This window comes from Limanda limanda, chromosome 9, assembly GCF_963576545.1.
Source record: "Limanda limanda chromosome 9, fLimLim1.1, whole genome shotgun sequence".
Taxonomy (NCBI): domain Eukaryota; kingdom Metazoa; phylum Chordata; class Actinopteri; order Pleuronectiformes; family Pleuronectidae; genus Limanda; species Limanda limanda.
The window spans coordinates 4,017,177-4,089,265 of NC_083644.1; positions in this window are offsets into that span (position 1 = coordinate 4,017,177).

Here is a 72,089-nt window from a genome sequence, read left to right on the forward strand (position 1 = left end):
CCTGTAGGAGGTGAAGGCTTCGACCTCCGCGCCTGGGGAGGAAACACAGAGAGGAGAAACTTGGGGAATTAAAATGTCACTGAATATCAATTTATCAAAAGGCTGCGTAAAGCTCACGAGGAGCGGTTGCTGAATCCGAGTGGACCGGCCGTACGACTCCAGCGCTGGAATCAAACCTGTGACATTTAGAAAGGGAAAGATTCCAGTGTTGTTTCGAGGAAGTCAACAGGTCTAAAATCAAGAAGGGTGATTAGGCCACAAGGCTTTATTCATTCTTTTAGATTTAATACCCTTACAACTCATCTTTTACACATGAAGTAGAGACTAAGAGGAGCTCACAATAACAATACTAACTTCTCTTTGGCTACTTCTCTTTTGCATTTTGAAAATAAAGTCAAAATTTCAATCGGAGAGTCAAATATTTAAGAATATATCAAACGACATTAGCATCTGACTGCCTCAACTTATTCGAGTTCTTCAGAATTAGTTTTAGTAGAAATAAGCTTTTGTTTTCATTTAGCACAGACAAGCAGTGTGAGGACGGAAGAAATTTAATTTACAAAATGCGAAAAAATATCCTTCTCAATTCTTAGCTTTTTGATTGGATCTTTAAATGCAAAAAAACAAACATAACCCTCCACTCTTTCTCATGCATGACCCACAATAATGTCTATTCTCGTAGCTGCCTTAGTTTAGCGTGTCAGGATGCTAACATCAGCTCATTCTCACAAACAGCAACTGATGCTAATGGACATGTCAATAACTTTGAACGTATTTGGCCGTAAACTCAATTATAGGGCGAAGCAAAATGTTAAGTGTTGATGAGGTGAGACGCAAAAATTTTCGGACCAAAGTACAGGACAGAGTAACTAAACTCTCCATTAATTTGTTGAACCAAAGAGTTTCCCTTTATTTTCTTTATGTAACAAAGTAAAATAAGTATTTTTGTAGGTTTGGACAGAAACTTCAGGAATTCAGAAAGGCATAAAATTAACTTTCTCCATTCTCCTGTACAATGAAATGAACGTGTCATAATTCTCATATTCCCTCAGTGACAGAAGGTCACTACGATTCCACTTACTTACTTCTGAACTCACTTAAGAGGAACCTTGGCTGCAAATTATTGCAGAGAAGAAACGAATGAACATAACAGCTCATTTATTGTTAAAGCCGCGTTGCACAGGCCTCCAAAGATCCAGAGGACGTTAAGGGCGAGTCGAGGGAAAGGAAGAGACTTTCCGAGGCTACCACCGAGGTCGCCGATGACTTAATACCACTTTAACAAGTCCTAAACTGATAAATTAATTGAAAAATCTGACTCAATATGGCAATATTCACGCCAGTTAGAACATATCTATTAGAAGCCAGGCATTAAAACTCATTAGGGCTCGTTTGGAAAGGATGGGAGGTCTTTGGCACCAATCAATCAAGGTCACTGCAGAGACGACGCCATGCGGTAGCTGGAGGGCTCTTAGACTGATGAGTGTTAGCGGCTTGGAGTGAGAGCTGGAGGGCTAATGTTCTCCACACTGGGCTCACCCCTCCTCCCCGGCTCCAGAGATGAGTCCTGCTCTGACAGACGGAGCTGCAGGAGGAGGAATCTGACATATCAGCAACCTCTCCACATCTTGTCAGAGTTGTCCTGCATTGCCTCGAACCGATATCCACAAACTCTTGTTCTCTTCTTCTTCTTTCTCTCCATCTCTCTCTCTTTTCCTTCTTCTTCTTCTCGCTCCTATAGGATTCTCCGGGTATGGATGTGAAGAGTCTGCCTTTCATTAACTCCCTGTGTGTGGGGGTGTGCAGGCATGTGTGAATGCTGCGAGAGCAATGCAATATTTCCCACTTTCAGCACTCATTCACCAGTAACTCCTTCCCCGATTGGCTCCATCCTTCCTTCCTTTCCAGCCTTTACCCTCTTAATTCCCGCCTTGTATTCTCTTTGGATCTCACTCTTAAATCCAGATTTTGTGGGAGTAATTGTGGCAGAGGAGGAGAACGAGGATCCAGGAGGAGGAGAAGGAGATTATAGCCGAGCTGTTATAAACGTTAGTTTTTTCCTTCCTCCGCTGCCTCTTCCATTCAGAGCACCACTCAGCCGTCTGTTGGACAACCCTCATCCACGTTCTTCAGAGCGAGTCCTTCTGCGAGCAGCTAATCATATTCTTTACAGCGGCTGCCTTCTTTTGTGAGACTCTATTTTTCAGCTCACAACCAAATAGGAAACAATAGCTGGTGGTCGGCAGAGGTCGACGTGCCACGACGGGTCAAGCAGGACTTGTGTCTGTTATTTACGATGGTTACACTAAAACTACTGTACAGTTTACCACAAAACTTGGTGGAAAGGAATGAGTCAGGGGAGAAAATTTGGTTTTGAGGCAGATATGGTTTGAGGGGTGGAGACAGGAGTTTCTAATTAGTTTGTGATCTTATTTGTTAAAATCCTCTTCACGTCCCGATAACCATAAATGAAAAATGGAAACAAGACGGCGTCTGTGGCCTCTCGCAGGACTGTAATAAACACAACCAATCAATTCAACCGACCCTGCATGGCACTCCTTGCACACGACAGGAGTCTTCAGACTGAGACACGACAGCCAGAAGGTCGCAAGTGAGGAGCGTAAAAGTCAGTTTCTGGCAGTTGTCAGTTTTTTGGGGGCGTAGCTTTGAGGAGAGGGCTGGTGGGAGGGGTTGTGAAGTAGCGTTGATTTCAAAGTGTAGCCTGCTCTCTCTCTCGCTTGTCCAGGTTTACCAACCCTGGCTTAAATTTTATGAGATATTGGCAATTTGTCCACATATGTTGAGTTCTCAGGGAATATATTCATGCGTCTTCATAGAAAACATCTGGCTCCCTTCTCAGTTCCCTCCTGGTTAAGATAGAAAACATGTCAGATTAGATGGATGTACAGATAGATAGAAGTATTAATAGATATATAGATAGTTGTTGACTTGTAGTCAGTGTTCCAGCTAAATGTGCCGCGTTGTATGTTCTCTCCTTATCAACGTTGCAATTTGCAGTCGTACCAATTAAGCCTTATATGTTAATGGGAAAACACAAAAGAAGAAAGACAAAGCAAAGTCCAGGCAATCAACAGGACGTTTTCAGCAGCCGACAATAAGCCGCACTCTGCGCTTAATTTAGAGATTAATTATTCTAATGAAAGCAGGGAATGCACTTTGAGGTCAGAGCGAGCTACCGGCGGATGAATCGGGCGTTGGAAGTTGTACGGTATGTTAATGAATACATTCATCTCGGAGAGGTGCAGTGCACAAATCTCCTTTCTTACGACCTTGCCGATCAAGTTTCCCTCGCTCTCGCTCTCATGGCCTCATTATGAATGAGTGCAGCGATACTGATCATCTGAACACAGCCAACAGCCAATTATCTCTGTGTGAATTAGAATCAATAATCATCACGATACTGTTGAATCACAGCAACTGTTTAAACTCGAAAGAAAGAATAACGTGTCATTCCTGGTGATAGTTATCGATATGGACTGATGTGAACCCAGGATGGTGGAAGTCAGATACTTGGAGCACAGATGCTGCTTCCAGGAATCAATGACCGTTTATAAAAGATGGAGAATGAGTCTATATTTTCTCTAATTGGTCAAAAATGAAGCAAAATACCCAAGAAAGACGCTGGCATCTTTAACTGGGGACATTTGCAGCGTGTGGGAGCATCAAGTCCATAGATAGAAACCCACTGGATCGATGGCCACTCGATCTCAGCTGTCAGTCAGGATGTCTCACCCCATTTTTACTAACTCTACTCTCATCAAAATAAAAAATGATCACCCTGAAATGTAGAAATATTGCCTTCTGCTTTGATTTTTGTTTTGTTTGGTCAAATCTGCTAACATGGAGAGGATGATCTTCATTATCTATATGGCAGCGAGCCACCAGGGGGCGACCAAGATGATTTGTTGTCACTTTAGAGGAACTGTTGTCTTATTGTTCAAGTTTATATACAGTCATTGCTAGAAAAACGTTTTATATGCTATCACTTTATAATTCTGCTACTGCTTCTCTTTGCATGAAATACACTATTTCAATTTTCTATTTTTAGTTATTTTTAATATATTAATAAGCTAGTCTGCATTCTTATGCTAAACCTATAATACTGTGTTATTACTATGCATACAACACTTTATAATGTTGAATCTTTACCTAGGCACGATAGTTTACATTATTTTAAATCTCCTTAGACAAAAAGTTAGACACAAACGTCAGTCTAACTTTAAAATAAAAAAACTCAGCTTTTACAGGACGTACAAACACCACCCGAGTTACTTTCAGATATATATTTTTAGCGTATTCGTGTACATGGCTCCTCTGCTCCTCCACAACTTATAAAACCCATGTTATTGCCACGTCTTCCCGAGACTTCCTGACTTGTGAACACGAGCATCTGTGCTGCTGTCAACACCCAAGTGCTCCTCTGGCAGAGAGAGGAGAGAGAGAGTCGTGAACTTTGTGAACTTGCAAAATGTTGGTTTGAACTTTTGCACCACTTACAGCGGCGTTAACAGCTCTGAACCAGAACACCGACCCGAACCCGGCGCTCCTCCTCGGCAACCTTTTCCATCTTTTCTAATTAACTCTCTGTGGAGCTCCACACCTGCGGGGGCCGGACCAACTCTGCTCTCTTGTTTCTGGCTGCAGGAGACAGTAATAGATGTTCTCCTATACTAAAAGAACCGTCCCGGGTCACGGTGATGGAGGACACTATATGAAGCCGGAAGCTCGGCTGGGTTTTCAAAGTGGGTTTGTTAAGAGTTCGATTGTCACCACTACGTTTGACCTTGATGGTCTTCACCGCGGAAAGTAAAGTTCTTCACCGCTGCTTTGATGGGTCGACTCCTTCAGTCCGTCAGAGTTAAAGACCGCTGACTTCGGCTGTTTCCTAGAAACAAGATTAATGCCTGTTTTCTGCAGGTGGAGCCACAAAGGAGGATATTAACAGTTGGATGATTCTCCTTTGTGAAACTGAATGACCTGTCTGCCACACCTTGAAGCAATGCTGAGCCGCAAGCTTGAAATAACAGCTTCAACAAGCAAAGATTAATAGAGTAAAGCTGAACTGTAGATCAATGAAAAAGACCCCGAAGTTATTAAAAACCAGAGTTTATCTCCAATATTCAGCTGGAAACTTTTTTTAAATATGAAGAATTCTAAACAGAATTTGGTGGATTCATTACAGCAGCAGCTCTTCTGATGCAGGAAGCAGAGGATCATGGGTAATATACAGCGATTATTTCGGTAGCTTCCTGTTACCTTGAATAAAATTGGGGATTCCTTAAACACTGTTGGAAATAATTTGGATAATGGAAGTTGACAATTTAAAAAAAATATATATTACAGGTCAGATCATTTTCGCACATTTTAATCAAGAATCTTTGTATATATATTACATCTATAACAGTTTGGATTTGGTATCTGCATGCTCTGTTGTCCATGTGTCTCGTTAAGTCAGGTTTTTTTTTTTTTAATACTCTTTTTATTGGTTTTTAACCGTTTTATGCGTACAAACATTAGAAACACTAAACAATCAAAACAAAAAAGTCCCACCCCAAACTTACAGTGAGCACTGCAATATATATCCTTACACATATATATATATATACATACACATATACATTCATTTATACACAAACATACATACATACACAATCAGCAGGATGACAGGAGACAGGCAAGGGAATAGCGTGTATAAAATAAATAGAATGAAACAAAATAAAATAAAAAGGCAGTCAGGCCTCCCCTTCCAGAAAAAGATTATGAGTTATGGTTTCTGTAAGAAGGAATGCACCGGTTCCCAGATCCTCCAAAACTTGACTGATTTGTGGTTGAGGTCATGAGTCAACTTCTCAATAGGAAAAAGAGCAGAAATCTGTGATATCCACATGTCGACTGTAGGGACCTGGGGAGTTGACCACCTCAGCAAAATACATTTTTTAGCCAGAAATAAAAGAATTATCAACAAAGAATTGGTGTCCGCATCAAAGAGTTAAGTCCGGTTTTAAGACGTACTGTTGCCCCCTCGGAAATATAGAAACTCTGGCATCGAGTTGTGCTTGAATGAGATTCTCTGCTCAAACATTCGTTCGGTTTCCTCATCCAGCTTGTGTTTTTTAGCTGTGAATGCCACTGAAAACTCAGACATGTCCTCGGCTGCTGCGGGAGGGACGGACGGATTAGAGTATGACTCCATCCGTCCCTCAACTGAAAGCGATCTTGCGCCGACTCGTTCCAGGAAAAAAAGTGCACGTAATGTTTCTCCCAGTTTGGTGTGATGTGAGCGCGCCCTAAATTTCATCCCCTTAAAACGGTTGGAGGAAGACGCCACCTTGGCTGCTCTCACTTGGCGCCCGGCTGTTCCTGATTGGAGGCCTGAGAGCCGAGCCAATGGAGCGGCGCGTGTTGTCTGATCTGCCAGGGCTCAGCTCCCGCAGCCAGACAGAACAGCGTGAAACAGGAAGGATGAGCCAAAAAAGACATCTATAATTAATGAGTCGGGTGGGCTTCACCTCTCTCTAACATCAGCCTCAGCTGGAGCCCCCCCCCCCCATACCCTCCAGTATGAAAGCACACAGTCCCTCACATCCACTCCGTCCACCACACACTTTCACATTCATCTACACCCATGGCACCAGTTTGTAATTGTCTCACAAGCCTGATTTCCGAGGGCCGGCCTATTAGTAGAGCACCGGAGTGGATCATAACATTTTCAGTTTCAATTAGGGTCCATGAGGGCATGCATAATGCACGGGGGGGGGCCCGGTCCCCACGGAGCGGTGAACTGATGAACTCGCCGGGAGATGACACAGCGGAGGAAGGAGCCGACGTACGGACGTGAGATTTGTGTCGAATTAGTGAACGATGGTTGGAATGTCTGCAGCAAACGTGAGATTTTTGAGTTAAATGGCTCCAGACGTGATGAATAATATTCAAACTCATGTGGCTAGAATTAGCTGGTGTGGATTTTAGATTCGGTGTTTAAACGATGATAGAATATTAAGTATCTTAGAATGGAATAATTGAGAAGGACTATGTATTGGACTGAAAGAAATCTGTATGTTTGTGGAACACACATATCAAGAATTATTCATCTTATGGGCTTCACACTTAGTATGTGTGTTGTTGAGGGTCCAAGGAAGAGCAGTGTTGAATTTGGAAATGCAAAATGTTCCATTTTAATAAACTTAGAATAACTTTGTGATGGAGTTGCTTAGAAATGGTCTTCTTCTACATCCTCGGACAACTAACAAGTGTTTTTGTGTTAGTCATACTAAACACTAACTTCCGTAATCTTTCTCTGTCTGTAAGTAGCTGAAATATCTAAAAACCTTTAGATTTAAGTGAATTAGTGCACAATGGTTGGAATGTCTGCAGCAAACGTGAGTGTGTGTGGGTTCAATGGCTCCAGACGTTATGAATAATATTCAAACTCATGTGTCTAGGATTAGCTGGTGTGGATTCTAGCTAACTGAGGTCAGGTGTGGTGATACCCAACTAGGGGCATCGCAGCAGGGCAGGCAGAGCAGGGGTCCTGTGCCCAGCAGGGGTCCTGCCCTAGAATAACTGATAACCTTTATCCACGGGAACAAAATAATCGTTTTATTAGATTTTGGGCCCAACAAAGATCCTTAAAATGCTCCTGTCTTTAACTGAGTAATACAATGTTTTTCTCCCACCTTGTAATCTGCTCTGGGTTCACTTGAATTACCAGACGGGTTAGGGTAATTTAAACAAAATTCGTTGATTGCTGAGAGAATAATTAATGGCTCTTTTTTTAGATTTCAAATTAAAATCCATATCCAGTGGGTTTTACATGTGGTTTCATCAGGGGACCGATGGGCCTTGTCGGAGTTATGAGTTCTGCTAAGTGCCATTATGCCGGCTTCATAGATCCAATAAAGGAAGTTGAGTGTTTAAAAGTAGACCCGACTGATAGAAAGTTTTTAATAATACTATCTATAAAATCTTTTTGGCGATGATTCCTAAGGAGTCGTTATCAAAACATTACGACAAAGAAATGTAGGTTGGATGTTGTACAGGTTAAAAATAACATGTATTAATAACCACAATGCAAATAATACAAAAGCCAAATACATAGAACTAGAATTAGGTACATAAACAACAGTTATTTATGTGTAATATAAAAACGAATGCACATCTTTTCTACATAGTTTATTGATAAGTGATGAATAATTGAGGTTCTGGTAAAATATAAGGCTGCTCATGTTTTGCATTACTTCTTATGTTCGATTTTCTGCTGTAAATTGGAATTGCATCCCCTCCAGAGATATTTAGCTCATGACTAATCAGATCTTCAAGAAGAACCGACTCTGCGATATCACACATCTGTGCAGAATCAGTGTCGTTGGCCTCTTATTGATACAGAAGCTGCAGAAACGATCCTGCTGTGATAAGTCGGAGCACTTGGGAGTTTATTCCGAGCCACACGGAACTGCAGGAAGCAAAGCAGCAGCAGCGTGATCTCACCAGAGAGAAGAGCCTCAGGGACGTAGTATTCAGATTAATAATACTCCAAAGGTCTGAAGAGAAAACAAAGTTCCAAAGCAGCAACAAAACTTTGTACTGAACCGCACGGAATTAATTTCATCTGCGGAATGATTAATAGTTTCCTCCTTAAGAGTTTCAAACACCCAATTTTAAGTTTACCCAAGTCATAACTCAGCCAGTGTCTCAACTTAACAATACTGTACTTATACGTATAGATATTACACAGGTGATTAATATGGGGGGGGGCGATGCAAGAAGAAAAGTATTATTGCTGAATGTAGAACCTCAATATCAAAGATCCCGGCCTCTTCCTCATGGGCAGACGTTTTATCTCCGCTCTTTGCTTCCCGTGTTAATGAATGCATCCCTGAAATAAGAAGTGCTTGCATAAAGTTTTATGGACTTGCGGAGACAGATGCTCTGATTAAATCTGAGCGGAGCAAACCCCTCAGCCCTCAGCCGGGTTCTGCTTCCTCCCGTTTGACACAGTGCACCCGCCGGCTTCCAACCTTCATATCGGTGCCATCCTCTCCGCCTGCCAGTTAACTAACTTTGCAGTCTCTGAACTCCTTGGCTTTGCCTTCACCTTTCAGTCCCTCTTAGCCAGAAGCCTCGCGGAGCCGACTGCCTCTCTGGCTGCTGAGCGCTACCTCCTCACGCACAGTGTGTGTCCGCCTGCAGCCGTGTTGCAAACCCTGAGTGAGAGTTCAGCCAATGCCTGGGAGGGATCATGTGCTCCGTGGATCACTTTTTTTGACTTTTTATTCCCAAAACATGTCTCGAGGGTCGACTAAGATATGTACGGTGTAGATTATGTGACCGGAAAAATGTTCCTGAACGCAATAATGCTAATGAGCTACGCTACACACTTGACATACACGTTAACACAATGTTGTTTTTTTGTGCAGCTACGGGCTGCAGGTCAGATTCAGTGTTTAAACAATGATAGAATATTAAGTATCTTAGAATGGAATAATTAAAAAGGAGTATTTATTGGACTAAAATAAATCTGTTTGTTTGTGGAACACACATCTCAATAATTATTCATATTTTCAGCTTGTTGAGGGCCAAAGGAAGAGCAGTGTTGAATTTGGTTTGATTTGGATGTGAAATACCTTTTTTTTAATAGTAATACATTTTTATTAACATAGAATTCAAACTTTTACTACATCCTCTGATAACTAACAAGTGTTTTCACTTCCCGTGATGACAGTCGAACATGATAATATAACCTACGGGAACCGTGCAGCTAAGTCATTAACATTTAAACTGTGTTAGCTGTACTAACCCCCGTAAGCTATCTCTGTCTTTATGTGGCTGAAATATCTAAAAACTGTTCATCTTATCACCTTCACATTTTATATAAGTATTGCTAAAGGACCAAGGAACTGCAGTGTTGAATTTGGTGCGTGTTTGAAATTCACAAACAGGAAACCAGTGCCATGTATGAGCAGTAACTGGGAATATCTTGTGTCGGTTATTTAAAAATAATGTTATATTTACTTTCTGCTCCAGGAAGATTACTTTAATATCAATGATTCAACAATTTTTCTAATAAATGTTCTATTCTCAATGATTTCTGATTATTTGTTTTGACTGTTTCTCATCATTTAGTCGATCCTCTGGTCTGAGGTCAGACTCCAACACCTCCATTTGTTCAAAACCCAATTGAGAAGGACTATGTATTTGACTGATAGAAATCTGTTTGTTTGTGGAACACACATCTCAATACTTATTCATCTTATCAGCTTCACACTTGGTATGTGTGTTGTTGAGGGCCCAAGCAAGAGCAGTGATGTATTTGGAAATGCAAAATGTTCCATTTTAATAAACTTAGAATAACTTTGCGATGGAGGTAATAGAAATTGTCTTCTTCTACAACCTCGGACAACTATTATAGTATTTCCACTTTCCATGATGAGAGTCGAAAATGATAGGAAAACCTACAGGAACCATGCCGCTAACTCATTAACATTTAAACTGTTAGCCGTACTAACACAATTCCACAGGAATCACTCTCCGTCTGTATAATATCTAAAAACTGTTCATCTTATTACCTTCACATTTTATATGAGTATTGCTAAAGGACCAAGGAACTGCAGTGTTGAATTTGCTGCATGTTGGACATGTGATAGGTTCACAAACAGGAAACCAGTGCCATGTAGGAGCAGTAACTGGGAATATCTTTTGTCGGTTGACTAAAAAATATTTAAAAATACGTAATATTTACTGTCTGCTCGAGGAAGAGGATTTTAATATTAATGATTCAACAATTTCTCTAATAAATGTTCTATTCTCAATGATTTCTGATTATTTGTTTTGACCGTTTCTCATCATTCAGTCGATCCTCTGGTCTGAGGTCGGACTCGAACACCTCCCACGTGTCGTCGGATCCTAAACGAGCACTGGACCGTTTCTTGTCTCCTTCCCAGCGACACACAAACAACCTCCAACTTTCGGCCGCATGGCGACGTGTGTGACCGCACACGGGCGGCAATTGACTCTGCCAGAGATTGACAACGGGCCGAGTCTCCAGCAGCGCCGAGCTCTTTGTGTGTGTATTTATGTGATCGGTCAGGCCAGAGAGGCCAAGTGTGGCCGATCGCTGCCTCAGCCAGAGCAAATGAGACAGGACAGAACAAGCTATTTTCCCAGAACCCCCTCTGGTTAAACTCCCTACTTTCACACCAGCCGCCCTGGAATTGCTCTGTCTCTCTCCATGAGCGACATCCTGACGCCCCAGAGAGCGGGGGGGGGGGGGTGGGGGGGTGGGGGGGGGTGGGGGACAGCAGCGGGTGAACGAATTAAACGTGCAGCCACAGAGAAGCGGATGATAAGATCTCAAAACACTGTTTGGGTTTGTTCACTTTAGTTTCGGTGGAAGCTGTGTGGACCTGAATCTCCCGGGCAACCAGAGATCACGTCGACATCCATCTTGTTTATGCTCATCTGCCGTTGTTTGCTCTAGTCAAACCGGGGCCGGGTCGAATGTGTTGTCTTGTCGAGTCTCTGAGGTGAACGAGACCTTCCCTCGACCCCCCCCCACGCTCGCTGGCCACGGGCTGTGGATCAGCTCAGAGATTCCCTCAGGTTGTGTTCGCCGGCGGAGGATCACGGGGTCAAAGAACCTGGTTTACTTCAGGTTCAGACTCTGAGCCCCGGGGCCAAGTGGTTAGAAACACATTGTCTGGTGTGTTCTGCTGATTGCTCAGCCGGCCGGGTGTTACAGCACAGGCTGTGGATTTATAATCTTCCTCCCGTTTGGATTGTGAAAGTAATTTATGTGTTGTTAACTCGTTAATCAACCCTGACGGAGGTTAAGATTCCACCCATCTGGTAGTTAGGTAATTATTGGGTTTGTTAGTCAGCAGGATTATACAAAAATTACAGATTTCTATGAAACTTGGAGGAGGGATGGGAATCAGAACAAGAAAGAAATGAATTTGTTTGCTCATGGATCCAGACTAAAACGGCAGATACAGGAAATTCTGTTCACTTTAACTGTCGGGTGTATTTCTTACATTTAAAATAAGTTTTCCATGGATCTTGATGTAAAACAATGAAGATAGATAGATGGATTCTTTATTAATCCCGAGGGAAATTTAGAACATCCAGTAGCTTATACAGTTAACACTTAAACACCTCACTGACATACATACATAAATCACATACGGAGAATATATATACAGATACAGGAATGGGATGCAATGATGTGATTGTGTCAGTGTCCAGTAGGGAAGTGTTCTTGTGCTGCTGGAGTGGAAAGTACAATACAAATATATATATCTATATATAAAACAACAAAAATATATACATATATAAATATATAAATATATAAGAATATGTAGTGGTAAAGTCTGTGCATGGGGTAAAGCCAGTAAAGGGATGGACAGTGGGATTGAAGCTGATGTCTGAGAGTGGGTGGATCCAATTCAAATCCAGATCGAACCAATTTAAATGTGATTTTTGGGGGGTGAAGTTTTGGTCTGATTTGAACAAAGGGACCCATCCTGGAATCTTTTCAAATATAACCCAGTATTAACATGCAGTACTGGTCCGTGGCTGGAAACTGCAGAATCCCACTGCCTGGTCAAACCTAAGTGGACACACACACACACACACACACACACACACACACACACACACACACACACACACACACACACACACACACACACCTCACACTCGAGATGCAGGAGCCCGGCTGCGGGGATTTGTTCCCATTGAACTGAATGGGGATCAGAGTGGAACACACTCTGGGAGCGTTCCAGTTCAGCAAAGCACACTGGGGGAGAAAACCATTTGTGGAGGGACCATCGCTTTGAATGGGCCGGTCTTGACTGAGCGGGTTGTCCACTAACAAGAGGGTCAGCTGTTCGATCCCCGTCTCCGTTATTCCATGTGCCAAAGTGTCCTCGGGTAAGATACTGAACCCTAACTCGCCCCTGACGGCTGTGCAGGCTGCAAATTATACTGAACGTGCTTCACAATGAGACTTTTAGCTTCAAGCCTAGAAAAGCACAATTTAAATCCAGACCATTTACCAGTAGACGGTAAAATGTGAACATCTGCAGGCCCATAACAGCTGGAGGAGATTCCAGTGAGCCGTCTCGTCCTGACATCCATCCCATGTCAAAGGTCACCTGCCCAGCCCCATCACCACCAGCAGCCACGTGCTCTCAGGTCACCGGTGACTGAACCTGCTCAAGACACGTATAAAAGATTCAGTAAAGCACTGGACTACCAAGACTAAGAGGCCTCATCCAGCGGGTTAAAGAAATGCAGGAGCCCTCATAAATAATAGCTGTCCGGCAGTCAGTGGATCTTCATGCAGGCGGACGTGAGAGAAAGATAAGTCTCTGCTCCTTATCCCTTTATCTCTGCCGCACAGCCGAGGAAGAACGAGAAACACTTGAGAGTCCGCCGGCATTTTTATGTAAATAAATGAATGACTCCTCGGGGGGGGGGGGGGGGGGGGGGAGCAGAGACAGTCACAGGGCGGCAAAGTGTTTGATGGGGAGAGAACGTGATCCCGCTCTCCCAGGGAATCAAACAGTTATTTTGTTTGTGCTTTTGTGTTGTGCTAATTGATTTTATTGTTCTAAAATGAAAAAGTGTGAAGGCATGTTCAAACACATACACACACACACACACACACACACACACACACACACACACACACACACACACACACACACACAGCTGGATTCTGAAGCTGGATTTTCTATCAGCGCCGGCATCAATTATCCTATTCGTGACAAAGCTCTACTGCGAGCACTGCAAAAAGTCAAGCAGGTGCACACTCACACACACACACACACACACTGCCACACACACACACACACACACTGGTGTATTCATGCGCACATTTGAATACCTTCCTTCAGAAACATCACAAACACACACACACGCTGAGTCTGGGTTTTGAAGCCTCTTTGTTCTCGCTGCCGCTCTTTCATTGCTCATTTATGTGATTTTTCTCTCACACAGAAAGCAACACATGCAAACACGCAAAATACACATGCACACAGCACAGCACATGATAAATCGTTTATATGATATGTGTATTTTTTCCCGTACATAAATTATCCATCGCTCTCCTAATAAACTGTCAGAGCAACTTTAACGGCCTCGTAAAGTCACAAGAGGAGTTATTTTAACCGCTGCATGGAAATGTCATGTTCTGTGCGAAGCCGTGAGAAGTTTCCATGGCGATGCAGGTTTAACTCATGAACATGCTTCAGCTCTATATGCAGAGCGCTGACAGCAGTCAGATTATATGCAATAACACAATGTGATGAATAATTGATTTCTGGTTCTTGGGTGAAGGAGGAAGGAGGAAGTTGCCAGGACAACCAGGAAAGCAGCGGTGCTCTCCCACACACACACACACACACACACAGACAGACACACACACACACACAGCCACACACACACAGACACACACAGTCGGTGGCTGTCTAATTCGCCCTGACCTCACTGTCTCGAGATGCTGCCTCCACATGAACAACCTTTATTTTGTTTAACTCAGACGATCCACTTCATTCTGACCTGGACACACACACACACACACACACACACACACACACACACACACACACACACACACACACACACACACACACACAGAATTGTATAAAAACCTATAGATCATAAAAATATATATATATTTTTTGAATGTACATCTCTAGATACTGTTCGTACATGTGCAAAAAAGAAAGTTTTGAATGCATATATAACAGACACGTTAGTTTCATATACAGTTTATCCGTCGATATCAATACATGCATATAAAATATGTATATGGATGAGCTTGTAGATTGTACTGCCATGTGATAAAATGATATTTTTCTGCATATACCATTTGACTATGGGTCTTTAATATATGTAATGGATGTATATCTTAATATAATGTATCCAGGGGGTGTATACATACATATATGTAAAAGTGATATATTACGGTAGGCCTGTGGGTAATATACGACATGGCAACACCACTCAGGGGAACACAACATATATTACATTTCTTTATGGGCGACACACACACACACACACACACACACACACACACTCACACACACACACACACACACACACACACGAGTGACTCCTGTATGTATATAACAGATGTAAAAAGATGTTTTATCTGCCAAGCCTGGTTTCCGTGTGAGTTTCTCTTCTACGATGTGGACCGAGTGCCATCAGAATACGATATGTTGGTAAGCATTTTAATTACAGCTTCCAAATTCGAATTATTACATGGTAATTAGCTGGCAGCAGAAAGCGGCGTGTGAAATTACGGGCTATTAAACTGAAAAGTGGTTGGAAGCCGGGCACTTCTGTCACATCCGAGGACGTGTTTTTACCAGGACTGGACCGGCCCGGTTCCTGCTGCAGATATTCTCTCTGGATCCATGATACGTTCATTGGTGCAGCAGCAAAATGTGCTGTAAAATATACATAATCATAATAAAAAAAAGGCCGTAATGCAAAGGCGTCAAAACACATTCAGCTAATCAATCTCTCAGATCTGAAAAAAAACATCAGGTTTGGTGATTTCAGGATTTTGAAACGGCAGCGAAACAATAACAGAACGTGAACAGGAAGTTAAGATGCAGCTTCCTTCCTCCGGGCGCCAAGGAGCTGTGAAGGCAGCGAAAACTGAAGTCACTGTTGCAGTTATTCTTGGAGAACAGTCGATTCTCACAACCCTCTTCATATAATGTTCCCGGCTAGCGTGTTATTAATTAGTGAGTTTATAAAAAACCCCTCTGGAGGAAGTCGTCTGATTGGCTCGTGTCTCTCAGCAGAAACGTTCCGCTTTGATCTGACGCTTTCGAGAAGAAAAACATATTAAAATGGATCCGGACGAGCGGTCCTACACACGGCAACAATTCCTCCTTCCACATTATCCTCTGATTAAAAAACAGCCGTCCTCAAAGCTCCACGTTTCTTTTGATGCTTCGCAGGAAGAAAGGAGAACCAGAGGTGTGTCTGGATGATGCAAGTGTGAACTGATCCAGCTCCTGACAGGGGGGAAAAATAAAACACAGAAAAACCAGCTTTAATTTAGACAAAAGCTCGGGTTTGAGACGGCGGCGCCTGTGAAGAGTTCCTCCTCCGCTCCTCTATCGTCTCATCTCGCTGCGTTTGCTCTGTTCATTAATCAGCCTTTTATTAAGCACAAGCAGCTTCCAGCACTGCCTGGAAAGGTGCATAGATAATCTCGACATGAAGACAGAGTATTTACCCTCTTTACCCTCCGCTCCCGCTCTGCATTCTGCATGGTAATGGAGGTTCGGGGGGGGGGGGGGGGGGAGAAGCTCCCGCGGTCCATGAAGACTGATGGAGGACACCAGCCTTTGTAAATATTACATACGATCCCGTTTAACGGCCTTTGAGCTGTTTTGCCTCGGAAAAGCCAGACACCTGCTGCAGACGCTGGAATTTAATTACTGCCATTTGACACTGATGCTTTTAGGACCCTTTGCAATTTGGAGGGCTATTGTCTAGCTGCCCCCGGGGCGATCAAGCATCCCCCAGCAGCGGCGCACTCTCTCTCTAAACAGACAATTTAAGTTTTACCGTCTGTGGCCGAGGCCGAAACGGAGAGAGAGAGCGAGCTCAGAGAGGGGGGGGGAGGAGTAAAGATAATAGCGTGTAAAGGTTGGATGTGTATAACAATGACAACCAGCTGAAAAGGAGCCCGTAATAGGTACCTGCCCCCCCCCACCCCCCCCGGGGACCACACTTGCGTCTTACTGGTTATCTATTCGCGAGACAGCGGCGCATTCTCTCCAGCGCCAATCAGCCAATTACAGGCTCCATCACGGGAGGCCCGCTGGTCTTTACAAGCCCGGCGCCTCAGGCGGGGGAGACGACCCTGTCAACGCATCATAACTATGATGAATACGGCCGCAGGTTTACAGCAACACCGCCGTTTTTTCTCTGGTGAAGTGAGGTGGGCGTGAAATGGCCGTTCACGGGGGGGGGGGGGCCAGGCAGCGTGAACCTGTTTGAGGCTTTTGGGAAAAACGATGTGAAATACTGTGAGATGATGATAAGGACGAGGAGAGAGGTGTTAATCCGGAGTGTGCTGAACGTTTATTAGCGTTGGAGGGAAGAGGGCGGCGCTGATGTTGCCTCCGCCGGCTATTTTGCTACCTACAGCGTTTTTTTATATTCCATTCTTTTATTGAATAGCGCCAGTCCATTTTGTTCTGCAATTATTAAACGGTCCTTTTTTCGACGGAGCAGATTCTGATCAGCGTTAGCCGCCTGCCTGGCTTCAGTCCTGAGCAGCAGCGGCTCTACAGCACGTTTTGATGTGACTGTTTACAATTTAATGTTCAAACTGCAGCTGATCCAGACGTTATTGCATTTAGGCCGAGATGAGGACAACACAAAAGTGAGAGGTCAGTTCACACGTGTGACGGTCTCTGTTTGCACTGCTGCTTTCTTCATTCACTTCACGTGATGCAGGCTTAGTGGGAGTTTAACTCTATTTTCTGCAACATACAACGGGACACAGTCACAGTTATTCAGAGCTGGGGAATCTGCTTCTGAGGTATCACGTGATCGTATAGTTTTACAATTAGTTCTATAACCAACATACCTGTAACATACAACGGGACACAGTCACAGTCATCTACAAAAGAAAAGTTGCAAAAGTTGCATATTATTAAACAAGTTTTATACACTAAATTAACCATTAAAAACTAACTTAAAAACAAACAGACAGAGCAGCACAACTTACTCAGAGCTGGGGATTCTGCTTCTGAGGTAAAAAAAGGGTGCCACACTAATCCCCAGAAGTTCCCGCTGTGGGCCTTCAAAATAAGACAAACACGGCAAAATAAAAGAAATACATAAAAAAAGCTGTGACTGCAGTTCCACGTTGAACAGGATTTAACTAACAGTCTATTTACACCGTTACACAGGCTCACGCGTCCATTCTTTAATGCTCTCAGTGCTTTGCCTTCCATCAGCTCAGAGTCCTGCGTGATTCCATTTTTTCTATCCCTCACCCACCCTGCAATTATCTCAGAGTCAAACCTGTTAACTTGTGACCTCTGACCCGACCCATCACGCGTGATTAAACACACACGCTACATTAAACGGGTGCTGGCCTCCTGGTCCTCCTTGTTTTGCTGGTAGATTTTTGCTCATGGAAAAGTTTTCGGTAATTGCCGTGTCACCTGTGCTCCCGCAGCTGTCAATGTGTCACAGTAGCTTGCGGCTATTAAAATCCTTTTTTTTACAAGCAGCACAGCCACTGAGAGGGTTCACCACTTCCTGTTGTTTAGCTGGGATCCATTTTCAAAGTCATGTCAAAGGCAAATTTAATATCAAGTCTATACAGGACAAGATTGAAATGCCATTTCTCTCTTATCCAAGGTGTAAACACACAAGTGCTCAAAACATAGTACAACTTAGTATGCAGTCACAAGGTACACACAGAGTAATGCAAACTGGAAACAAAAGAGTGTGGGACTCTATATACATTATAGATCAGAACTGGAACCATATTCTCCTCCAGCTCAGCTCTGAACTCCTCGAGATATTGTCAATATTCAACATGAGCCTCCACATTGACACCGAGCTCCAGTCCGATTCAACAAGGGACCTGATTAGTTTGAGATATTGAGATTTGTGTGGGCGGTGGATAAAGGTGCAGAAACCTTTACTGTTTACTTTGGGTCTGTCAGAATGTTTGATTTTATCTCATAAAGAAACTCATGGGTTGGATTTATTGAGAAAAATGTTGGTTGGAGTTCTGGACATCATGACATGCTCGGTCCAGAAAAAGAAGCCATAGGGGAACTGCCTTAAAACTCCAATTTCTAGTATGACCAGCAGGGGGCGACTCCACCGGTTGCGTCAAATTTATTTAACACGTGATGATTCACAATGTTAAATTAGCTAGGCCGAGTGAGAAGTGAAAATTTGTACGTTTAACTCATTAATATTTAAGCCTCCTTCAAAATGACACATATCCACACACACTCCTCAATGAAAATTAAGTTTGGTTTGTGAGTTAATGCAAAATAAAGTTTGAAAGCCTGCATCTCTGTGGACTGGAGTCACGAGGAAATCATTTTTTATTACGAATGACAATCCAAAGGAAGTATTTTTAGACGACCCATTATCTAATGGTTGAAATAAGTGTGTGTAGCCCACACGGCATAATAGATGAGCACGAATATTACACAGCAAGTGGAAGCAGAAGCCTCTTACATCCACACGCCTTTGATTGCAAACCTATGTAATCAGGCCACCGAGTCCACAGAAAAGTTCTCTCGTCCTGAGCTGTGTGTTCTCATTAGCAGTTAAGCACCCACCACCCACTGGGATCTCGTTTCATTAGAGCACTAGTTAGCTAACCAAGTTCATTTGGAATTATTAGCGAGATGACACAATCCCTTGTAGTATTTCTGTGAATGCATGTTAGCACAGCGTACAGGTATAGCCGGCCTTCCCCTCCATGCATAATTCAACTCGAAACATGAGAGAGATACAACATTTTGAACCCGGTATGTGGAACAAACTCTGCAGATGAAGACGCTGGTACATCTCCCGTGCTCTAGGCGAGTGGCAAGCGCTTCCCCGGTGGAGGAGATTTTTTAATACAGTCGGAGGATTGGCTGACGGAGCTGCAGAGAGAGATGCCGGCTCCAGATTGCTCGGCTATCAGCAGCGAGACTGTAGCCACTGGCCTCTGAGAACAGAGCAGGGCAGAGATATAATGGAGCAGGTAGAGAGTTCTATCTCTTATCTGTGCGAGTGGAATGGAGCAGTTTGAAACAGGTATTATGCACATTACAAAAGACGGCGGCGGACACATTGTTCTTTGCAGGCTTCACAAAACAAGAGTCGAGATGCTGCAGAGGATAAGTCTCAGTGAAATACAAACACAGGATGGATTAGAATGGAATCAGTTCATAGAATCATGCTCCCAGTGGATGAATCCTTCTGACTTTGATAATAAGCTAAGTTCCTGAAGTGCCATGAACAAATTCTGAATGGATTGCAATTAAATTACAAACATTATCGTTAGCTTTGTCTCCATTTTGTGTTTGTTCTACCCATTCAAAGAATATAAAGATGGACGATTCAACGTGTTTCTGTGTGTCTGTTGCCCCTAGTGGCCTGATGGGTCAAAAACCCTGCCTCATCCATGTTGGCAGATGGGAGTAGTAGCAAGTTTGGTCTATATTAGTTATTTGATGCAATTAAATCGGGGTCGAACATCATGATTCACGATTGGTGAAGCAAACATGTCTCCAAAAGACGTCAGCGCAACATAGAAGCATTTATATCATCATTTATTTTAAATTATAGATATATAACCTGACAAATGTTAGCATCTTATTATCCTAAACTAAAATGACAGACTTGATGAGTGTTATACCTGCTTTACACCAGCATATTAGCGTGTACATAACAATGTGCAGCTGTAAAACTCAATAAAACTGGAAAGAAATATATTTAAAATGTTTAAAAAAAAAGAAAACGCTGTGGGATGCATTTAGACAACCAGATCTATCACAACAGACACGTGAGATTGACGACAGGAAAGTGGAGTTGTAATTTCAAAAAGATTAATATGAATATAGACCCAATTAATCAGTGGAAGTCATCCATCAGCCATGGACCCCCCGGAAGGACCGTCTTACTCAACCCGGAGTGACTGCCAATGATGATGATATATTTCAAACCCTCAATGAGTCGTGCATCACAGCACGTTTAGTAAATCACGCTTTGCTTCTTTTTTAATTTGTTAAATCCTTCCGTCGTTATTCATGGAAGTCCTCAAAGTCGTGAACAAAGATATCAGGGTCACATCGGGAAGATTTTTGTGAGTTCTGTAATGTTCTCCATCCTGAGGAATTGATGCAGAAATGTCTTAACTGAAAGTACAATCATCTGGTTTCTGGAAAATGTGACTGTTCGTCTGCGTATGATTATTAACAAAGTCCGGACCTAATTTCTGCGGACGTCCTCCAGAGGTCCAACTGAAAACTGACAAATAATATGAGGAGGCAGCAGCTTTCTAATTTAAACTCGCTCGGTTATACAAGCAAATAATCTGGCACATTTGATTATTCACGATAACTGTATCTCAAATAGATGCAGAGTAATTTATTCAGATTTATGCTTTCATGTGACTCTCCCTCTCTGGCCACACCCCCTCTGGACAACTTTGCACATTTCCTCTCTCATCCCTTGTCACGAGTCCGAGCGGCAGCGGCGGCTCCTCTCTGGCTCAATTTCCATCCGTCTCTCCGTTTTTTTTTTTCCTTGGGAGATACGCCCCCCCCCCCCCTTTGCCATCAACCCACCCCCGCCCCCCCGCCTGGCTCAACCCAGACCAGAAGCCCTTTGATGTGTCACTTCACATCTCACCCTCAAAGCTGTGAAATCTCAATTTTCTGATAAGAGCAACCTCAATTTGTCAGGAGATACTATTTATAGATGTGAGAGCGATAGAGTTGCACGAGCAGATAATTTCCTCACAAGTACTCGGGGCCGGCGCCAGTTTTGTGTGAAGTGAAGAAGCGGCCCCGGCCAATCCACCTGATAAAAGACGCATCGGCGGTGGAAGTAGATTTGAAACGACGCTCTGCTCCTCTCCACCTTATTAGACACGGGTCCGGTGCAGCCCGGCTCCAGACGTCCCCAGGGCCCGAGCTCTTTTAATATCTCAACCCGACTTGTGATTCTTCGATAGGGCCGCCATCTACCACACGGCGGTGGAGAGAGAGAGAGAGAGAGAGAGAAACGTAGGAGCCTCAGGAGCCGTCAGCATCAGGACACGGACGCACTGCAGCCGAGGAGCAAACTCAAAATGGATTTGACCAAACCAGCCTTTAGTCACGCAGGGAAAAGTTTAAGATATATAGCAAAACTAGATAAAAAAATAAAAAGTGGTTGCTCAGGAACTATTTGTAATATTGTATTTCACAGGTCAAGATGTTTCCCCCCTAACTATTTGTATATTAGTTTAGAATGCACATTAATAATTAGCATATTTACACTTTCCTCCAGTTGCCAACATCCAATTTATTGTTTTGACAATTTTCATGTTGATTTCAAAAATAGTCGATAACTGCAAAGCATTTTTTGCAACAGCAATAATTTGTGCAGATACACAAAGCTGGGACATTAATGCTCACACATATGTCTGGATAAATTAATATATATAATATAAATATAGTTTTAAACATCATGGGAACGCTTTAGCCCTAAACTCCAAATTTTTGAAACCTTTATCTAGAGTTTTTCTAAAACATTTGATCTTTTAAATGCTGTATTACCTTGAAACACTTACAGGTTAAAAAATGTATGATGATGCAAAACTGAACGTTAGAGGATCAATAACTTAAATCATAACTTCTTTGATGTAGAAGATTCCACCATGACGCAACATTGATTTTTAAAAAATTCGAATCCACCCATCACATCCTTAAAAATCAGGCAGAGCTCACTTTTCAACGGGATGAAATATAATCTTATGTATTTACTTTAATACCAGTTCTCCTCTGTATGAAAATATGAATCTATGAGCTGAAGAGGGATCAGTGGAAGTTCCACTAAAGGAAACTGGGTCTTTTCTTCTTTGAAGTAGAATGATTAATAATCGTCCACGTAGCTTCACTGTTACAACCGAAGAACCTTTTTCTCTCCGTATCACAGAGGACGTGATTTATTTGCAGCTAAACGTAAAGGAGGCGGCGATGCAATAAGTTTTTAATGGAGGACTTTTCTTTCCCCATCAGACGGAAAACTAAGGAGCAGAGTAACCAGCCGGAGACATGGAAGTTAAACAGTGGATATAAACTTTCACCGATATTGTTTAAATGTGGATTTATTGCTTGGAATCAGTTTTTTTTATTGTATGTGAATCTAATGAGGCAAAATTAATAAGTAATTAGACAAAGTGCATTAAATTAGGGAGTTTCACTTTTAATACATTTATAATATATAATAGGCAAGAGTTTAGTTTTTTTTCTCATTTCTAATCACACAAAAGATTGTGATTAACGTTAATGTCCGATTGTGACGTCAAATTCAATCTCCACTTCATCAGACTTTAGAAAATTGGATTTACAATCACCAAAAAAAAGGATGAAGCTCCTCCCCCCTCACTCTCTGATGTGAGTCAAGAGACAAGTTGACGTGTTCATATAACGCCTCGTCCTTTATAGTTTTACAGTAATTCATGTTTCAGAAGGAGAAATGATACAAGGACGATAAATAATGAATCATTATTTTTAAACAGTCTGAATATTTAAAATAAAAAGGCTTTGTGAAGCAGTCGGATACGAATCTTAGGAGTAAAATCAGTTTCTTGCCAGAACATTTTCATCTCAGTTTAGTTCAAATGGATTAAAAAAAACACACATTGAATAGTAATTATACATCAAAAACAATTTTCATCTAATTTTGACAATGAGAAAAGTTGATATCTGAACCCGTGGACTTTTTGGTGAGTTGAACATTTCTTCTTCTCTCTTATGTAGGAATCTTTGTTCGGATCTTAGCTGCACTTGTTTTTTATCTGGAGGAGAATCTCTGCCCCCCCGCTGCTCAGGTGTGAGAGTCAATGTGACTAATCATCTTATCTCATCTCAGATAAGCAGCTCCCTCCTCTTCATGTGGCCACTTCCTTAGCTAAGATCAATTCACACCAGATAATCCTGCTTTATCAAAAGGTTTGGACCTTCTACTTATTTTCAGCTTACTCAAAACCACTATTTCCCGTGGTGGTCTCCCACTGCTTCCACTCCACTTGTTTTACTGACTATTCTGATAATTTACTAATTTTGTTGAAGGAGTCCACACGTGTTTGGACAAATATTTAGCAGGGACGGTTTTTCCCCTGTTTGTTGGAGTGAGTGCTTTCACAATATGAACTAATTCTTTGCAGCTACAGGAGCCAAATTGCAGCCAGAAACCTGAAAGTGCAGAAACGAGTTTAATCTCCAAAACTAGAACACTCTGTTTAAAGGTTTACAGGCCCAAGCACAACAGAAATATCCCCAAAACACAAATTACAGGCAGCAAGCAGATTTAGAAACTAGTGAACACACACACACACAGAGGAAACTGTGAAGAACCTGCTGAACCCAAACAAGCCTGAGAGGAAGTGGGAGACTAAATACACGAGGGCGATAGTTGGGAACAGGTGAAACACATTAGGGCGGAACAAACAATCACAAAGGCAGGAAACCAGATAAAGGCAGGATGAGAAGCCAATAAAAGACCCAGGTAACTTCAAATTTAAACAGGAAATGACTGGGAAAGTCCAAAATAAAAAAGGAAATTAAAAGTCAGACACAAAAAACATGCTATCCAAACGAAACTAGTTCAATCAGAAGTTCCAAAAAGTCTTGTTTCCTGAACTGGGGTCAGATGTAACTCTTGTGTTGTAACTGTTGTAACTTTCCCTGGCATGATTTCACTCTTACAATGGGAGGAAGAAGCCCTTTGGTGTTTTAGACTGATCCAATAGTTAAACATCTAATTTCTTCAATTCAGGATACACACACAATAGGAATAAACACATTGCAGCTGCTTCAAACGAGCAGTCTGGGGAAGACATTACTGAGGATTGCGTTGATTTCGGGGGGGTTGTCTCAGGTCCAGGCCCTCGGGAGGCTTCATGCGGCCATGTTGCTCATTTCCAACTCCCATTATTTGGCCCTAATTAGAAGCTGAATGAGTTTTCACTAGGTACATTTCCAATTTACTAATTCCAGTTAAATGTCGAGCTGAGACTTTAAAGAATTTCACTGCAGATCAATTGAAAATGCAGAAAATTGCTTTTTTCTTTCCCTCTATCTAGGATTTAATGGAACGATTCTCTCAAGGTAAAATTCCTCAGGAAATTAACAACCGCTTTTAAAGTCAACACAGTCTCCATGTCAAATAACTTTCTCTGAACTTTCTCATTACTGTATAATTACTGTAATATTCTATTCCATGACCAGCAGACCTGGGAAATTACACTTAATGACCAGTTATTTTAAGAAGGGTTCAGAAATGGATAAGAAATCAAGATAAAGAAATTATTATATTATATTTCAGAATCAGAATCAGGATTATTTTTATTGCCACGTATACTTGCATATATTGGAACCTGCCATGGTGTGGTTGGTGCACTGTACATAAAAACAACAATATATACAATAAGACAATATATACATTAAGAAACAATACGTTATGGAGATAAATTATGTGCGAGGGACAGGGTCAGTCTATTTAACTCTCTACCACTTTCTTCTGTTATGAAAACAATATGGTTGCATCTTGAATATAAAGGTTCCCAGGTCTCAGGTCATCATACATGATGTACATCATACACAGACTTTCACAGTTATTACTATAAATGTGTGTATTTTCTACTCACTGGTTGGATTTCTAGTAGCAGCCGATAGTTCTAGTTGTTTAATCAATGCAGTAATGAGGTAACATGACCTAGAAACTCTCTTTTGTTGAACCAACAGTTTTAATCTACCCTCCTGCTGGAAACTAAGCTGTGACCTCCTGTAGATGAGCAGCTCTGGGATCAGCGCATTGGCAATCACCTCGGAGAGCAACACTTTCATCCCACTGAGCACATGTTCACATCACTGCTGATCATTTTCTAAAGTGTACTACAGAGTTTTAAATTTAGTTTTTTGAATACTTTCCAGGCGCTGCAGGGGCGCTGCAGGGAAAAGGCTTCAGGCGGAAGAGCTGAGGTGGATGAGACCCGAGCTGGAAACGTTGTCTTTTGGTATCTTGTTGAAGAAAGTAAAGGATTCTTACTTTAGTTTCTTCTCTGGTCTCTTCACTCGTTCACCACACAGACAGAGAGGAATCTGCCAACGTGGGAAAGCACATCGTTTTCGGTTTCCTTTGCAGATGCCATTGATGCTCACTTTGGACCTAAGCAAAAACAAATTCACCCTTAATTCTGGGAGGTGAGAGGAAAGTGGAAATAATTAACTTGATAGTGTTTGTGTGGGTCCGTAGATCAAAAGACAACAGAGAATAATTTGAACCAGCAAAAGCCTTCCTGGGCAGTGCAGGTTTTCTGGGAACGTCAAACTGGGAGTTTGGCCAGGGTACGCCACAGGATCCCCCCCCCAGGAAGAGAAAGCATTGCTGGGTGGGAGAGACGTCTGGAAGCTTCGCCTCAACTCACCCTTTCAAAATAACATGAAATTAAAATGCCCACCATTTTTCCTGAGGCATGGAATTTAACAGGCGAGATGAGCACATGTAAATTAAAGTAATTTACACATTAATGTTTTAAACAAATTCAGTAGATCTCTGCCTCACATTGTTTAAATGAAATGAGGCCAAACGGTGCGAAATAAATGAATAAAAATCAGACTGAACAAAAATGTTTATTCCCTATTAAGTCATTAAGAGAATGGAGAAGTCCATAAATATTGATTAGCACAGAATTCGCTTCCATTATTCACATTATGTTTGAGTAAATGCTTTGGGACTGAACTCGAGGAAAATCATCCCCACTTTGAGAAACTGAACCGACTCTATGACCTGAGGCGGCAGAACGTAAACACCTGAACCAGGAGATCTCACAGGAAGAACTGTTGATATTTATTCAGCTCTTCCACAAAAACACTAATTGACTCGTCAGCTTTGGTCGTTAAGCAAGAATGAAATATTTAGTCGTGCATCACAATATTTAACAAACCGATCGGACTGAAAACTGCTCGTTCGGAACTAAACCTTGTTCAGCGTGCGGGACCAGATTAGAGGGAGATTAATACCATTTTGCAAACTGAACATAGTTCTGCTTCGGTGTGAAAACAAAGAAGTTAAAAGTTAAAGTCTTTCTTCTTTATCTAGTGGAAGCAAAAAGGAAATTGCATCCAGGCAAAGTGAGATAAGGTTTATATGAGTCGTTCTGCAGCCGTGGATTTGAAGAAGAGTCGACTGGCGTTATCTTTAAAAAGAGTGTTAAATAACCAGGTGAGTCAAATCTCCCTGATGACCCGACTCGACCCCTCGGACAAAATGAACCGTGCTCCTCTGGAGGCGCAAGTTGTGAAGTTGTTCTTACTTGATTTGCTGTGTTCATTTTTTTTTAAATCAGAACGTACAAAACACAACGATAGTGTGTTGTATTTTTGTGTTCAGAGCGAGATTTTACACGTCACTTGTATTTATACACTTGTGTATTATACCTGTTTCTTCTAAACCTGATGTTTTACCACCTTACTGTCTCTACGCTGCTCTATAAATAAAGAGTGTTATTATTAGGGCTGGGCAAGTTAACTCATTTTAATCGAGTTAACTCATCACTTATTTAACTCAGACAATTATTTTATCTCGCATTAACTCAGGTTTGATTATTTATTGTTTTATTGTGAAAGTCAGGCTTTTATTTTGTGAAAGTCTGTTGCTGACTGCTGCGGAACCGGAAAAAAGAAAATAATTGGCGGATAAACAACCATGGATAGGGGTACGGAGCTTTTACATGGCCATTTTCATTTTAAAGTTCTTAAGACGGCGGAGTCGACAGAACCAAAGTAATTTGTAGCCACTGCCGAGGTGAATTTTCTTATCACCGGAGAACTTCCAGTCTAAAATATCACCTGAATGCAAAACACACAGTTGATATCAGCAAATCATTCAAAGAAACAGCGAGTGGAGCGAGGCTTCGGCAGACTACGTTAGACGCACGGAGTATAGATTTTTAATAACGAAGAGGATAACATTAATGCCCTGGCAGTGGCATTGAGCTTTAACTTTGTATTTGCTTTGATAACATTGTTAAGTTGAATATTTTATTTAACTGCTACTGTATTAAATGCTGATGTTAAAAGTGTTTGCACAACAAATGTTATGGCACTTTCGTTCATATGGCAGAACATTGAAAATAAAATTGCGCTATACACTACTTTTTAATTCATTATTGGATTTTGCGTATACAAATGCGATTAATCGTGATTAATCAGGGAAATCATGCGATTAATCGCGATTAAAACTTTTAATCGTTGCCCAGCCCTAATTATTATATTGTTATTATAAAGTAATTTACATCACCCACATGCAAACGGATGAGAAACTAAAAATGAAACAACTTGACAGTTAACTTGTGTGTGTCTATTGAAATGTTTGCAGAGGAATTAACTGCACAAGTGACAGCAAATTATCTATAATCACCAATATTGTCTTACTTGTCTAGTTTCTGCTCTTTGTGAATTTTCTAATTGAATATGAGCAACTTGACGGCTGCAGTAACCATTGTATTTTTTTTAAACACATAATTTAATTGTCTTCCCTCATGTGACAAAGGGCTTTTATTGTGAAGCAGCTGTTGTCTCCGGGTTTTTCCTTTAATTAGTTGGCAAAAGACAAATGATTAAATTTCTGGCGAAATCAGATTTTTGCACATTGTGGGTTCCCATCACTTTCTGTGCTTTGGTTTAGTTAATGAACAGAGACTGAGGGGGAAAAGTTGGCTACCCAAAAGAGCCATGTGGTTCGCCCCCTGCAGGCTTGCTCCAGTATGCCATATACCCTGCCTTCTCCATGTTGGCAGATGTACATGTTACATTTTATTCCATGATTAATGCCAGATAAATGAGATGAAACGTGACCTGTCGGAAGGAATAACGATTAAATGAGTGTCGCAGCAAAAAAAGCCTTCACGTGTGAATAGTTAAAGTCGCCTGCAGGAGATATCTGGCTTGAAATCGTTATATAGATTCAGGAGGAGGAAAATATTTGTGACCTGACAGCTACCGGGGACAGAGCCGAGGCTTTTTGCTCCAGACTCCCTGCTGGTTTTCCAATCCAGGTCCACACCGGCCATTAGAGTCGGGATGTCTTCACCAGGACAGACAGCGGGATGACAGCAGCTCCAACACGTTTGGCTGGCAAAGCTGAAAATAGGGATCTGTGAGAGTTCTGCCTGGCTGTGCCTGTGTGTGTCTCTGGAGGCCGCGGCTTGACAGTGAGAACGTCCTCTCTCTCCGGTCAGCTTCACATCATGTGCAGGGTCTGTTCTGAATTAGCGAGCAGCAGCTTTCAGCTCAGCAACAGACAGGTTTCTCGTTGTTGAGACGCATTAGTGGGCATTTGGGGAAAAGCTCCACATTTCACATTTTTTATGTCTAAATTCTTGTTGACTCCAAAGTAAAATGTATTTGCAGAATTTGTTTGTTTTGCTGAAACAATCGACTCAACACACATTTTCAAACAGCTGCTGTAAACATAATGGAATGATTCTTACACAGCAAACCTCTTTCTTTCTTTATTTATTTAACCCACACGCCAGCTTTTGATTGGCAACTCCAGCAGGAACCATGACACATATTCCAGTGAGAAACGGCTAATGCTGCATGAAGCTAATCAAACATTTAGCTCCTCGGGAAGAAAAACCCCCGACCTGCTGTGTGTGTATGAGTCGAAAAACATCGAGCAACATCTCAGGATTAAAACACAACAACGTTTGCATGAAAACTTGCTTGAGCAAAAGGTGCATGAATGAAAATCCTGCTTTCAAACTGAAAAGGGATTTATGAATCTTTCAGAATAAACATTTTATCAATCAAGTCTCCTAGCCAGAGGAGTTTTCATTCCTAGAAACGAACAACTTCACCCAAATGTTTTCAAGATGGGCGTGGCCCCATTACGTGAGGCGACTGAACAGCTGTTTGCTCGCCAGATGTCGCTGACCACGTTTGATGTTTGATGGCGTTTAAATGAATATAAAAATCATAACCATAACAATATTTAATTTATATACTCGTCCAACCGACCTCTTGCGTCCATGAGATTCAACAGTTGACTATATCGCATCAAACAGGCCGATGAATATGTTCCCTTCGTTGTTTTGGACATTTACATTTTAGCCTTTCAATGTTGAAGGCAATTTCCTGTACATGTAAATATACTTGGCAATTAAAAGAATTCTGATTTTGAATTTAAGAACGCCGCTCTGTAACCCATCCAGAGGGTTGAATGCCTTGCTCAAGGGACCTTTAACAGCTTTTCCCAGCCCATCCCGGGAATTAGAGCGACAGCCTTGTGGTCACCAGCACACTGGGTCTAACCTCTGGGCGACTGCTGGCCCAGTTTGTCTGAAGTGGTAATGCACCTCTTTGATCTGCTCCCTGTTGAATAAAATAAGCAATCGTCCAGTTCTTACGAGACCAAATATTCCTGCAAGATACCTGCACAGCTGTGGTTTCATATCCGAGTGTATACACTGCAGCTCGCTGGGTAAAAGGTCTCCGTGTCGGATGAGTTGTGACCCTCGGAGAAAAGGTTTTACTGTACTTGTTTCTCTCCTTTCGATGGAATATTTCAATGGCGTTTTGATTACCTGCCGCCGCGGAGAATGAAAGAGCAAATTGAAGACAGATCGACCTTTCCTCTTTTCTCTGGAACCACTTTCTCCTCCAGCTCCTTCTACACCGCATCTCATTTGACCATAAAGCCAGAGAGTGTCGAGGAGGAGGAGGCGCCTGTGTGTGTTTGTGTGTGTTTGTGTGTGTGTGTGTGTTGCATCTCTGAACTGGGATGTACAGTGGATGTCCTTCACCGCCAGTTGGACTTTGGGATAAATTCCTCTTTGCATTTTTAATAAAACAAAAGCAAAGACAACACAGACTGGACCGTGTTGTCTTTGTGTAAGAGACAAAGACAAGGAGACGAAGAACCAGCTGGAGAATAGGTGGCGCCGCCCTCGGGCTTCGTCTTATTACCTGCACAATGTGACACTGGATTCAAAACCCTGCTCGCTCGTTCCAGCCGGGGGGGGGGGGGGGGGGGGGGGGGGCCGCGGCGCTGGAAACACGGAATCTTCGTGTATCAATTTACCGGTGAACCCTGAAAAATGCCTCGGCAGCGAGAAGTGACCCAGAAATGTCAAACCACTCCGGTGCATTGTCCAAAGATGGAAGAGAATTATGCAAGGAACCGATCCTGCTGGGCACAAGTGATCAACCGCAATTTATTCTATTCAGATTCACAAAGCAGGAGCTAATTCCAGGGAGTGACACCAATTTCCCAGAGGCCAAGCTGCAGCCTTCTCTCCCCGTGTGTTGTTCTTCCTGTGGCCTTATTTACTATAAAGTACCAAACACCCGAAACATGCATATAGAGAGAGGGTATGAGCGTCCTTAACGAGGGACGTATTCCATACAGCAACCAACCCCCCCCCCCTCTCATATTTACCTTTTACAGTTGTGGTAGTCGTTTCCTAGCAACCGCAGCTTCTGCCATCTACCATATTGTAGCTGTGAAGGATTAATGGTTTAAATAGACTTTTAAACTTGCTGCAAAAGAGGGATTGACTTCTTCACCGTTACCATTAGAGCAGAGTCATGATTGTTGGTATACGACGGAAGGTATAAATTGCTGGTATTACAGGTGTAGGACTCTATGCTGTTCGTATATAGTGGAAATTAGTTGTGTGTATATGATCGTAAACAGGAGAGGAAGTACCAGTTCCTGCACAAAGACGCCAGTTCAATAGAAGTGAAGCCACGTGATATTATATCACAAGGAGATTGCTTTTCTGTTTCCTTTTTCCCACTGAGCCATGTTCAACGTCACCAGAACCAGAGAAGCTGCATCTTGCACAATATGAAGGAAAAATCGCTTTTATTTATCGCAACTATTTACGCACTAATGTCCAGAAGTTAAATGTGTGTTATAATGCTGTGAAGAAAAAGAGAAGAAAAGGAAATTAGCCACTTTTCCCTTGTGTCACGTTTCCATCAGCGCTGATCGGAGCCGGAGCCGATAAAAACCTGTGTCTGCAGAGTCATTTGACCCTGGAGTGTTGTTTATTTGACTCTAATCCAATTTTCTATACCTATGCAGTGATTGATATCAACAGTGGGCCATCTACAATCCGAGCCGTGTGCAGGCGAATACTTAAAAAGCTCCTGCACCGGACTTAGTCACCAACGATGGCTCAAATCTATTTTAAGGGAAAAGATAAGTGTTGCTCCCCGACATGTCCTCGGTCGCCCCGGCAATGAAAAGTCATTTCATCGAGTTACAAACACAATGATGTGTTTTCACAGAATCCTCCTCAGGCCAGTTCCACGCCTCATGGTCCCACACAACCAGGAAGAAATGGTTTCTCATTGATATGACTGAAAACAGTTGTTGATTAGATCTGCAAGTACAACTTTTGTTGAGCTATTGTATTTCCAGTATTTATAATTGGGGAACATTGAATTACATTGTTTTCTAATGTTGTCTAATTGAGTTGTGTTGCCCTTTTCTAGATGGATGTTGTGTTTGCACGATGAGAGCAACTTTAAAAAGGTAGAATAAACAGTGTTTTTAAAGGTCTGGTTTCTGGTACTAATTATGTTATCAAGTCAAATCCAGTCCAAGGTGACATCTTAGATACTGAGTGGATCATTATTTATTCAGAGTCGGTCATAGAGGAAATTATTCAAGGTAAAACATAACGAGCATTTTCGAATTTGGCTTCAATGTCAATTCAGATTCAAGACAACATTTTTAAAAAAGTTGCTTTTAATCAGATTTTTCCGTCCGGGTGCCTTGTTTGGCTGTTTGCGATATCATCTAACTTACATGGAGCTCCCTAATATAAAGATAATTAGGTTTTCACTTCAAATCACACAAACAGCAATAAATAACAATAAAGTTGGAGTGAGGCAGCGAGCTCGGGGACCGGTCGCGGCCCGAGCCCGAGTGTCGTTCAGCAGATTCTGCTCTTTCTCTGGTTTCCAGAGCCGGGGTTTTGTCTCTGCTGCAGATTCACAGGAACAAACATCTGTAAATCTGCCAGCGTCTGATGAGAAGTTTGGGAACACGAGAGGCCGTTTGTGCTGCTTCACACCGGAGCCTTAATTCCTCCTGCATATTGCCTCTTGTGGCTCGATTGTTTGGGGAGTGTGCTGCACTTATCCTTGACATTTTCTCTCTCTCTCTCTCACTCTCTCTCTCTCTCTTCCTCCCCCTCTTTCTCTCGCTCTCCCCCTCATTTGTCCGTCTGGAAGTGTGACAGCACTCTGGGGATCATTTCACAGCAATTTAACTTCATGTCAGATGTGAGGATATTTAGAAGAGGGCAGCTGATGCGTATTTCCTATTAACCGTTTATTGGTGGCGGCAGAAGCACTCGTATCGTTTACTGCGGTAAAATAAGCTTTATCTAACATTTAATTTCCATTTATATATATATATATAATCATATCCATTCTTTCATTTTACATATATTTTATTAACATCATCACACACAACTTTTATTTTCACATGTCAAAGGCATTTTCTGCCTCAGTGTCTTGAGCCAGGAGTCAAACTACCAACCCTGACAACATATGTTTTGTTTTCATAACTCTGTAAACAAATAATTATAATATAATACAAGTAGCCATTAGAGTGACGAGCACAGGTCGACGTGTTGGAAAGCAACGCCTCAAGGTTATAAAGTTGCACAGTTTGACAGTGCATCATATTTTACAACATAAAATATTTATAAATGTGCCGTCAATGTCTCGTTTTTCATTTTTATTGGTTTACACACAACGTTATATCCAGATATCAGAGAAACCCTCAGAGCGGCTCCATCAGGGCATGGAAATAAATAAAGTACGATAGAAAATTCAGGTAAAGTAACAAATACTTGCATCATCAGCATTTAAGTTCAGAACTTGATCAAATATACAACTATATACAGAATCATCCGTGAAGTAGCCTCACCGCAGGGGGGCGGAGCCGAGCAGCTGACTCTGGTGAGATATAACAGAATGAGTCTTTTCAGGAAAGCGCTAATTTTGCAGTTTCAGTTGTAGTTGTGTCCAAATGTGTGTTGCGTCATTTCCCAGCGCCCGACCGACAGTTTGACACGTCTCGTGCACAATGGCGAGCTACAGAGAGCGCCGTCGTGCTGGATTGAGCCCGTGCTGTCGCCATTTGTAGTAAATGATTGAGCGAGACGGGATTAAAAGTGTAACTGGAACCGGAGGAACTCGGGTGACATTGTGTTTCGTGCTCGCCAGCTGAAAAAAACAGGCAAAATAAACCAAACACTCCACGACGGATTTGCAGGACGAACCGGCTTAGCAGGTTACGGTGACTCGCCGGAGAGAAGCCGAGTTAAAAGACTTCTCTAAATGAGTCCGAGCTGCCAACGCCGGTCTCCTGCAATGTTGTGATTTGATAGTGGAGCGCTATTAAGGGCGGTCCCTTCTCATAATGACACTTCTTTATCCACAGTAATATTATTCAAATGAGAGTCCAATGACACACTCCTCCGAGGGAAAAGAAAAATCCACCCAGGCTCCAGATTAGCTGGAGGGCCCCATGAGAAACGGGGCTGGATAAATGGGGAGCCGCTAAGTTTTTAATTTCTGTACTTTCTGAAAGTGCAAGCAGGGGAAAGTGAACTGTTACAGGAGGGAGCTGAATCTTAATATAGAAGTATATAACGACATCTCGGCGAGTTGTGAGCAACGGCGTCTGTCCGCTCTGCGCCTTGCAAAGAAAATGATCAATTTGCAGAGAGATGATTTGTTATGTTAATTTGTTGTTTTGTCTGGTCTCCGCTGAGATGCAGGAGAAGAGAACAGCGAGGAAACTAAATATATATTTTGCACACGTTCAGCTTCAGATGCTGGAAGAGATCTTACGTTTCCTGAGGAATGATGTCATCTTACATTTACTGCTCTGCCACCAGTGACCAGTTACGACCAATAGGTGGCAATCTGTCCTTGTCACTCAGTGAGCGAGCGAGTTGCACAACTTTAATGAACAGTAGATGTCCAATGATCTTTTTTTACAGCTTCATGTGAGAGAGAGAGGACGAGGGAACACAGACGGAGAGGAAGGTCGGGGGGGACGAGGGGAAGGACGACAGGGGTCCGGACTCCTCAAAGCTTCCTCCACCTGCCGTGCCTTCTGTCCACGTGAGACCGGACCCCCTCTGTTGTCCTCACCAGGGAGCCCACCCCCCACAATGCCTTGTGTCTCGGCGTCCCCCTGCAGTCACACTTAGTGTCAGGAGTTAATCTATTCTGCATAAAGGTTAGCGGCAAGGACACGACCGGTGCAAGTCTTCTGGCTTGTTCCTCATTAAGAGGCGGCCATCAAAACGAGGGCTCGGGGGGGCAGAGATGTGGCTGATGATTGCAGATTTTACCACAAGTGGCCGGAGCATCGAGTCAAAGACGCTCAGTCAAACAAATAAACAACTAATAATCAACGCACGTGAGGAAACTCGTGTGGTATATTTGATGGATAGATAGATAGATAGATAGATAGATAGATAGATAGATAGATAGATAGATAGATAGATAGATAGATAGATAGATAGATAGATAGATAGATAGATAGATAGATAGATAGATAGATAGATAGATAGAGAGAGAGAGAGAGAGAGAGAGAGAGAGAGAGAGAGATAGATAGATAGATAGAGAGAGAGAGAGAGAGAGAGAGAGAGAGAGAGAGAGAGAGAGAGAGAGAGAGAGAGAGAGAGAGAGAGAGAGAGAGAGAGAGAGAGAGAGAGAGAGAGAGAGAGAGAGAGAGAGAGAGATAGATAGAGATAGATAGATAGATAGATAGATAGATAGATAGATAGATAGATAGATAGATAGATAGATAGATAGATAGATAGATAGATAGATAGATAGATAGATAGATAGATAGATAGATAGATAGATAGATAGATAGATAGATAGATAGAGTACTTTATTCATCCCCGAAGGGAAATTAATTCGTCATAGCAGCCGGTATATTTGAATACAATAAAACACAATACAATAGAATAAAATAAAATAAAAAATATTGAGGTAGAAAGAATAAAAACAGAAAGACAAGATAAATAGGAAGATAAGGTGCAGTGGCAAGATGATGGTACAGTATATATAGTATATAATACAACATAATATATATTTATATATGATAGTAATTATACCAATATAATAGCAGTATATAGTAATAATGGCAGCAACAGTATATATAATAATAATAGTAAATATAATAATAATAATAATAACAAGTACACATGTATAAATATGTGTAGGGCTGGGCAAGTTAACTCGTTTTAATCGAGTTAACTCAAGTGATGAGTTAACTCGATTGTTTATCCGCCAATTATTTTCTTTTTTCCTGTTCTGCAGCAGTCAGCAACAGACTTTCACAAAATAAAAGCCTGACTTTCACAATAAAACAATAAATAATCAAACCTGAGTTAATGCGAGATAAAATAATTAATCGAGTTAACTCATCACTTGAGTTAACTCGATTAAAACGAGTTAACTTGCCCAGCCCTAGTATATAGACTTATATATACAAAGAATATACAAAGAGTATGATATAATATGATATGATATATAGTAGAGGTATAAATATAAGTAAGTTTGACTATACAATAGATCATATAATATACTATGAGTGTAAGAATATGTAGACAGGGTGTGCAAAAGACAATATGATTGTACAAAATGATATATAATATCAATATGGTTTATATTAACACATATCACATATGATGTGAAGTAAGTGTTCCAGTATATGGAGTGTTGTGTTGTGTTGTGTTGTAGAAGTCGATGATGAAGGAAAGGAACGCGGACCCAGTACTTACAAGTATAATAATGTTTATTACACAAAAGTAGTGCAGGTCAAGACGAGCTCTAGAACTCGGAGAAATCACCCAGGCCAAATAGTGAAGTCTGACCAGCTGTGGTCTCACACACATTTATATAGAGAGTTTGGTTCCGCCCATGACTTCAGGTGACATGCCGTCCCACATAGGGCCTTCTGCCTAAATAAGGACATGTTTTTGTACCTGAAGATGAAGACACACTGGTCGAGAACCTTCCCTCTACCCCCATCCATTAGCTGGTCAGAGATAATTCCCTATAGGTCAAAGGTCCTTCCAGAGAGGGAGATAACTACTAAGATAAACATCTGGAGGAATCTCTGAGAACGTCTGAGAGTCCAGAAGACAGGCATCATAAATGTAAGCCTGTCATAATGTTTTAAACACATGCCAAAATCATTTACTCGAGTGAATACACGACACTCGTGCACAGACGGCGTCTCACGAGTCTCCAGGTTGAATCTGAGCCTCGCTGCCCCCCCCGTGTTAACGTATCGACCGGAGAACAGACGCAGCAGAGCCACAGAGTCGATTCCTACTCGAGAAAAAACAGTCTGGTTGCTCCACTTTAAAGCAATTATTCAAAATCGGTGGCTGGTTCCTGCTCTAGGAACGGAGAGCGGGAGCTGGTAAATGATGCAGATCACAACACAGAGCTGCTGGTCCCACACGGGATGTTAATAAGAGCATTTTCTGCCATCAACTGCAGAAATGAGTCCCAAATATTTGAAAAGAACTTATATGCAGAGCCATTAGGAGCCAGTCCCCCCAGAAGAAAGCAGGAAGCCTGGAAAAATATTAGTTTTTCTTTTGCAATATATAGAGATCTATTTATATCTAAACATAAACGGGCATTGGAATGTGAGGATAAGAATCTCAGGGGTCTGGTGGGAACATGTTTCCCATTACTGCCCTAAAGAAGCATTTCTGTGTAGAGCAGGAGGTCCGAGGCTCCGGAGAATACAATAGGGTGAGAGGAGCTCCACGCAGAGAATATCTTATCTCCTCATCTTCTCCCTGATAGGAATCAACAAATGAGCACATAAAGGAGGGAAGGAAAAAGGGGCACGAACACCGGACAAAAGAGCAGCTCTGAATAAACTATGAGCAAGGCCTTGGGAAGAGAACAGGAAAGTGAGGATTCTCTCGTTTCTCTCCACAGGCACGGAGGCAGATCTCAGCTCCGGTTGGATGAGGCATCAAACTCGTGCAAGAAGATGAATAAATATGCATTGTTACATACAGCTGTAGGTTAACCTTAATATTTGATGGGAAAAGGATTGTTAGGAGGACGGTGCCTGGGGGGGGGGGGGCGGTGCAGCAGGGGTTCGTGGCTGGATTTGAAATTAATGAATCTCGACAGATGTGCTGTTCTGTGCTGGAGCTCCGACCTCCGTCCTATAAACATCTATAAGTATCACCGGGGTACACACGGCAAAATATGAGGATTTAAAAAGAACATGATCAGACAAATCAGAACAAACGACTTTTAAATTCTCTGCATGCAAACTAGGGAGCGACGCATGTGAAACACTGTGTTATTTACATACAAGGGATTACACCCAGTAACACGTTTTATCTTTAATATTACATCACTGCTCACCACCGCACCATCGGCGCTGCAGCGTGCCGCGCTGATGAAGCCGTGTATTATCTCCAGCTGAGCATATATTAACCATATTTAATTTCTTTTCAACACAACTAAATTGGATTAAGATTCTGGGGAGAGTTTCCTCCGTATAGAGCGACGTGTTCTGCTGATAAGGTCGATCTGAAGCGTCTGTTAATGACAAAAAGAAAGATACAGAATCAACTGCTGACAAAGATCAGGGATATCCAATCAGGGTCTTTGTAGTCAAATCATAAAGGTGAAGGTAGTTTGTGTAAAGCTGCTGTATTCATTTGGAAGATTATTAAAACCGGAGCTGATACAGGATTTATCTTTGAGGATTAGTCTCTCATAGAAATGATGTATCAGTTATCAAATCGCATCTTTTGTTGTTGCTCGTAACATGCGATCGAATCCATGAAGGTGTAAACTGGTTCACATTCTGCAGCACTGAATTCAACTGGGAGGCTCTTTAACCTGCAGTCATGTGGACAGAGGGGGGGGGGGGGGGTTGACCTCATGTTCAGTAAATATTGATTGTTTGAGTCATAGCTTAAGGATCTTTACAGATTTCTGCACGAGACAAATAAAACGAGCATCAGAGAAGAAGATATTCTGCTTGGTGAGTAAAGATGGATGTAAACCTGTGGAATACAGCTGTTACCCAGATGTTCACCAGACCAGGTGATGGACAACATGTCTCCCCTTCCTCTGGTGGTGCAACAGGGTTCAGCTGCTGACCTTTGACACAAGGTCTGTCCTTCATAGTGAATGTTGATCCAGGAGAATATTTCACCTTCTTCATATATCATCAAATAACTAATTAAAACTGAACTTATCAGAAGCATCAGTGTGATAACAACGACCTAAAATGATTGAAATCTTTGAGACAAATGTATCTGACTTTTGAGACGGTCCATGTCTCATCTGTTAACATGGAGTGGGCAGGGTTCATGACCTTTCCTGCAGTCAGCCACCAGGTGGCGATGTAGAGGTCGTGCATCTTCTTGCTGCAGCTCTGCATCATCAGCTCATTGACAGATTGTTCCACGTCATCTCGTGGGAGACCTTCTCCAGCGTTCTTCTCTGGACTGATTCCCCGACACCGACCACCCTGCCGCGTCTGAATCCAGGAAGTCATCACTTCCATCTCTGACCTTGACCTTGACCTTGACCTTGCCTGTGCCTGTTTGGTGTTTTCCTCCTTCGTACCGATCCTCTGCCCTGCCAGGCTCTGTGTGTACGTGTGTTTCACCTCCTGCTTCCTGGTTTGATTCCATCCTTAAGAGACCTCTGGTACAGAACTGTCTTTTCCTGTCTCTAACGTTTCCTCTGTTCTACATCCTTTGATACTGATTGTGTCCTGTCCCACGTGTAGAGAGCTGATTGAATATCTGATCAGTGTACTAATACCTAACACTCCCATATCGACGTGCTGATGATCAGTCGGGCCGTAGCTGCAACAGTTTGCTCACGTCCACTTTAGAATAATAAATCATGCGTTAGCTGAATTTACAGCCGGCCCCACATGTCTTTATAGCTCTAATATGAAAGCTCCGCTGCACTTGAAGAAGTTCTTCTCCGGGATTCCTGGCGCCGCTGCTCTGCTGTAACTCTCCTGCATCACCGGCACGCCCATCAGTTCGTAGTGAGCTGCCTCTCGGCTGCTACCTCCGTGTTATATCGTTTGCTGGAAGCTGCAGTTCATTCCGGGGATGTCAGAGCAGCGGCTGGAAGATGAGAGAGAAACTATCATTCTCCTCACATCCTTTCACTCCTTGTTCTCGAGCCTTTCACTGTATTTGCAGTTTCACGGCTTCTCGGACGTGACCCCGGACGTGTCAGTGTGCCGCTACATGCTCTGCTCGATGAAGCAATTAAGCGGAGAAATGACCGAGCCGTCAGTAAGGCTCTGAGACAGATGTGAGTGGACAGTGTGTTGACACTGATGACTGCAGCCGAGCTACAGCGGAGCTCCAGCTCGCAGGACGGCGGCGGCGCCTAATCCACGGTCGTGACCCGAGCACACACAGACCACAGGCAGGGGGGGGGGTGCTGGAGTGTCACGGCCACCCGAGCACACGGCGTCTCCACATAACGAGCGCTGGTGGGCTGCTGGTCTCCAGACTGGTGGATGTTTCTGGCCACGGCTCAGAAGTCAGTTGGAGCTGTGACACGGCTCCGGGCTCCTGAGCAGCTGGCCTGACCCCACGTGTGTCACAGGTTCTGTGAAGCTGCATAAATAAAGAATAACCTCCAGTAAAATCATACAATTCCTGACAAATAAAAATGTTATCAAAGAGTGTGTACATTATTCTGCCTTTTTTTTTTAAACCTAATAAGTCAATTTCAGTAGACGGAAGCAGAGTAACCAGATAAGGAGCAAAAGGTATTATGGTCATAAACTGTTTATAAAGAGAAACAACATGACGACTCCCATCATCTTGATTTCCCCCTGGTGGCTGACTGCAGTATATCTACACTACTCACCTTCTCCATGTTAATAGATGAGACATGGAGCAAAATGAGTCTAGGCTACAAATTATGTTAATTTCTCTCAAAATATTTTCTGTAGCTTTAGGAGGTTCTTGTCCCACTGAAGTAAGTTCAAATGTTTTTCTGATTTAATGTAATAAAATCTGTAAAACGTCATGATTGACAGCTGAGGCTGACTCTCGATTGGTCGCAGAGGAACGTCGATGCCGCGGCTCAACACCACGATCATTACTCTGCATCATAAAGTCAAATGTACAAGATCGGATCCTGAATATTTTGGCTTCATTTTTGTACAATGACAAGAAGTGTAGACACAGTAATCTTTGTATTACACAATTATATGGTTCAGGCGTAACGTGCATCTAGTGGAGTGATGCAGGAGTCAAACACAGACACATCTTTTATACTCCTGTCAAAACAACACACATTTATAATCCCCAAAAATCAACAATCAAACTTTACACAAACATATCCTCAAGTATTATTTCCAAGTTTGACATTTCGAACAAAGATTTGAGTGACAGCGACACAACAACCACTCAGCTGTCATCAGATTTAGATTCCTGCTAAATTTAGATTGATGTGTGAAAACGAGTCAAAGCAAAACGAGTCAGAGCACGAAGACAGAAAGTGTTTCAACTCCAGCAGATTGTTTGGTCTCCAAAATTTGACTTTGGGTTTCAAATAAAAGCTTATTTATAATTTTGAATTTAAATATAGGTATTTTATATAGTGGATATCCTCATAAAATTCATAAATATAATTTGTTGCCCCGCTATATTGATTTTGCACATATCTGCCATTTCATGTTGGTTCATTCTTCACCTTGAAACCTAAATTCCTCTTTGTCTTTACTGGATCCTAGAAAGATGAAATTCAAGCTCTCATCTCAGCGTCAATACAAGTCGTACATTATCACATTATAATGAAATGATGACTTTGCACGTACAAATCCAATTAGTGTAAACTGTAATCCCCGAGGTAATTTGCATTGATAAGTCCACGTGGTCAATGTTTGTTTCACGCCGTTCTCTAATTAATCCTGACTGATGTTCTGGGGTCGAGCCGGCGTTACGTAATATTCTGTCGGCGCCGAAAATGCCGTCGCTTCACCTTCGGTTTCTGCTCCCGCACCATTAAATCTGTTCGGGGGAATATCCCTCAGATGCTTTAACCTTTTCAAGGAGAGACGCTTTAGCTCAGAAATTAGCCGCACATCCTCGGTAAGCCCTTCACCACCTGTAAGTCAAACGCTCTGCGGGAATAAATGTGAGAACCGCGGTGAGTGAGTGAGTCCGGGGGGGGGAGGAGGTTCCACACAGGTTTTGGGTGATGAAAATACAAATGCTAATGTGAAACGTCTAATTGCCTGTTGCTGAAATTAGCCGACATGAACACCCATCTGCTGAAGGAGTGCAGAGTGCTCGCCAATTTAAATACTTGAAAGATAATTTTTGGGGAATTGAAAATTGTTTAATGCTCTTTTGCGTTGGATGAATTCAGGGAACAAACACGTGGCCGCTGAGCACGGAGGAGTGGAGGGAACAGGGGAAGTCGGGGTGAAGGGGGGGCGGCGGAGGGCTGGAGGAAAAACGCACAATATTTATGAAGCACTGTCAGGTCAATGCCATGCAACATTTATCGATGCAGTAATGTTTAATTTAGCATACGCTTCTATAATAAGCCATTAGGTGTTGTGCTGTGATTCAGAGTGTGATGGCGCTGTAACGACGATCCGACGTCCTTGAACGTGTCACTAACGCTGTTTAGAGGCAGAAAATAAATATAAATCAAACTTGAAATATATTTTTTACGCGGCTGTGGTCGGTTACTGACGACACCGGGACCTGTCTTTCATCGGCCGGCTGTAAAATATTCAGAATTACAGACGGGAGCAGGATTGGATTAGCTTTGATAATGCGATGCCATAAAAGCAGCGAGCGCCACTTTAATAAATCTATCACATCGCCAAAAAGAGAAGAGATTACTGTAGAATCTGTGCAGAATGATAACAGAATCTTTTCCATAGTGCACCCGGCACAACCAGGTCCCGGCTGGAGCATGGCGTGGTGGAGATTTGCGGAGAGGCGGAGTTTACTGCCCATCACGGCTCCTCGGGAACAGCCGTGAGGCCCGAGGTCAGCCGAAGGAGGCTCGACCTTGGAGATAAACCGCCGCACTCGCCAGCGTCGCCCGTGATTGACCAGGTGTCCTTTTCTCCTCTGTGATTAATGCCCTTAATTTGCTTGCACCCAACCTGATGGATTGTGTGTTTCACTTGTCTCCGGCGACGCCTTCCCCCCTGACACAGTGATTTACATAAGGATTAAAGAATAGATTATCATATCAGACGCGGGGACGGATCAGTGAAATAACTCAAGGAAAACAGAGCTATCAGCTGGATATCATACTCATACGCTCTGCATATGGATGAAGTGTCTCTGGTTTGTATGCTGCACGCTGCACTGCTTCCTGTTTGCAGCCGAGTTGACCCACGGCTTATTTTCTAGCGAGGACTCGAAAGTTTGTTTCCATCATTAATTCCTGCAGCTGCCACAGTAACGGCTCACTCACGGAGAAGGGAGATGTCTTCACGGGGTCACATTGTTATTATTTATTTCCTGCAGGAGTGACACACGGTGACAAACACGTGGAGATTTCAGATTCCTGTGCAGGAGGAGCCAGCGTCCACTCTCTTCTCCTATATTATATGAAAAATTAATGATAGTGAGTGAATAATCAATTTAAAATGCCAGTAAATCATTTCCAAGCAGATTCATTCGAGATGAAGCTGCTCCCACTAATACATGAGAAGTTGAGTTTTACAAAAGAAGAAAATTGAATTCTAATGACCTCCTGTGGTTTCCTACAAAAAAAAACAAAACATAATCTCAGAAGCATCTCGTCCTCCAGTCGCTGCCGAGGCTGAGAATACTGGAATTTATCTTCATAATGGTTCGTTATATACATCTGCCACAGTGAAACGGCAGCAAGGCAAAAATAATGTTGTGTGATTTACCTCACTGGCATACTCCATTAGATTTTAGTCTGGGAAATTAGCACAGACGGCGAAGCAGGACTGTGGAACAGGCGAGCTGTTGGATTGAGAACATACGCACTGTAAAATTGGCCTATTAAGAAAGTTGCATCAGAGAGGCACGTTATAAACAACCCCTGCCAGGGGATTTATTAGCGCTGAGCTAAACCGTGGACGGGGACAATGTCCTTTTTCACTCTTCCAAAAAGCCATTAGTGCTCTGCTCTGAGTAGCAACCAGAAGTGATGGCAGCCGAGCAGGAATAGAGAGAGGGAGAGAAAAAGAGCAGAGGCTGACACATAAATGATTGCAGTGGGGGGGGGGGGAGGGGGGAGCGGAATGAAATAAAATTGTGTTCTGGACTTTTAAAATGAACTTTTTAAAAAATGGTCTCGTGTAACACTCAGCGGCAATTTTACACATAAATTACCGGGTTTGGGCGCCGCTCAGATCTGGTTTTAACATCCATCCTGAAAAGTGGAGAACATATGTTCACACGTGTTATTAACAAAGGTCACGGAAATACGTCTGTGACAGCTTAGGATATATGGGAATATGTAATTTCTGTACGCAGATAAAACAATCATGTAGTTAGACTGTACAGACAGAACAGTTTATCAATGTGTTAACGTGTGAGAGAGAGAGAGAGAGTCAGGAGGGGATGAATCAATGCAGCTCTACTATGGAGGAGAAATCATTCAGTGTTAATATAAATAAATACATGTATTGGATCAGATTCAAAATGTGTCCTTATTGCATTCACACGGATCAACATAAACCACTGAGGATATATGGAAATACATCATTTCTGTACGTATATGATAAAACAATCATGTAGTTAGACTGTACAGATAGAACAGTTTATCAATGTGTTAATGTGTGAGAGAGAGAGAGAGTCAGGAGGGGTTGAATCAATGCAGCTCTTCTATGGAAGAGGAATTATTCAATGTTAATATAAATAAATAAATGTATGGGAACTGAAAAGTCGATAGAAATACTTGTGTCTGTATTAAACTGTGGCAGTTTGGAGTCCTTCAAGAACATCGTCCCTCTCAGATCACCTCAGAATGTGGATCAGATCCTAAATGTGTCCTTATTGCATTCACACGGATCAACATAAACCACTGAGGATATATGGAAATATGTAATTTCTGTCCACAGATAAAACAATCATGTAGTTAGACTGTACAGACAGAACAGTTTATCAATGTGTTAATGTGTGAGAGAGAGAGAGAGAGAGAGAGAGAGAGAGAGAGAGAGAGAGAGAATGAGTCGGGAGGGCTTGAATCAATGCAGCTCTTCTATGGAAGAGGAATCATTCAGTGTTAATATAAATAAATAAATGTATGGGAACTGAAAAGTCGATAGAAATACTCGTGTCATTATTAAACTGTGGCGGTTTGGAGTCCTTCAAGAACATCATCCCTCTCAGATCACCTCCGAATGTGTATCAGATCCTAAATGTGTCCTTATTGAATTCATACGCATCCACATAAACCCCACAAGAGTTTTCCCTTTTCCACTATGCTTAAACACATAATTAGTGGTTCCACAGGGTTCATATTTCGTACCACTTGATATAGTTACTCACATTTATGATAGAAATAAGGAACGTTTACGCTAAGTGCTGTTACACATGAAATACTTGTGTTAAAACTTGTCTTAATATGTGCAGGTTTGATTTCAAGAGTTTTTTAATGATTCCCTCCGTCTCATTCTCTCAACGAGTCCTTGTGATGATTCCAGTCAAACCTCTGTTGCTCTTCACCGTGATAATACCTGACACTCGTAATTATACAGCTTGAGTCGTGTGTGAGAGTCACTTCAGACTCATTCTCACTTTGCAGAGTAAGTGGAGGTTGAAGTGAGGGTTCCTGACGCTTTAGTGCTCATTAACTGTAACAGACACACAACGTGAAACAAACAACCCACAATGCAACACTCTCTTAATGTTATCAAGGTCTTTCTGTAACACGGGGATGTGCACAGAGAACATCTGCTGCTATAGGGAAACATGAACGCTGGTTCTCATACATAAAATAACACCAATTTAAAATGTAGCATCCAGACAAAAAAGAAGAAACACAACACGCTACATGTTGTTTTATATTTGTGCGGCTTAGAGAGAGAATTATAACGTTTTAATGAATCTGAGTAGAGTTGAATCCAAATCCTCTCAAATCCTTCATCACATATTATGGGAAACGAAGACATCTGTGAACAGAGGAATGAAACAAATGTCATCTCAAACATCACTTGGTATTTGAGAATCTTTTCTATTTATTTTAATTACATGATTTTGATTAAGGGAATAAATAGCAGATTCCAATCGTTAGTTTAAAGCAAGTGTAAAATCAACATTAGGATTTATCTTTATCAAATTAACAATATACTTTATTTTAGACCTGAACCAGATCTCAGAAGTTTGTAGAAGTCAACAAACCACATGGATATTTTAGACCTGAACCAGATCTCAGAAGTTTGTAGAAGTCAACAAACCACATGGATAAATAATGCAAATCTAGATAATCCATCTTAAGTAATATTAAATAATTTATTAAATATATATAATTATTGATTATATTAAAAGTATTAATAGTAAGTAAATAATCAATTTAAAACCAATTGGAATTCAAAAACGTTTAAACATTCATTGATTTATACTTCTGCTTCCATGATTCCAGCACAATAAAACATCAATAAATCATTTCCAAACAGATTCATACGAGAGGAAGCTGCTCCCACTAAGACTTCAGAAGTTGATTTTTACAAATGAAGACAAGTGAATGCTAATGAGATAACGAACATGGTCGCCTGGCTCGCTTGGATCTTAATGTATGATTCATAACGACCTAAAGTGACTTGGAAGCTCGATCTTCTCTGACAGCCGAGGAGCCAGCTGTGGCGTATCCCGGGGAAAGAGACGACGACCCTGGCAGCTCCGGCGCCGATTGGCAGCGCCGCACTTCCCAAGGTCGACGGAGAACTGGAGCAGCGGCGAGCGGTTTGTTTTCTAGCCGCTGACTTCGTCTCGCTCAGGCCGCCGGGCTGCGTTCAACACGAATGTCAAATGTTGTCCAAGCATTATGGAAGAGGAATTATTCAATGTTAATATAAATAAATAAATGTATGGGATAAGATTCAAAATGTGTCCTCATTGCATTCACAGGCATCAACATAAACCACTGAGGATATATGGAAATATGTAATTTCTGTACGTATATGATAAAACAATCATGTAGTTAGACTGTACAGATAGAACAGTTTATCAATGTGTTAATGTGTGAGAGAGAGAGAGAGTCAGGAGGGGGATGAATCAATGCAGGTCTACTATGGAGGAGAAATCATTCAGTGTTATTATAAATAAATAAATGTATGGGATCAGATTCAAAATGTGTACTTATTGCATTCACAAGCATCAACATAAACCACTGAGGATATATGGAAATACGTAATTTCTGTCCACAGATAAAACAATCATGTAGTTAGACTGTACAGATAGAACAGTTTATCAATGTGTTAATGTGTGAGAGAGAGAGAGTCAGGAGGGGATGAATCAATGCAGCTCTACTATGGAAGAGGAATTATTCAATGTTAATATAAATAAATAAATGTTTTATATAAGCATTTTATATTTTCCTTCTGATGAATTAAACGCCATTTTTTTTTCCCTCTGTACAGTGAGAGTCTGGCTGGAGATTAGAGAGAGAGGACAAACACATTAAAGCCACTGGAGTCCAAAATGTGAGGGCGAATTCCCACCGCTTCATTCCTGAAACCACTCCGCCGTATACTTTGACATCCCATAATGCTCATTAAGCTGACAACGCCATGATGATGGCGCCGGCCGGTCGGTCGTGGAGAGAGAGAGTGAGAGAGAGAACGAGAGAGATAGAGAGCGAGCGAGAGCCTCCTGTGACCTTGTGAGGCTTTTAATGGCGAGAGGAGGAGATAGTTTTTGTCAGCATAAAGTTATTGTACTTGCTGCTGTGACAGGATGATACTCTGACTCTGCACTGTCTGGAAACCCCCCCCCACACCCCCCCCACCCCCCAGTACATTTCATCTCTTTATCCCTTCCAGTGGGAGCCCAGAACGCCCCCTCCCCCCTCCCTCCCCGGTGGAAGGGCGGATTAGGGAGCTCCCTCATGTGCATTGGTACGTTGGTGAAGTTGTTCTCTTCTATGTTGATGGAGGGAGACAATCTGACTGGAAGTGTGACCTTATCCTTTTTGGCACTCGCTTCCCATCAAGAGCGGACGGATGCTGATGGAGCGATGGATTCCAAAAGGAGCTTTTTTGTGAGGACGCCACCGGCCGACACCGAGCAGGAGAACCAGAACGTTGCATCATCGCTTCCATCACTCAAGAGCATCCGGAGCCCTTACATCATGTGGCAGAGCAGCAAATTGGACTGACAACCACAGGGGAGGGGGGGGGGGGGGCAATTGCAGTCGAGTTTTAAATGGATTAACACGAGTAAGAATTATTTTTCCTACTAGTTTGGCAAAGACTTAAAAGAAACGAGCTTTGAGTGAAACATTAAAAAGGAGAAAGAAGATGTCGAACGTCTGTCTGGAAATATCTCACATGAGCAGAGAAATACAGTTTTGCTTCCTTTCTCCTTTTCACTCTTTAAAATGAGCAAACAGCTGATTTGTGAAGATGTTATCAGGTCAGTTGAGGACGGTGATACCTGCTGACATTACTATACTTACTCAAAATATGCAGAAGCATGTACATGAATGCATAAATCCACATCATCAGTGCTGGATGCATCTGTAGATAACAGAAATAAAACCTCCTGATCATTTATTCTTAATATTAAGATACATTTATTTGTCCCAAACACGTGCACAGACATGCACAAGCACACTCATGCAAGGAGGGAAATTTAACCTCTGCTTCTAACCCATCTGGTGCAGGACACACAGAGCAGTGAGCAGCCATGTACGGCGCCCGGGGAGCAGATGTTGGGGGAGTAAGGTGCCTTGCTCAGGGGCACTAGACAGGGTAGGGAGAATCCTCTTGGATTTTTGGACAGATCAATCCAGGTTCGTCTTTTTGTTGTTTCTCCGTGGAGTCGAACCAGAGACGAACCAGAGACCTTTTCTGCCCATAGTCCAAGTTTCTGCCACTAGTCCAGTTAGTCCACACTTAGTGGACGTGCACAGGGACAGATGAGGACACGTTAAAGTTGGTCTTCTCTCACTTAATTCCTTCACTTGAGGAAGTGCATGTGCAGTTGTTGCAGAGAGAAACAAATTGAAAAATACACGAACATGTGCAGAGACATCCCAGGGGGTTGGGCCTAAAACAATATCAATAATTAAGGATCAAAATATCATAATATATAATCATGCTTACAGCTCCTAATATAAATATAACAGAAGTCTGATATATGAGCCCAGTCACAGAAACGCAGAGCAAAACACCGTAGGTCAAAGGTCACCAGTGTCAACCCACGCCGCTGGTTGCAGATGTTTTCTTCGCCTCCTCACTTTCAGATTGTTAACGTGTCTCTGAGATATCGACGGATGTGTGACCGGGTCTGAAAATCAATATGTTGCCTCTGCAGGATTCAAGATTCAAGAACATTAATTTCATTCATTTGGCCTCTAGTAAATATTAAAAAAAGAAATATACAACTATTAACAAGTATGAAACTATAATTAAAATATACATGTTCTACAATAAAAGTTAATTAAACACAAGCCGAAGGTAATGAGTAGTAATTATGCTACATAATGAATATTACTATTATTGTATTTAACTGGTTTGATAGACAGGATAGTTATTACAGTTTTTAAAAGTGACATTATAAATATGATCCATAAATAGATATTACACATAGAATAAAAAGTCCTTGCCCATGTACTCGTGCTTGTGTAAAAGTACATTGTCAGTTTTATGCCAAATCTATAAATCCCTGATGTTCTGAGTTTTATTCTACAGCGTGTTAATCTCCACAGCCTTCAGCTCCGTGGTGATGCACGGAGCGTTATTATGAAAAACGTGCACGCTCCTAATTGAGATAAGATAATCCTTTTATTAGTGGCACTAAGGGGAAATTAGCTGTGTCACAGCCGCAAATGGGAAAAGTAATAATAGAAACAACAGTGGAGAGAGATAATAAATAAGTAGAAAACACAACGTACAGAGGAGGGAGATGTTTTTTCTGTGACGCCTTCAGTTACACATTATGTAAATAAGACAAAGTTTTGGAATCAACTGGATGATATTTTCTTTCTCTTTGGACAGAAGCTGACCTCCAGCCTGCAGCCTTCAGCCGAGCCGGTGGCAGAGACTCCACAGCAGCCGTGGACTCGCTCCCTTAAGCAAAGTCCAGGAAGCTATAATAAGAGCAGCTACGCATCCGTGGCGTCCGCATCTGAGGGGATAATTAAGGCCTTAGTCCATTCCAGTCCACTCGTAGAATATAAGAATAAAAACCTCCATCGCTTCCGAGATATTAGAGCAACACTGGGAATAATCATCTAACTGAAACGGGCGAGTTATAAACAGTATATTTTAATTTAGTTTTCATGCTCTTTTAACCCCGATTTTCTGAAAACCTTCTTCTGAGGAATCTGGATGTTTCTGATTCGACTGAATTGGCTGTCATCTTCCTCGTGGCTGGAGGTTAAAGGTCAGCACTGACCCCTCCCCCCCCCCTGGACAGGTTTTGAGGTCACACTCAGCTGCTCAGGTACACCCCCATTCAGGTACACCCCCATTCCCCTCCTCCCGCTCGCCGCGCTGCACCGAATGAGACGCCTTCCTCTCAACACACCTGCCACCGCCGACATCCTGTGCAGGAAAAAAATAAAATGAGCATATTTATCTTATGAGTGGAGCTTCTCATGCGTGCGCTACACTCAATTCCGATGTGTCTCTTCTCCTTTCGCTGTGACAAATGAGACGGAAGATTCTCACGTCACAAACACGCCAGCGGAGAGCGCTCGGGACTCGGCGCTCGGCAGCGAGAGGCCGGGCCGAGCCGGAGAGGAGCAGCGGGAGGAGGAGGAGGAGGAGGAGGCGAATCAAAGAGCTGCAGGTTGGAGCTGTCAGAGAACGCTGGCATTTTGTGTAAAGCGTCGTTATGATAATGAACATTCACTCTCTGTCACCGGCTCCTCCTGGGCAGCCTTCCCTTTAATGTACTCCCCTGAAGGTAACGCTCTCCGACAGTCTTATTTATTGCTTTGCATCGCAGGGTTATTTCTGGAAGTCACTTTGAAAATAGAATATCTGTAGAAAATCTATATCAAAGCAGCTTCCTGTAACGTATTATAGGGTGCAGAGAGGGAAATAAACTCTGCTGAAAGTGATAACAACTACACTGCTCGGGCCCGAGTGCTGCCTCTGAATATGCACGGCTGCTTTCCTGATCGACAGCACTGATGAATCTCGGAAAATTAAAAGCACAAAAAATAGACGCAATTGTGCACAACATCTTTAAAACGAGCCGAAGAGCCGGCTTAAATCTAGCATGAAATAAAGTATTCATCCTCTGATTGCACAGCCGCTCGTTCACAGCGATCGGGGGGGGGGGCACCACTGCACCTTAACAACCCTGTAATGATCCAAAACCCTCGGCAATCGCACGCCACTGATGCGTGACAGTATTATCATTTGAAAACGCCTGTTGAGCCTCGTGCGCTTGTCTTAGCCGAGGACAAATGATACCCGGCGTCACCTCTGGAGGTATGAGAATTCGTAGGATTCACACTTTGAGATTTTTAACAAAAGCAGCTGCGCGGTGCAATTACGAATTCTTACGGGTTCGGGGGGGGGGGGGGGGGGGGGTGATTAAATGAGTTTCATTTACCGTGATTTTTTAAAACTTTAGCGTACGAGCAAATCTGTCGTCCGCCGAGACCGGCTCAGTGAAAGCTTTCCTCTCCTGCTCCAGTTTGGCAAAAGATGATCCCAAAACACATCTACACACCTGCAGAACTACACACATACACACACACACTACACACACACACACACACTACACACACACACATACCAACACACGTGCACAAACTGTGTGTGCAGCCCGTGCACCTCTCATTCACCTGCCCACTCCTGGGCTTAGAGTTACCGTCGTTGCCATAGTAACAAATATGAAAAATACCACGGCCATTATTTTTTAAGGTTCTTCTCCTCATCGTGTTATTGATGGAGGCAGCAGCAACAGAAATGTCTGTATCTTAGCAACGCTTTACATAGACTCACAGAGAAGTCACACGTTTGGCTCATTGTGTGAAGATGTGTACATTCTGAAGAATTAACTTTCCCATCTCACCACCTTGGACGCTCTGTTTTTTGGGCAACAAAAAGTAAATATCCCCCACGCTCCATCGGCCCTGGAGCCCGGAGAAAGGAGTGAAAACTAAAAGAGAGAGAGAGATTGGAGGAGAAGAGGAGCGCTGCCGTGTGCAGCCGGGGGTTTGATTCCTTCAGGTTGGGAGCATCAGTGCTGTTAAAGTCCAGCTGGGGCTGAGGAACGAGTCCTGAGAGACGGTGTCGGGGGCTGCAGCTGCACACCGGGCCTGAATAATGCCCGCACATCTGTGGCTCCCCCCCACACACACACACACAGACACACACACACAGACACACACACTCGTACATAAAACATAACACACACTGATGCACTGTAGAAACCTACACAGGTGTTTGTTAAAGTCCGAGCAAATACACAACCCTAACCTGCGGAGCCAAGATAAATACTCTAAAGTTTGGATGCAGAAAACGGTGAATAATCCAGGAGAGAGAGAGAGAGAGAGAGAGAGAGAGAGAGAGAGAGAGAGAGAGAGAGAGAGAGAGAGAGAGAGAGAGAATCTTAAAATCTGCATTGTTTAGTTCTTTTTTTCTAGCTCAATATCTATGTAGATGAGTAAGATCTTTCATTCAGTATTCATTTAGAACCCGTGTGACTCAAACACTGCCTGACGCTCTTCGTCTTCTTCTTCTTCTGAGGAGGAGGAAGAGGAGGAGGAGGAGGAGAGGGAGGAGGAGGAGCGGAGATCAGAACAGACCCTCGGTGCTTGGCAGGTCTCCACCAGGATCTTTGCAGTTTCTTCCGTCGTGATTTGTTGTAATTGTGTCAGATGGAAATCGGCTTCTTTTTACTTCCTTTTTTTCTGGTTTGTTGGCAAAGACGAGAAGAATCAAGAATCGTGTCATCTCCACTGCAAGAGAACAACAATCCCCAAAGTGATCACAGCTTCAATTATTGATGGCTCTCGCTGTGGAGCAGCCATCAGATGGTTGTCAGGCTTAAAGCAAAGGTTGGGTGAGCAGGAGGGAGGGAGGGAGGGATCTTTCATGCTTTCTGCTCTGACAATTTGAAAGCAATTACATGAGAGGAAGCTTTGGTGAGAAAGTGACGGAACGGAGGGAATGTGGAAGGAAAGCTGCTCTTCACTTTCTTTCGGGAGGATACTTCCAATGTTCCAAGGTGAGAAGAGGAGGAGACAGAGAGCAAAGGACTGGTGGAAGGTGAGGGGGGGGGGAATGAGAAGCGAGCGGACACTGAATAGAAACATGTGGTGCGGGAAACTTTTGCATGTATATTCCTTCACTTCTGGGTTTCACGGCGTCGGGTGCAGAACAAGACTCATCAATACTGGATGACTCGGTGTTTCCGAGCCTGTCAGCCCGAGTGTGAATCTGCTTTCGGGGGGGAGGAGAGAGAGAGAGGAGGTCTCACCTCACCGAGTCACCGGGGTTTCACTGTTCTGCCATTAACTCAATATCACTCAGTCAGATTCACAACGACAGGAAGACAGAACTCAGGCCCTGTTCAATAATACATCGGACATGCAACGTCTTCTGTGGGGGTTTCACTGCAGCAATGGTTTGATTCAAAACTTTATTATTTCTGTGTATGAACAGGAAGGAAAAAACTAGGGCTGGGCAAGTTAACTCGTTTCAATCGAGTTAACTCAAGTGATGAGTTAACTCGATTCATTATTTTATCTCGCATTAACTCAGGTTTGATTATTTATTGTTTTATTGTGAAAGTCAGGCTTTTATTTTGTGAAAGTCTGTTGCTGACTGCTGCAGAACAGGAAAAAAGAAAATAATTGGCGGATAAACAATCGAGTTAACTTATCACTTGAGTTAACTCGCAGCCCTAGAAAAAACACAACAATATAAACACAACACATCAATTAAACAAGTGTAAATAATAGTTTTGTTGTGTTTTGGGGAAATAAACTTATTTGTGTTCTTGCAATAAGTTATAAATCAGATCTTTTCTCCGTTCTTCTGTTGCCTCCATTTGCTTTGATTGTTAAGCACCTTTTTTTGAATGTGCTACACAGATAAATGTGTTCAGTTACTATTCAGCTGCAGATGTGAAGCCTGGTTTAACTTAGAAAATGTCTGGTCAAAAACCTGAAAAGCATCTCAACTTTTGACTTCCCTTCACATTAAATCTTTCGAGAAAAGTTTCAAGATTAAACTTTAACTCCCCTTAGGCTCCCCTAACACTTTCCCTCAAATTCAGTCCAGCTGCACCAACTCACGTTATCAGTAAAGGACCAATGAAACCTGATTCATGTATTTTACATCAAGATCCATGAAGTTTTCTCAGGGAAATTGGTGAAGATTTCAAGAAACGTCCAATGTCGTAATATCTAAAGAACCAAAATGAGTTATTTCTTGGTCCTTCCACCAAGTTACATGGGATTCCATTCAGAAGTTTCAGATCACAAATTGAGAGCAGAGGTGAAAACCTTGGCAAGATGACGTCTGTGGATCTGATCTAGAGATAAGAAGGTTTTCTCCAGATGAAAACATCATCCGTTAACCAAGCTCTCAATAAGAAATTCCATTTGCAAGTTTCCTAAAATGCAAAACTCTCACGTTACAGAAAATAAAACAAAAAATAACAACATTTCAGAAAAGAAAACACCATTGAGCCGTTTAAACACCCGTTTAGTTGGATGCTAGAAGCGAACCCATGGAATAAATGAGTCAAGCGACTCCAGCAAAAGGTGGCGAGGTCCCATCATGCACTGCTGCCCCGGGAGGACGCTGCTTCTGGTTGGAGGAGCTGACGAGTTCCAGTCCGACAGGTGAACTGCCGAGGGAAAGCAGGTGTCTCTCTTCCACTGACGAGCAACACAGTGCGAATGTGTGTGTGTGTGATAGAGGAAGCAAGTGTGTGCACGTGTACATGTGCACACGTTTCCCCCCCCCAGGAGGGTGTTAGCAACACAACCTGGGATTTTGTGCGACACCTGCAGCCGGGCTTGTGTGACCTGGTTTGTGTAGCAGCGTCTCTGATTGGCCAGACTCCCCTCCACTACTGGTGTGTGTTTTATAAAGAGAAGCTGTATCGAGGCCTCGGGCGCCGACTATCTGCTTCCCCTCCTTTTATTTATGAGTTTTTAACTATTTTTACGCTTCATTTCCCACGGTGGGAATTAGGGGTGACTCCTGTTGTGATGAGATTTCCTTCCATAGAAAGACAGTTTTGGAAAAGAGGGATGGAGACGTGTGTTTGGACAAAAAAAGGAGATTTCAACTCTGCAGAGACTGAAAAACCCAAATCCCTCTGGGCACGATCTGCCTGTTCCAGCCCACATTGGGACAGACTGATGTTTGAGTGAGCACGGGCCAAAACCAACATGGCAACACACAATTAAGGCCTTTAATAAATTAGAGCACGGTTAACGGCAGTGTCCACACGGCCCAGGACGGGGGGGGGGGGGGGGCGGCGAGTGACACATGGAGGATACCACGGCTCCACGCTGGAAACAGACTAATGGGAAGCGATTTGGGGTTGGCCCGAGTTATAATTACCGTCCCCACCTCTCCTGTTCAATGAGGCCTGAGGGCCCTGGGGGAGAGGCCTATTCCAGGCAGGTAATTGAGAGCCCGTGCCCGGCAGCGGATGATCAAATCGTGTGCAGCAATCTGCTTTTTTTGCTCCCCTGATTGTCCCCGAAGACACGAAGAGCTGACCCGGGGATTTTCTTTCCTCTCTATTAGAGTCAAGCCAGCGCCTCCCCCTCCGTCACAGTTGTTGTTTCGTGGCCGTGCCGCTGCTGCTGCTGCTGCTGCTGCTGTGTGTGTGTGTGTGTGTGTGTGAGTCTTTGTGCATAAGTGTTTGTGTTATAGATGGTAGCCCAACTTCACGGTGATTTATGTGTTGTCACGCTAACAGGAGCATAATGAAGTTGTTCTTGCAAACACATGTTTGGCCTCTGAGGGGCCAAGTGTACTGCTGGGAGAGAGGAGAGCACATTCATAACCAGGGGAGGGAGGGAGGGAGGGAGGGAGGGAGAGAGAGAGAGAGATTGTTTTACCATGTTTAAACATAAAGCTTATTATAAATAAAAAAGCAAATACAACAGAATATGTAGGGTCTGAATACAATAAAAAATAAATGTAATCACAAATCGTTTATTCTTTAAGAGAAAAGTTTTCGAGAGACACAAATCCTGATCCTGACAAGTCAGTGAAGGGCTCAGATCGGATATATCAATCAATCAATCAATCAATCAATAAAATTTTATTTGTATAGCCCATATTCACAAATCACAATTAGTCTCATAGGGCTTTAAAGGGACTCTTACCTTTGTTGCATTTGAGAATTACAGCACATTCAAATCATCCCGCCTTCCTCCAATGCCCCACCCCCTCGTTCCCATCCGTGGTGTTTTTTTGAAGAAACTTTATTTACAAGCAGACTTTCAACCTACTGCCTCCGCGCACGCACGTGAGTTTTTGTTTACCAAAGCAATGGATTCGGTAAGTTATATACATTTACATTCACATATATGACCTTGATGATGACGCGGGCCCGAATGCGCCACAAGAAGCAGACGGAAAACCTGCATGTCCATGCAGCAAACAGACAGGTCTGTCGGCCAATAAGGTCCTTCGGTCCGAAGAATTTGATTGGTTGAAGTTTTCACTAAATATTATGAGAGTGAATTAATTGTTTGTTTTTACTCCTGGTGGGTCTGTCTTGCATTTTAGAGTGTCATTACCTTATTAATACCAATTTAACCTTATCCAAAAAAAGTGTAAAAATGCAACAAAGGTAAGAGTCCCTTTAACATGGTGTGACATCCTCTGTCCTTAACCCTCAACAAGAGTCAGGAAAAACTACTAAAAACCTTTTTAACAGGTAAAAATATGTAGAAACCTCAGAGAGACACATGTGAGGAAGAACCTGCCCCTTGCAAAAGAGCAGCTGCACAATAATGTTTTTTAAAAATTAAAATCCAAGATATCAGGGACATGGAGGCTGTGCAGGAGCGAATCTGTGAGTGAAGCCACAGCTGAGCAGATCAGAAGATCACCCGTTGTGTGGTGTAGTCGTTCTGTCCCGAGGCCGATTAGCAGCTGGATCTTTCATTCTGAGAAAACCCAACTTTCCTGACCCTGTGAAATAAACCCGAACTTGTTGGACAGGTCGGTGGTCATCTCGGGTGCGATGCCGTTCCCAGCTGAGACTGCTGAGGTAAAGCGAACGCAGCGTAGCTCCAATGTTTTGTCAGGTGGTGTCGTCCTGGATCTTTCTCTCCGCTGCTCTCACTCAGGTTCTTCTCTCCACCTCCTCCCGTGTGACTGAAGGAAACTCGGAGGATTAAGACCAACACCGGAGATATCAGCCGAGAAGCTCCGTCAATAAACATCTGTATTTGAGTACGTTCGTAGCAAAGCACTTTCATAACTCGTCCAGCACAGCCTCTGTTTATTACACCCCTCCCCTCTGTGAAATGCTATCATCTCTCCAGCTCGGTCCTCTTATGATGTGTAGTCTCCGAGCCCGGGGCCAGATAACCCCCCCGACGACATCACCCAGGGCTGTTTACTCCGACTTCACAAAGCTCTCTCCAGGGCCACCGGGGATATTGTTCAGCTGTTTTCACCAGCTGAGCCACGAGTACAGCAAACTGACCTTTGTGTGCAGAAGCTGCTGAGTTTACCTTTTAGATCTCAAAGTAAAGTTAAACTACGCTGATGATTCTAACTAAACAAATGCAGAAAAGGTTTTTTATTTTCACTACGAATGTGCAGTATCACCAGGATGTGGAATTCAGCTGATACACTTTCACCCTGTTTTTATAAAATCAAACAACTAGAGACAAGCTCCGACAGCTTTAATGCGATTGGGAAAGCACCTTGAAAAAATGAAAATAAATAGATGAGCAGTAAAATATTAAATAACGATTATAACGAATATATACAGTATACTCAAGTGGTATGATAACTACAACTGCTATTGCTGTGTTTTGAGGGCAAATGATGAAGAAATAAATATGACATATGATACATGTGATAATATTGCACAGTATCAGTTTTGTCAGACTGAGCTGAAGTTTTTCAATTATTAACTTTGGTGAAGAAGGGCCTTCCTGATGGGAGGGGCTTAATTTGACGGTGTACAGGATCTGTGATGATGATAAAATCAAATCTACTAGAAGCAAGAACACTTACTGTGTATTTTGTTTGCCCTTCGCCCATCCACTAACATGGAGGAGGCTGGGATTAGAACCAACCCTGCAGCCAGCCACCAGGGGGCGATCAAGACCATTTTCTGTCAAGTCATTCACATTCATACCCAGCACACGATCATTATACTCACACGTCTTCACGCCGTCACTTTACTCTTCAAGATTTTACAAAGATCTAGGATGATTGAAAGTTTTTGATTCAGCATCTGGGACTCTGATAAGAAGCACCCCCCCCCCCCCCCCTTCACCACAATGAAAGTGCCGAGTGGTGTAGATAGATCCACACCCCCGAGCGATCACATTGTTTTGCTATAATTACACTGTGGCGTCCCCGGTGGACGGAGACAGAGACTTCACTCAGTGAAAACATGTCAGCGGCTCCCAGCGGCCGCTCCGTATTGTCAGTGATGGTTTATCAATACTCTGGATCTTAATCTTTTTTTTTTTTTTTACTCAGGCACTCTGAGGGTCCCCGGGCCCTTCTGCATCGACCTTTACCAACTGGCGTCACAAAGTGAGTGAATGACTCGCGGTGCCGGGGCGAGAGAGAGAGAGAGAGAGAGAGAGAGAGAGAGAGAGAGAGAGAGAGAGAGAGAGAGATTGTCTTTAAATCCCCACGGAAATTAACCTCAACGCCAATGTTTTGCTTCCTATATCCGCTGTAATGGCTTTTTAATGAAACCGTAAAAAGGAGCCCTTTAAATTTAGCAATTACCCGTAAAACTTTAATGTTCACACAATGAGTCATCCCGGACCTTTTTTGGATTTGCAAGCCGAGCGGGTGACCTTTCGGAGACAAGAGGTCACTGCTAATTTAAGGACGTACAGTACATTATAAGTCATCTATTGCACTTCTGTCCGTCCTGGGAGAGGGATCCCTCACATGTGGCTCTCTCTGAGGTTTCTACATATTTTTACCTGTTAAAAAGGTTTTTAGTAGTTTTTCCTTACTCTTGCTGAGGGTTAAGGACAGAGGATGTCACACCATGTTAAAGCCCTCTGAGACAAATTGTGATTTGTGAATATGGGCTATACAAATAAAACTTGATTGATTGATAATACAATGTAGAACGAGGGCGTGGATGAGTCTGTTTTAGTTTTGATGTGAAAAGCACATTAAAGTTTTGTCAATTTTTTGTGAGAACATAATAATGGCAGCTGTGATGACGCCGAGCAGCCGATCGGAGGCTTTCCATCAAAATCATAAACTCACTCCCCTGAGCTGAGGCCATGACGGCTTCACGGGACCTGGACATCAGAGGTGAGCGAGAGGTGAGTCTCTCTCCATCATCAGTGCACAGAAGAATGGACTCCTATGTCCCCCCCTCCCTCTCTGGCCCTGGAGGCCATCAGGTTCAGGCCTCCTTACCTTGAAAAGGCTCCGGGTCCCCTGTTCATTCATCATCGCCCTTATAATGTCTGGAAGAAATATGCTGCTGCTGTAAGTGTCATCTTTTCATGGGTGTCACAGGCCGAGGCGACCATTTGCTCCGGAGCCGTAAAGTTGCCGTAATTCTTGCTCGGAGCCGCGGCTCGGCCCCGAGGAGTCCGGTCGTTAAGTCTGCTCAAACCAAAACACATCTGGGGCTTCGAAGGGTTTGGGAAACGCACACGTCTCCACGTCGCTGATCCCGCTTCGGATTTCCTGGATTCTGTTTCCGTTCGGTTCGGACGATAACACCGGAGTATTTCAGCCGTCGCGTTCAGGAACCTAATAGACGGCAGATAAAATTTAATGCGATGTTTTATAACTTCTGTGACCTCCGACGGGTTTTTCTCATTTCATCGGAGGAAAAGCTCTTTCCCTCCAGTTATTGACAGAGCCCTGTTTTTTTCGTGATTAACTTTCGGACCATAACCTGCCGGCGACAATGTTTTGACACAAGTAGAAGAAAATGGACAGAAAACAGCAAACAAATAAGCAATAAAAGACGATGAAAGCAGCAGAATAAATAGACTTATTGAGTTGTGAATGAATTACAGGCTTTTTTGACTTCTTATTTTCTGTTTTTCTTACCATGGATTTATGTGTTTGTTGCTTTTTGTCTGTCTATCGGTGGGATTAGATGGGGTCCGGGCCACGGAATCCTTTTATACTAAATTTTAACATTGGGAGATAAAAGCACTTTGCACTATTTCTTGAGAAATGCTCACAAAATGTTAGAAGGAAGATATCTTAATGAAAAATCAGGCAAAACCTGGAGAAGTGATATCGATTAGTTTGTGCAATTTGCTGCAGTTTGATTGAATTCAACGGGAGAGTTGGGTTTAGGGAGTTGAGCTCAGTGCCATTCTGGATTTACATGGGTTTAGCAGTTTGTAGTCACACTTTAAAATTCATCACTTTGACTTTGAGTGTGTGCAAGTTAGATTTGTGCAAATCCCGAAGCTCAGTACGATTCATTTCGGTGATTAAAACTTCTCTTCATTCGTCTTTCGCACTTTAGCTTTACTAACTACAACAAAAAACCTGCCCAGACACAGAGAGGAGAATGTCCCAGTTCCCTGTTCCATCATTCCCAGCTCCTCAATCCTCGCTTGACCTGGAAATTGCTCGGCGGCTCCATCTCGAGGGCGGGGGGGTCCCAGAGCTCCTCTTTCTGTCCCGATGACAGAGGACTGAGGAAGGAATCACCGGGGGACGCCTCTGCAGCTGTCTTTTACCGCAATTACACACCGATTTAATTCAAACTGTTTGAGATCGGACTAATCTGCAACCGCATCGAATCGCAAATTATCACCGCAGGTTTCTTACTGAAGTGGACAAAAAAACAAAACCCAGGTTTCAAAGTGTTCAAAACGAAATTTTTTAATTGATTTGTTTTTCTGATTTCTAGATGAAACCGCGGCTGCAGCTGAACCGTGAGCAAAACTCCTCATTTTGTTTTCCGAGAGTTTGAAGTGTTCCGGAAATAAACCCCATTGTTGTTTTGTTTCCGTTTCATTCCATTAGGAGGGTTTAACTCCCCGTGTGTCAGGGAGGTGTGAGCATCTGCTGGGAGAACAAATAGAGAAAAATGTGCAGATGATTTGCTGAACAGTTTGAAAACAATCAAACAAACAGAAAGACAAAGAGGAAAATAAACAAAGCTTTACCGACAAGGTCAAAAGTGTGAATCCTAATTATACTCTCCCACACACACACAGCTCGGATGCTAATCTCCAGCTTACCGACGGATGATTGCTTTGCCGCCATCATCGGAAACTTTGAATGTTTCAAATGAAAGTGTCTCTTTTATTCCAAAAATATGAAAAGCTCACGAGTGAGGAAGATATGGAAAGTTCCCGAGTCCGTCCTCCACCACAACGAGAGAAAAACCTATTTCCAAACCCCAACATGTGCTCATCAGTAGAATCCACAGTCCCTGACATCCCCACACACATTAAAAATCTGTTCTCGTTTGACGATACTGGTCATTTATCCCGAGGTGTCAAATGTTTAAAAAGCGCTCCACATGCTCCATTAGCATCCTGCCAGCGAAACTCTCCGAGATGAACTTCTGCTACCAAACTGTATTTATAAAACTGTACTTGTTAAATCAAAGTAGCTTAAAAGACAAGAGGAATCAAAACAATTAAACAATTCACAAATCCTCAAGACTAAATTCATAAATTCTCCGAGATTAAAGTCACAAATGTCAACGTTTCATGCATCGAGAGCTACAACACATACTCGGTCACATCCTTGAGCAATTAAAATATGATTTCTAACGTTCTTTATGCCTCAGGATCATGTTTCACGCTGAGCTCATTCAATCTGGTCCAGTTCCTCTCACAGCTCGGCCTCTTTGGCTTCTCCTCCCTATGTGCCCTCATCTCATCAATAAATCTTTACTTTATCTCTCGTAGCTGTGTTCAGCAATTACGTTTCCCCATTCAAACATTAATTATTCCTATAGCAAGTATGCACTTATATAATCTTTTGATTGGATCAAGGGATTTCATTAAAAAAAAATTACTTTGTGCCATTTTTCTCAGAATTCCAAGCGTTTCCCTCTTTTCCTCACAGATAATATCCACATTTCCCTCTTGTATGTGTTTTTATAATGTTGGAAATCATCTTTTTTCATTTTACCACTTTACTAATACTCTGTCTAACTTTCCAAGGCCGGCTGACTGTGATAAATAAACTAACTGCCAACCGAACAGAGACAGAACCTCCCAAACCGCTGCTCTGCTTTTCAATCGCCTGCTCACACTTCACCGGTGACACTCCGGCTTCACCCGACCGGTCAAAGACACACAACAACACACACAACAACACAACAACAGCATGACACAAACAGATAATCCACAGGTGAGAACCCCAGCCCATCACACGTGGATGAATACATCTCCTCTAAAAGTACAAAACATTTATCTGCCTGAACAGATTTGTGTGTCGGCTTTGAGTTTATAATGCGATTTTTTTACAGGGACTTAAAACCTGATATTTGTGTTATTTTGAACCATGATTCTACTTCAGCTCGGCCTCAGCTTGTTGTATAACTTGAGGAGTTTTGTCATCGACAGAACAGCCAGTGTTTATTCATGTTATTCATCCCACACAATGACGCATTCGGCCAATTAGAACATGTTCCCGCTGACACCTCCGCGACAGCCAGAACCGCCGTTAATTCAGTGTCTACCTGAACTCAAGCCTCTCCCTCATTAAACGGCCGTGGCACACACCACACCGAGAACCAACTAATTCAAAGTGGAAAACGCTGTCAAACAAAATTAAGACTTCACCGTCGTGGCACCGCGATGAATCCTTGAACCGGCTAATCATCCAGAAGACTGAACCTGTGAAGTCTCATGTTCACGCAGACATCATGTGAAGAAGTTGTGCCGTTGGTTTTCGTCACCTCCAGATTCGGTGTGGCGCGGCGCTCAAGTGGCGGCAGCTTGACAGATGTGATAATTAGCTCGGCATCTTCAAAACTGCAGCCCTGGGTTGACGTGTCGGTGACTCATCCGGCTGACTGGCCAAAAGGTTTCTCCGAGAAAAACAGATCCCGACACCACCGCAGATGTGTCGGATAATAAATTAGCGTTGTCCGCCCTTCTCGTGAATGTGTTGACGTGGTAACAGTTTCGGTGAGTTGCTCATCTTGCGTGTTTGAAGTCAAACCTCGAACACTTGGCCTTCAGGTAAAAGGATCCAGTTAAACCAGCTCAGCACATTGTCTGAGACGCACTGGTGTGTTTAGTGGTTTGTTCAAACCTCCTGTTGCTGGGTGTAACTTACAGTAAGAAGTAAATGTCACTGCAGCAGACACATGGTTCAAAGGGGGTTGTGGTCAGAGTCTTTATTAATCATGGGTAGGGTTGCAAAATTCCGGGAATATTCAAAGTTGGAAACTTTCCATGTGAATTAACGGGAATAAACGGGAATATACGGGAATTAACGGGAATAAACTGGAAATGTTGTGGGTAATTTATACTAACTGTATTTACCTTGTCATACACAGACATAAATATAAATATTTTGTTTTGTCATGCGGAAACTTTGGGCACTTGACTCTATGCTTCTGCATCGTTGTGTCATTCTTAACATAGGTCTTTGCACAGTATTTGCAACACTTGGAATCGTCTGTAAACATATTTTACAATTGATGGATAAATGAATGGAAATAGGCTAGATGAACAGATGAACAATCCTCAATCCGCATGCTAATATATTTCCCCAGTAATATCATGGAAACTTACCTGACTAGTCCTGCACACTACAGCAGGTTTCAATAGCCCTGCTGTAGAGTGAAGGATGCTGGGAGTTATCTGTGCATGTGATGGAAGAATGCACAGTGGAGGGTTGAAACTCAACGTTCCAAACATCTTTAAAATAGAGTTTTGAATGATGTTTTTATTGCTCAGCGTTTAATTTGCGTATTTTTTTTTTTTGCAAAATTTCCGAGCCAAACTTCCCATGGAAAGTTTCCGGAAATTTACCGGAAAGTTTCCGCCCCTTTGCAACCCTAATCATGGGTGTAACATACAGTTCACCAATCAGTGGCCGTCTCGTGTTCCCTTTGAAAACCATGTGTGGTGGCAGCTTGTTAAGATGAGGGTGAATTTTCCAGGTAGATAGAGAGAGAGAGCTTCTCTGCAAAGGAGAGTTTCACATGAGCAGATCATTTACACGTGTAACACGAGTCTTTCATATGCATAGCACTTTCCCCCCCGACATGACCTTGTGACCTACAATAAAACACATTTTTATCAATTTTCTTTTCAGCCCTTAAAAACCAGGTGATTCTTCAGGTCAAACTCAACCCAGTGGTGATCACGAGGTGGTTTTATATGCAAAGAAAAGCAGAGTAACTGTTAAACCCTTTACGAAAAAATAAAAGTGATAACATCCTATAGTAAAAGTATAGACACTCAGATGTTTGTGTATATTACAGATCTCATGAAACTTTAAACTCACTGAGTAAGTGCTACGCTCTTAATTTGACGAGACACATCTGTTCCATTTACTTCACGTAAAGTATAATTGTGACATTTTAAATACTAATCAACTTGTCTTCACGACACACTATTTCTCCTGCACCTCAGCAGCTTATGTTATTTATCCTTAAGTGTATTCAGAGCTCGGGTTGGGACTAATTGCTGGAGTTGTCCTGTGAAACCCATCGAGACGCAGCATGTGACTTTACTCTTCATTTCAAATCACCCTGATGGTCATCGTTTATGAAATATGTCAAACAAATGAGGTTTGACTTGATGTGATTGTTAATGCTCAGCTGGGAACTTTCTGAAATCTATGAAAATTGCATCAGAGCTGAAGCATTGTTTGTAACTCAGTTAAACCAGAGAGTCCTTGTGGCTCCGCCTCCTCACAGCCAAGAGAACCTGGGTTTGATTCCCTCTCTGTGAGCTGAACCCTGGGTCGACAAAAACATGCAAGTGGACCGGAGACTCCACATCACCCAGAGTCATTTTGAATTGATATTAGAGTGTAAGCTCAGCGCCGACCTGGCAACATATATAGTGCCTCATTGCCCTGGAGTGTGTGTGTGTGGGGGGGGAGGGTAAGTGCGATAAATTAATGAATTTCTAAATATTAAAATCTGATTAAACAGACATGATGCTACAATAGCCTTGTAATTACTGATGCCCATCTTGTCCTTGTGATGAAATTACATTTTGCCCTTCTGACCACAGGCTGGATAATCAGCCAGGGAGAGCGGGCGACGCCCACTGAGCCACAGCGTCCCGGGGGGTGGTGGGGGGGGGGTGAGAGCCACAGGTTTTGTTTGTTTATTTGGTTTGTGGTGATGTGATTTCTTTGCAAATTTGCTTTGAAATATTCGACCATCAAGCTCCGAGGTGGATTCAAGGTGACATCTGCATTACTCTGGTGTTGAGGGTCTGTCGTGTGGAGGGAATTATCAGTTGTTTATATTGTGTTAACATTGTTACACGCACTAAACCAAATAAATGTGTGTTTAATCAAATTCCCCTTTAAGTAATGTACACACACTGGACCTGGGGGGTGGTAATATAAGAGCGCTGGCTGCTTTCTGGGCCGATAGGCAAAATGTAATGAACCTGCCACATGTAGTGTAGTGTGAGAACTGTACTGGATGACCCCCCCCCCCCCCAAGGTGACACACGTTAAACACACAACGCACAGAACATACAACAAGCAATGGGGTTCAACGAGGGCTCACAGCCGATTGGTCCACCCTGGGGACGGCTCCTGGGTTGATTCTGAGAAATTATGCAGAAAGCCGGCGACGCTCTCACGGGCTAAACACAAATTTACAAACACAGGCACATTCTCACCTAAAGGGCAACAACACATTACAATATTCATCTTTCAGGAAAGTGGAGCAGCCAGAGGAAACTCACAAGACGACGTGAAGAACACACCTGCCGGGACCTTTTTGTTATGAAAAACATGTTTCATAACAGTTGCTAACGCATTAGCCTAACTTAAGGCTAATGCGTGGTTCTGAGTATGTACAGGGGGACGCAGTTAACCTAAGCATGGGGGCCTATGCTGTTGTGTGTAGGTGTGTGCGTTCTATACAACCATTAATCTGAGTAAGACGAAGCACGAGAGTAAGGAAATGCTGTTGTTCTGCGTCACTTCAACACATAGTTATATTTTCTGGGAGGTCAGGGTTCTGCTTAGTGACTGTTGCTATTACAAATAAAACATAACCAATATTTTAGGGGAAGCAGAAACAAGTTGTAAACACAAAATTAACGTGTCATCACTTGTCAAAAGGTTTTTGCTAACTGCCTTTCAAGCACTGGTTTATTTGAATACCCTACAGGGATTTTCCTCGCCACAAAGCCCGACATTGATTCTGCTTCAGCCCCGGCTCTGATCTCTGAGCAGCTCCCAGGGGAAATATCATGTTGTTACGATGCTAAACGATCTCACACCAGCATGTTCACCAGTTACGTCCGTCTGCCATTCGGTGTGGAGCTGGTGCACATTGGAATTTTATTCACTGGAAGAAACCTGCTGCAACTGAAAAGGATGATTTGTGAGTTCTGAGAATGAACTAAAACAGTAAAAGATGTTATAATATAGGTGAAACTTAATATTGTAACCTCACTGTTTATCACTGAAATATTGACTTTAGTTTTATTTTCCATGTAGCTTACATTTCATGATCTATCATCGACAAAGTTAATAGAAGCAGACATTTCATGATATCATGTAACGTTTTCCTTTTGACAGGAAGAGATTCAGTCACAGAAATGACTCAAATGACAGAAACTGATTCAAATGCTCTAAATATTTGTGGCGTTTTGTTAGACATCTGCCAAACAAGGTATTTCTCCTGCTTGAATAGTCTGTCTGTCTCTTTTAGAAGCAATCTGACAGAATCCTTTACGGATTCAGTCTTGTATTTTTCTACTTCAACAATGGCACTCCCACAGTCGAATCCCTAAAACGTAAATACAATGAAATCCACCAACGTAGGATGGTGCATTATTTTGTCATTTTTAAAACTGGGCTACGGTGGATTCTGAAATCAAAAGTCGATACAGCCGGACACATTGTCACTAATGGAGAGTTTGATTTGTTGGGGACAATGTGTTTGCTTCTGCCTTGTTTATATTTACAAAGAAACGAATTCCGCGTTGACGTGATTTGATGAACAACCACTTAAGATTTTCGGTTGCTGGGGAGAAATATTTGGCACAGACTCCGTGTTCTAACTTTCCATATACCTGGAAAACTATTAATCACTCTGTCAAGTCCTTTCTGCTGCGGCAAGCATTAACAATTATACATTCAAGCTTTGGCGATTGCAGCGGAGCTTCAGTCTTTATCATTGTTTTTCACGTGGACGGCTCCCGAAGTCTTATTTACTGGTGGAATCATAAATTATGTTTTGTTTTCACCCCAATCAATTATTTCAAGTTTCTTCTCACCTGATTTGCTGGATGCTCAGTGGTCTCATGGTCTTTTGAACACGTGTGTTTCATTTACCTGGATTTCAGTCGCCTGTCTCTTCACATGAATTCCCCCCGATGCTATAATTATGCTAATCTGTGAACTCGTATCTTTCAGCAAATTAAACACGGGTAGATTTATGTAGCATTCGTCAGTTTGCCATTTATTGAAATAGATGAATTTCCATGTAGCAGCACGTACACAGGGGGCTCAACGTTCCAAGGAAGCTGCTCAGCTTCTATCTGCATCGTGTCAATAGTTCATCAGCGCCTGAGGCAGCAGTGAATGATGACTTCCTTCATTATCGCTGCATGTTAGAATCCTGTGTCCACTCCACAGATCGATGATCCCAATAATCTCTAAACGCCAGCACATGATGCATCGGAATCAAATAAACTATTTCCAGTTATATACAAAATATGAATTTATTGCTTTATGTTGATACCGGTGTATAAATAGGTAACATCCCATAAAACATGTGGGTGTTAAAACAGTAGCTCTGAGTGAAATGCACGTGGGATTGATTTAGAATCAGGAGGTGGATGCAGAGCGTGAGTTGGAGTAACACCAGCTCCACATCATCCTTAAATCAGCAGGTTTGTAAATCCTGAATTACACCATCTGCTCGCCTCACACACACACACACACAACATTTCACACAACCCACAAAATGTGTCATATTATATTCACTTTATGGTGGGAGAGGCATTCATCTTGTGAAGGAGTCGCTGCTGCTTTCAAATGAAACTGAAATTACAAGGTGTGACTCGCGACTATTTCCCCCCCGCGCCAGTACGATGGCGCTCTGACCTTTTCCCTTAACGACTGTGGCTGACTTGAATGGCGAACGTAACATATACAATTCCTCTGTTCTGTGTTCGCCGCCTCTCCACCAGCTCATTCCCCCCCCCACCCACCCATCCAGCAGCCCCACAATCCATCACGATGAGATGATCTGGCATGTGCTTGTTACATGCAGCTGACAGCCCAGTGACCGTCCATATTGAGGCAGAGGCCCTTTTCTTGGCTCCTCGGGGGGGTGCACACTGAACAGATCCATTGAGACGTCAGGAATTCGGTTGATGAGTGATTTTCTTTCCTCAGCTAAAGAGGAAAAGTTGAAGTTTCCCTCCTGATGATTGGGACGTCATCCGGAAGCTTAATTTGAAATTACACACCCGCTAATAACCCGTGACCCAAGACTTCCCATAAACTAAACTGCTTACAGGTTGCATTTTTTTTTAATTGACTCTACCCGGTAGATTTTATTCACAGCAGATGTGGACTAAATGGAAAAGCACAAGCATGGCTAATATTTTTAATGCAGGTGTGAAGAAAGCATAAATAACAGCAGGACCTTGGAGCTGGAGCCCACAGAAGTAAATTCATATTATTAGTTAGACCGGTGCTTCTCCAGGTATGAAATGCCAATAAAGGTCAATCAAATGTTTAAAGTTCAGAGTGTAACATTGAGGTGAAAGGGATTTATTGGCAGAAATTGATTATAAAATGATCCTAGTGATGTTTTCACTAGTGTGTTTCGTCTAAATTGTACGAACTGTAGTTTTCTTCACCCTAGAATGGGTCTTTTATATTCAAATACTTTATATACAAATACTTTATATTGAGTCGCCATGTTTTTTACAGTAGACCAAACTGGACAAACTTTTGATGGAAGGCCATAAGACTTTCAAACTCCTCTGAACCAGCACCATGGCATATTTGCACATTTGCACTATTGCACATAATTGTACTATTGTTGTTCTATTTTTCTCTTCAGCTGTATATATATATATATATATATTTAGATATATATATTTTATTTTATATTTTAAATTTTGATATTCTATTTAATTCTATTTTATACTATTTCTATTTTATTTTTTTGGGTTGTAATTACTTGAGCATTGCTAGAAGAGAGCCTGTGACTCAAGCATTTCATTGCCAGCGACTGCTTAATGTTATTGTTGTGCATTTGATAATAAAAATCTTGAATCTTGAATCTTGAAGGGTTATTCAGCTGCAACATGACACTTCACCACTAGATGTCACTAAATTCCACACACTGAACCTTTAAGTCTGGATTTGTTGTGAAAAGTTTTCCCATGAATGAAGTTCCATGTTTTGCTGACTGATTCTGGGGGAAAACACTCAACCCTGGTAATCGCCTTGGAGATCGCCCGCTGTGAATCATTAGTGCTGATTTGCATCAAGAGTCCTCGAACACAAGAGGCAACATTCTGCACGTTTCCTTCACGAGAGCCTTCAGTGAGTTCCTGCTGAGACGAGAGGAGAGTGAGTGTCTGCCCTCGATCATAAATCCCTGTTTTTAAAAACACGGCGAGAGGCAGGAACACCTTTATCAGCACTTTCTTTTGTTCTCGAATGCATTCAGCCATTCCTTTATGAAATAAATATTTTGTGAGTGAGGCTGCCTTTCTTCTCTTGCACATGCTGACAGGGTTTTTGCATGTGTATCCTCCGGAGACAGATCTCTCTAATTGGATGGTGTTTTACAGGCTTTGCAACAGAGCAGCTCTTTCCTCCAGGGATTCTCAAGCCGACACAAATCACATCCACACGTCTTTCTTCTTCTCTTCCCGACCCACCCCACCCATACGAGCTATAGATATTCTGAGATGTGGCCAATGCTGCATGTAACATCCCAGGCTCCCAATAAGTAGTAATGACTTTGAGAACCAAACCAAATCATTGAGCCGTCACTCAAAACAGAATTAAATGCAGAGATTTTCGCTGTGACAGAGAATCCTCATTATGAAGCTTAAATCACACAAATTAGACGATGCTCGGACATGAAATGCTGCATTTTCTCTCCCCCTCGGGTCTGCATTACTTCAGATTTTTTTGTCATGCACCTCCAATACTGCAAATCCAGTGCAAAAACACTTCTTGATCACATCAGTGCAGCCAGAGCAGCAGTATGGAAATGCTTGTCATGGTTTGAGCCGGCGAGAGGAGAATTAATGAAAAGAAACTAAGCTATGAGCAGAGCAGAATATGCCGCTGAGTGCTCTTTATGTGCTGAAGGCTTACTTGGTCCGATGGTGTTTTTATGTCACCACTGCCTCCTTGACTGAGTTTTAACTTAGAGGTTCACTGGACTGTCGAAACAGCCTTTCAGAAAATATTACATTTGCAATAATTCAAGCCCACTTGTGGAGAACCAGTATCTCCGGTGCTTCCTGCTCGTCTCCATCTGTTTGAGCCTGCTGTTTGGCTGACACCACCCGAACGCAGCCTGTGATCTGTAACACACCTGCGATGCTTCAGAGGAAATCATCTTATCACAAAAAAATTCCACAAATGACAAAGTGCTTCCTTCGCAGCAAATGACTTTGCCTTTCACATTACAAACAGATTACACTGAAAACAGTGTGTTAAGCAAATAGATCAGAGCAGGGATTGAATGGTTACTGCAGGAAACTGTGTCCCAGTAACTCTCTTATGTGTTTGATGAACTGTTGAAGCAAGTATCAAATATATTCCCTCAGTTACTTCACATTTAAAAGGGCTGATTCAGTCAAATTACAACTAAACCATTTTCCATTTCCTGTGGCACTTGTATGTATTGAGTACGTCAACCTAAACCTAATATTGTTTTTGAAACCATCAATCTATCCCCAACCCAGAGTAAGATGTATTTTAGAAATTCAGGTGATTAACACTACGCCATTTATGATGCTAGCGAAGAAATATTAATAAAGCTCATTAATGCCCCAGAAAGGAAAGATTAGCAGAACCTGACATAATTAGTTAAGGAATGATTTGTATCTAATTGCAAACAAATCCCACAAACAGACCAAAACTATCAATTAATTGATTCCATGCTAATATCCCTGCACCACAGAGCTCATTCCCCTGCACCACAGAGCTCATTCCCCTGCACCACAGAGCCCATTCCCCTGCACCACAGAGCTCATTCCCCTGCACCACAGAGCCCATTCCCCTGCACCACAGAGCTCATTCCCCTCCACCACAGAGCTCATTCCCCTGCACCATAGAGCTCATTCCCCTGCACCACAGAGCTCATTCCCCTGCACCACAGAGCCCATTCCCCTGCACCACAGAGCTCATTCCCCTGCACCACAGAGCTCATTCCCCTGCACCACAGAGCTTATTCCGCTGCACCATAGAGCTTATTCCCCTGCACCACAGAGCTTATTCCGCTGCACCACAGAGCTTATTCCCCTGCACCACAGAGCTCATTCCCCTGCACCAGAGAGCTCATTCCCCTGCACCACAGAGCTCATTCACCTGCACCACAGAGCTCATTCCCCTGCACCACAGAGTTCTGCTGCTGTACAAACATTGGACGCCATGTTCCCTCATTACCATGAATACTGGGACTACTTCATTCTGAATCAATCCCACCTGCACCATCCTGCTGCCATCGATGCCCAGCG